The sequence below is a fragment of the Tamandua tetradactyla genome, chromosome 7 (genome assembly GCF_023851605.1).
Source record: "Tamandua tetradactyla isolate mTamTet1 chromosome 7, mTamTet1.pri, whole genome shotgun sequence".
In the NCBI taxonomy this organism is placed as follows: Eukaryota; Metazoa; Chordata; class Mammalia; order Pilosa; family Myrmecophagidae; genus Tamandua; species Tamandua tetradactyla.
The window spans coordinates 146126695-146198783 of NC_135333.1; the positions used below are offsets into that span (position 1 = coordinate 146126695).

General features: G+C 39.0%; 1 protein-coding gene across 1 annotated transcript; it reads right to left on the reverse strand.

The window, feature by feature from the left end:
* Positions 1-3919: 3919 nt before the first annotated feature.
* Positions 3920-42841, reverse strand: E2F7 (E2F transcription factor 7). The gene is made up of 13 exons (XM_077111500.1): positions 42626-42841; positions 41799-41891; positions 34694-34969; positions 30173-30341; positions 25787-26077; positions 24196-24354; positions 22579-22713; positions 12705-12890; positions 12181-12253; positions 9064-9568; positions 7730-7985; positions 5659-6080; positions 3920-4447 (listed from the first exon to the last, which is right to left on the reverse strand). Exons 2-13 carry the CDS (start codon positions 41889-41891, stop codon positions 4277-4279), a joined length of 2736 nt encoding a protein of 911 aa, XP_076967615.1. The 5' UTR covers positions 42626-42841; the 3' UTR covers positions 3920-4276.
* Between the last annotated feature and the right edge of the window lie 29248 nt (positions 42842-72089).

Here is a 72089-nt window from a genome sequence, read left to right on the forward strand (position 1 = left end):
GACAATGGGCATCAGTTGTTGGCTAAAGGGAGCTAGAGTCAGTTTGGTGCTGTTTTTAATCCTGCACAAGGGTCCATATGGAGAAGACTGCCAGAAACCAGAGGCTGAAGGAGAACAGCAGCTGGAGAAAAATACATTACCTGCAAGCATCAAAGGAAGCTCAAGGTGAGGCCTCTGAAGCTTCCTCCATGTGAGTCAGATAAAAAGTCTGCCAATTCTACAGGTTGAAGGATGTGCAGGGCAAACCCCTTTATCTCCCATTGCCCCTGCTTTGACCTCGCTGGGACTAGAAATCTAGGAAAGCACACTGGGTGAAGAAGTCAGGGAAGAGAAAGACTGTGTCCTCCTCTCCCATCATATGTGCCTAAACTATAGCAAGCTCAGTTGTGGAAGAGAAACAGACACTTCTGTGTAATGAATTGACTGACTTTATAACTTAAAATGACTGTAGAGCTTCTATTATTTATAGTAACCAGAGAAATCATGGCACCTGACCTAGTTCTCATACAAGAACAAGTGGGCTACATCCACTGACAGGACTTAAAGGGACATCAGGAGACAAAATGATTCCCTTGTGAGTCCTGTTCAACACATACCCTTAAAGACAACCAAGACAAAGCATGTGCAATACAGCAGAACTGTTATAATGTAATATGCCAATAAAAACAGATGTAATAAAATCCTAAACCTGATGCATGCATAGAAGCAAGTGTATCCTAAAGTTTTCATGTCTGTCTTACGAGAGGGAAGGCTAGAGACTGTAGAGAAAAGAAAGAAATGATGTGATGAAAAGAAAGGGTCAGAGTAAAATGAGGGAGGCACCAGCTGAATGTAACTGATGATGGTAACTGGAAAGTCCTGTTATGAGGGATCCTACAGTATACCCATTCACCATGAGGTGGGTCCCTACTGGGTACCAAGCCTGGGGTTTGGAATTGGGATTTTAAAGCTGTCTTTTTCTTTGGTACTTCACAATTTAGGGCACAGTGTAATAAAAATGATTTTCTGGCGATACAATGAGCTAGGAAAAATTAGATTAATTCTGCTTAGAGGTTAATTTAAAAGGGTTGACAATGGAATTTGGCCTTGAACTAAAAGTGGGCATTTGCTGACGGAGAAGCATTTAACCTTATGGATACTACCAAAAAGTTTGCATTTGTCTGATTCTTATAATGGATAAGCATCAGAATCATCCGGAAGCTCCAAACCTACAGAGATTCTGTTCACTGGGAAGGAGATGCTCAATAGCATTGTCCCTCCCATCCCTCAAATTCCTGTGTGATTCTGACGAAGTCACTTTAGTGTGTGAGAACCAGTGGACGATTCAGGCAAACAGATTTGACTTGCGTTTTTCAGAGCCCTGTTGACTATGCTAAACCAGTTCATAGTTTTACTGAAAACAGTTCACACACGAAACCCACCAACAAACACAGCCAACATCTATTATTAAACGAATAAATTTTTATTGCTATTTAAAAAGCATAGTATTTTTCTAAAAGAAAAAAAAAAAAACAGTTTACGTGCAGTAAAGTTATAAGATAGCTATAGATAATATAGATATTATCTATATAGCTATAGATAATATAGCTATATGGGGAAAAAAAGCAGAGCTAGATAATATGAAAACAAAAGCAGTAAGCAGCAATAAAATTAATACCTACATAAAACTAGCAGTGCAATAAGATAAACAGAAAGCAGCTTTACATAACAAAGTTATTTAAATACAGAGATAGCACCTTACAAAAAAAGGAATTGAGAAATGTAAACTTGGTAGGTAGATTCAAGTATAAAAGTTATACCCCCAACTCTTGTACCAGAATGTAAGGGTTTCACAAACCCTGGACAGTGTAGGCACCACACCTTCCTCAGTGCCAACGCAAAGCTGCATTTCCTTCGCAGTTATCACTAACAATTTTTTTTTTTGCTAAATTATACAATGATAGACTCAAGATTGCCGTTGCTTCTTCATTTACCCCAAACACCCAAATCTAGTTCAGCAGCTTCACTACCATTGTTTGCTTTGCAAGAAACAGATTCTTTTTTCCTGACAGTAAGAATCACTGCATCACCATCATTATTATTTTTATATACCACACAGCCACATTAAGAAGTGGGTACTGAATACAAAAGTAATTATTTGTCTCCTATTGCTAAGTACGGCTATTTGGTCACAAAGTCACAATATTCTCATTTATGGGATTGCTTCTTAACACTCCTCAAGAACCATAAATTCTCTGAGGTTAACATGGTCATATCATGAAAAGAACAAGAAAAGGGATAGCAAAGAAGCCAAATTAATAAAAGAAGAGTGTTCAGAAACAAGGGGAGAATCAATTTGAGTTTTCATTGAAAATGTAGCTCTCAGCGAAAATATTTAGTGGAAGATATTAAGTGTGGTATTATTATATTTAAAATGCATGTACCCTGTGCAGATGTATGTGCTGTATACTGTACCTTAGACAAGGCATATTTTTACTTATATTGATAGCCACTGTTATTAATTAGTTCAGGGTAATCTTTCCTATGCAGTTGTTGATTAGAACCATGTTTTTATCTGCTTAACTCTGGATTGCTTTTAAAAAAGGTACAAAAATACTATCTTGTAAACCTTAAAAGTGTAGTGTTGATAAATTTGATATACGTAGCAAATTTATTTAATCTAGCTACCTACCTCAAGTTTTAAAAAAATCTTATGGGGGTATCAAGCCTAATATTATCCTGTAGTTAATATAAAGCTACTTTACTCAGACTCCCAGAGTCTCTTAAATTAATATTATTCTTTCATATAACATTTTATTGGGTCCAAAAATAAAAATAAAATAAAACCCTACACCAAGGTTCCAAATCTAAGATAGAAATAAAAAAAAAAAAATTGAAGGAAGGAAGGAAGGAAGGGAGAGAAGAGGGAAGGAAGCCATTTCCTCTGAAGTGACAGATTTGAGGTAAATTATCAGTAAATCTAAGAATACAAAGAGCTAATTTGGCTACTTAATGAGATCCTAAAATAATGTAGTTTAAGAAGGGATATTGCATAACAGCTTCCAGAATTGCATTCATGCTAGAAAACCGATCCCCTGCACTCACTCTTATTTGTCACAAGTACCATATACCTGGTTTGAGTATCCTTGGATACTGCACATAAGATGTCCATTTTCCCTCTTACCCTTCCAAAGATGAAGAAAACAAGTCAAAGAAAACCAAGAGAATCAGCTATCGTCCTATGTCAATTTCTACACTGTTACTCTTCTTTAAAAACTCTACCACAAGGTCCCCTCCAGGTTCCAATTTTCCATATAATTACTTTCTAGCATCCTGATTTCTTCTATAAACAGCAATTGTTAGAAGGCATCCATACCCGACTACTCTGAAGTTACCATGTAAATAAAAAATGCAGGGGCATTTAGTGAAGGGAACTGAACACTGTAGGATTTTTACGAATGAACAGTAAAACTTCATTGTTCACCTGGTTATTTGAGAAGCAGCTATTCGGCTGCTGGAGTTCATCCTGGTTCTCAGGCCCACAGATAGTGTTTGCACAGATCACTTGTAGCAACGTATGTCATTTCTTCACAGTTATTTTGGTCTTGCCATTTCACCATGTATATACATTTATCTACATTATTACTAGGTTGAAGGATAAGTGCAGGGCAAATAGAGAACAAAAAGTATAAACATTCAAGTCGTCATACCCTGAAAAATAATCTGTTTTGCTGTAGTTGTAAACTTTTTGCACTAAATCCCATTCCAGGAACAAAATAAATAACACCATAGGATTCACAACTGAAGTTGGCTTCACCGAGGAAGCCTAAGGAAGCAGTAGCTTTTTTAAACTGCAGAAAGGAAGTTTCTTTCACCACAGATTTACTCAGGACGAGTGGAATACATGTCTAGAATGCTTACCCTAGTTAAGTGCTAGCAGCGACCCCTACCCCACCCCCCCGCCTTAGAAAATCCACAAGGCTCTAGTAGCCTGTCCAGATCCATTTCCAGCAAGATGATGATTCTTGAATCAAAACCACAAAAGCCAGTCCGTACTTTCCCATGATACCACGCACAGAGTTTGAATTCTAACTGGGATTAAACGCACAATGAATAATAATTACTCTTAGGAAAAAATAGAGGATTCATGATGATGGGAAGTCGACAGAACCAGTGGATGAAAAACAGGAAGGACACCAATGGTTAGGAGTCTGCTTTCTGTTTGGCGTTAGGGCGACACCTGTAACGGGGAACTTCGTGGTGGCCTAATCCTACTCCCACCTGGCAGAGGGTGAGGCTAGTCGGCCCCGCTGCTGGGTATTTCCAGTCTTCTCTGGGCCGAGCTGGTGTTTCGTGACTGATTCCTGTCTCTCCTCCTTGTAACCGCATCTCCAAGGCTGCCAGGTGTCTTGAAAAATGTCTCACCCGGTGTTCCTCGGATACTCTTGGGAGTCACTGGGGCTGGTGACTAAAAAAATAAAATAAATAAATAAATAAATAAATAAAATCAGCAAAGTCGAGTTGTTCTCAGACTCTGAACTGGCAGGCTTTTCTCCTGTTGTCCTTATGATCCCCGTGAAATATTTCCCCCTTTGCATGTTTCTATTTCACTGATCCTATTTATCTTTCACTGCACTTACCGCAATCAGAGATGAGCATGTTGAGGTGACATGCAGAAAGGAACCTAGCACAGAGGTTACAAGGTAGCCTCCTGGAGCCATGGCCTAGATTCTGCCATAACTGTGCCCTTGGGCAAATTACTTAACCGATCTATCCTTCGGTTGCCTCATTCATAAAATGGGGATGATAAATGCATGGACTTCACTAGGTTCTTAGAATTCAGCAATTTAACCTTTGTATGGCACTTTAAAGCAGCATGCTGGGTAAACAGCAATGCCTATGTGTGCTGCCTCTTTTTATTTGTTAATATTTATCCTACTATGTTAAAAATTTACCCTTTAATATGCCTGAAAAGGCAACGACCTCATCCTGTTTACTGTTATATCCTCACTACCTAGATCTATGCCTGGCACAAATCAAAGAATACATTATAACTATCTTGTCAAAAAATGAACACATTTTTGAGCCTCCGAATAACATGTCTAAAATAATTCTGGGCACAACATAACTCTATGGGTGAGTTGATTAGTTTATGTTACATATTTATGTCTTATGTTCTATAAGTATATATATATATGTATACACACACATATATATATATTCATTGCCTCCTTCCATATACTGCATTTTAAAAAAAGTTTGATGCTATGATTTAGTATCAAGACTTTTGTTTCCCTCAATTATTTCTATATTTGTATTATTAAAATTTAGAATGGTTTCCCTTATGGACTTCATGAAATGAAACCTTGGAGAAATTCTTCTGAATATTCCATCTGAACTATGCTGAAAATATGTCTCCTCTAATTCTAAGAAAAAGAATGACAATTTTAAAAATAGGCTTTTCTTTAAAAAAGCATTGAATGTTCTTCATACCTTATATCTTGGAACTTTATAATACCAGCAGACAACAGTGAATCTGTAAGGGCAGCCAGGCAGAGGCTGCCTTACAGCCTTGGCCAGACAACCATATAACTCTAATTAAGCCTAATTAAATTCAGGCATGCTCCATCACAGAGTGATATAGCTTTCTTGTGTCTGAGATGAGACTTCAGAGCTCACCTGTTGCAATTTCACTAACGAGACTGGATGTCCCAGGTAAACGGGGGATTCAGGCTGGATGGCACCGTGGGACCTTGACACCACTGGACTCAGGTTAAGGGAGGGCTGGCCCTGAAGCTGAGGGTCGTTGGCGGAGAGTGTTGATGACTTTGGATTAACCACAGCTGTAGGGCCAATCAGAAGATGCGCCGTTGCCCCAAGGCCAGGCAGGCTGAAATTCACTGGTCCTGTGTTAGGAAGAGTTCCAGGAGCAGAAGTAACCGGCCCAGGCATTGTGGGAGAATAGAGAACAGGAAAAGGGCCCAGTGTCGGAGATGGTAAGACCATGCAAGGAACACCGAGGGACGGCAGTTGACCTGAAGATGATCCCACAACATGAGGGGTCTGACTGCCAGGTAAGAGCACATTGAAACCATTTAATCCTGAAAAGAGAAGAACAAGGTGATAATGAACACAACACGAAGATATCAAGTTAAACAATTCAAGCGCTCATCTTTCTTGGTCCTTTCGAATGGCAGTCCACAAGAAATCAATGAAGGATAAACCTGTCTCCCACTCGACCAAGTCAAATTCCCTTATATTTGTCTCCAAGCTGCACCTCATTCCGTCAGGCTAGTGGGCACTGCTGTAATTTCACATTTACTTGTATGATTATTTAATTGATGCCTGAGTCTCTTCTGAGAGGTTCCTAAGGTGAGTTCCAGCAAACCCAAATTGAAGACATGAACTTGGGTGGAAAAAACAATATTTTCATTTTTTATTAACTTCTGAAAGTTTGTATTTCCTACAATTAAGGTCCCAGGCAACAAATCACAGAGGTATTATCAGCACTTTCTCTTTGTCACTAGTAAAAAGCACAGCTATGTTCAAACTACAGCACAATTATTATAGATACCTCACTGTATCGGTTAAGCTTATTACAACTTTCAAATTAAGATAGATTAGACCTGCTGCCAGATCTTTCTGTTACTATAAAAATCATTTAAAAATTATTTTCATAACTATTTCAATGTTTCCTTTGTAAGCCTATGTATTTAAATCTATTCATTTGTAAAATTCTGAGGCAGAATGGTGAGCTTTACCAAAATGCAAGAAAACAGAAAAAGTCAAATATCTCTGTATGGGGCTATAATTTTCACAGGAAGGGCCCCAAGTCTATTTTTTGCTCATCATTGTTTTGTTCACACATAGTCATGTTTAGAGAAAGCACATAAACATATTTGGTAAAGGAATAAATAATGTCTTTTTTTAAAGGTAAGTGAATAATATAAAAACATACCTAACCTGCTCTGGTGATATTTAAACCAAGAAGGAACTGAAGAAAATCAATTATATATATTGAAATTACGAGTAGCTTCCTGCATACCTTACAAATTTAGGTATCTATTGTAATTGAGTTTTAATTCAAAATAGCAAAAGCTAACATTTATTGCATGCTTACTATGTACCAAGCACTATTCTAAACACTTCAGACATATCATTAAATTAAATTTTCACAGCAAACTTATGAAGCAGGTGTTATTATTATTTCTCTTTTACCAATGAAGAATGATTGAATAACATGTCCTAAGTTCAGAGGGCTTTAAATCTCAAGCCCTCTTATGCCAGAGCTTATATTTGACCACAATGATTTCTTGATACTCAGGAGTTCAGAAGGCTACTTACCCATAATGGCCAACAGGTTCATATTATGATAATGAACCAATGTCAGATTCAGCTGTTATAAAAATAGAAGCATCTTTTGAATTTATTGTGCTTTTTCAACAAACAAACCAAGTAAGTTTAATGCATTAAAAAAATCACCTCTCCTAATTATGTGCCCATTACCCTTGAAGTTGGTAAAAGTAAGGGTGTATTCTACCTTCAATTTAAAGAAGGAGAACCACTCAATCTTGAGAAATTAAGGGGAAAACAAAGAGAAAACAAGGGGGCTAAGAGTAAAATGACTCGGAGGCTGGAGACAGCCACTCCTTAATAAACCACTTAGGATAAGTGACACCGAAGAAAAGTTAAAAATCCAATGTATGATCCAACTACACAAAGGACTCTAGTACACAATAAGATCCCTTACCAGCTGGAGACTGCACGTAAAGATACTGCAGCAAAGGCCGTTCTTTGGCGTTTTCACTTTCATTTGAAGGCTGTTCAATTTCTGTATTTTTTGAAGGATTTCCCCACGCAGGAGAAACAAAGCAGTTTGCTGCAGCCTTTCCTGAAACCTCCTTTGCAGCAAGGAGCTGGCCGTTTATATGAATGTCTTCAAGGAGCACAGACCTCCTGTTGCCAGTAATCCTGGGAGAGGCGGTATCTGCAGCATCTGAGGGTTTCTAAGCACAACCAAACCAGGAAGCAGAACAGCAAGTTAAAACGCAGGTAGTAAATCTTCATAACAGCTTTCTCAAAATAGTTAACACATACACGAAAATTAAAACAGAGCTGTGTGTCTATTAATTTGTGTCTGTTGTGTGAGTAATATTTACAGGTATCGTCTGAAAATGAATGACAAGTCATATGAAGCTATCTGTAGGCTTACATTTCCTAAGTATGATGGGGATTTCAATAATGGAAAACTGCCTATTGTGTAAAATAATTTCCGAACTGATAACACATGAAGGGTGATGGTGCTGTAGTCTTTTAGGACCCTTTGAACTGCAGAACTGGCTCAGACGTGGCATGGTTGTCTAAGACATATGCCAGTTTGTCCTTCACTTCTGCTCTGCAACCCCAGGCTATATACAAAATTAGAAAAATTCATTCTGGCAAGAGAAAGGAATAGAGGAGAAAGGTTCTTAATTAATGGAATGACTTCCATGAAGTGTGCCTAGCTGACCCGCTGTGAAGTGTTGTAATGACAGTGCTTCTGCTTTCAGAGAGTTTTACTGGTTATATCTCATTAACCTCTGAATAGCTTCAAAGCAGGAGGTGTGGACAGCTCATGTTTTTGTTCTGCTCATTTTGCAGCTAGGGGAATGGGATTATTGAGCAATGAAAAGAGCCAACTGAGCACCCAAATGCCTGACTTTAGAACTCAGCTGCATCCTATTAAGATGATTTCGGTGATTTCAACTTGTTTTAAAAAAATAGAAAAAACGCTGGGAGGAAATACACAAAAATGTAAGCAGTGCCTACCTCTGAGTGGTGGGATTATGGGCAAGTCTTTTTCTTCTTTATATTTTCAGCATTTTACACAAAGTATTACTTAGTTAAAAAAAAATCTCAATTTTTTCATATGGTATTACTTTATGGCAAGATTTTTAGAAGAGCCAGTCCAGTGCATAACTATACATGTAACATGTGAACTCTCCTCATATTCCAGGCGCAGTAGGTTAACATTTGTGTATCTTATTAGGAAGAAGCTTCTGGGCTAATGAGATGTCACCAGATACATCCACCTGCATCCCTTACCTTGGGCATGACAAGGGATAAGGGGCCGTCTTCGTATTCCCTACTTTGTCTTTTAGTGGCTGGCTCATCCTCCTCCCGAGGCTTCCTCTCCTTACCGACACGCTTTTGAGCTAAGGGCGTGGACAACAGTTCTGCTGCCGTTGGGACTCCTGAACTTATGCAGTCTCTCTCTGCCCCTGACCCTGTGGGCGGCCCCTCCTGCAGGCTCCCACACAGCATGAACAGCGAAGTGGACGGCACGTACACCATGGGCTGACCGGCCAGGAGGGCAGGCTTCAGGCTCTCCCCGTCAGTGGCTGCAGAAGTGAGTGAGATGCCTGCTTGTCCATTCAGACCATTCTGCATGGTGAATGTATTCGGCCCATCCGTTTGAGCAACAGAAAATACTTGGTGGGCTAAAGGATTGGCACAGTATTCCGAGTCAGCAGAAAGGCCAGGGTAAGGAGCAACAGAGTCCAAGCTACTTGATGGAGGGCTCATTCTCTTACTAGCAAAGGCTTTACTCCTGTAATATAAAGAAAACTAATGAGTACTATCAAGTTTCCACATTCTACCACCCCTTGATTCTTGCTTTTCTAAAGAGAACCATACCAAAACCAAGTGAGAGGTAATACTGCTCAGGTTAATATTAAAACACACTCCCTGAGCACACATTAGCTCATCCTAGAGGTAGATGACCAGGTGTAAACCGGATGGAAGGTTATGGATGGTATGGGCAGTGCTGTCGGGGGAGCTCAGATTAGAGCTAACACTGAGCCCTCCGGCTTCCACATCTAACAGTTATCAATTACTACCTATTGTTGATAATTATCAATTATCAAGCACTTATTCCTTACCAGACATATAAGGTCTATTTTTATCAGCATGATATTATAAGCATAATATTATAATTTTATACAATAATAAGAGTCACCTTCATTTCCCCCCAGTTTTCTAGTGAGGAAACCAAAGTTCAGAGGTTAAACAGCCTGTCTGTGGTCACACAGCCCACAGAGCAATAAAGCTGGGCCTTATACCCAGCTCTGTTTGATGGCAAAGCCTGAGTTCTTGGCCACTGTGAAGGATCCTACGTGGACAATAGAAACTGGAGCAGACTTTGACTTAAAGAAGGATAAATCTAGTTTGTCTCAAATTCACTATGAAAAAAATGAAGTGGGCAGTTATTGTGGAGATAAACCTGCTTACAAAATTTTCTTTAAGTCGTTCTTGTTAGTAGCAACAAAGAATTTCTAGGCAGCACACATTCAAAATTTGTCCCATTGATATATGAGATGATCAGTGAAGTCAGATATTCAAAAACATGTATGTATTCTTAGTGTATATTTTAGAAACAGATGAGGAAATGTCTTTTAAGATTCCTTTAAGAAAGCGAAGGTTCAAGGACAGGGATTTCTCTTGGCTTCTCTGATGGAAAACCAAGCCCTATTTCGCCTACAATCTCATATGTCCACTGTGCTGTTGGGGAAAAGTGGCGTGGTCTGGTACTTCTCTGCAACCACTAGCCCGATCTGAATGAGTAATAGCTTTTATAAGCTCTGTGAAACTCAACATGCCCACACAGGTATGGGGCGGGGCAGGGCAGAGGTGTATGTGTGGGAAACCTAAAGAGGAGTTTCCCAGCAAAATAAAGCCAGGAACCCACAAAGGGAGTGATCTACAGCCCCAAACTGCCCTCAGGAGGGGTTTCATGTCTTTTCTTTAACTCTCCTCTGCTGCCTTTGTCTCAGTGGGTTGGCCATGCCCAACGGAACCCCCAGCAATCCAAAGTTGCCAATTAAAAGTCATTAACTAAAAGCCCTGATCCACGATCAATGAGCCCATGCCCACCCCACTTCGGGGAGAAGTGGATTTTTATGTCCCTTTCTGCTTCAGAAAGCTATGCCAGGGGCTGGATACCACAGCTGCCTGCTGTAGGAGTGGGGATGGGCATTCGTAACTGCTGTACGGAGAAAGCAATTTGTGGGTGTTTTCCATAATTTACCAGCATCTTCCTCCTGCTCTTACCTCGATGCTGTACAGAGTTCTGGACGCTGGAGCTTTGAAATAGTTGATTCAGATAGTTCCTGCCTGATTACTAAGTTGTTCTGGTGGAGGGACTGATTTCTTACACTGTCATTTTCCCATATCCACTCCCAGACTTTATTTTAGATGTTTCTTTCAGCTTCGAGTCTTACTGATTCACTGTCACAGATTGACTTCCATGTGTTTCCATCTCCAGCTGACATCATAGCTCAGAGCTGCACTCAGAAGACTGGGATGACTGCCAATGTCTTCTGCTATGTGACCTGCTCAACTCTACACCTTCTTTATTTCCAATTTCATCGCTTAAAGCAGCCAGAAGGATCTTTAGTGACTCTGCAATAGGTCCTGACTGATGCATCCAAACTCTTCTACCTGATTTCATAGCTTTTCGTCAACTTGACCTGCTTACCTACAACCCCTGGAGCTCTTCTTAGGAATGACATTTCCTTTTAATGTTCTATTTGGACAATCCATCACAGCTAAACTAATCTGGCTATTGTCTCTGACTCTCTGAACCTGCCTCACAACTTGTTTCTTTCCCTCTCATTAAAAACTCTCCCTTCCTCTCTAGCATTTCTTCTGCTTTCTCTGAAAATATACGATTTCCTTCAAAACCAAATTCCAAATTTGAGTTAGATGGCTGGGGTTGGAATCCCAACTCTATCATTTATTAGCAACGTGACCTTGGTAAGTTACTTAACCTCTCTGAATTTCAGTTTCCTCTGTAAAGTGATGATAATAGTTCTAACCTCAAAGGTTTATTTTTTTATGATTAATTGAGTTAATATATGTAAAACTCATGGAACAATGTGTAAAGTCCACTATGCTAGCCAAATGATAATACATCATTTATCAGTGTCACATTAGTAGTGATATACCTTTGGGGCATAAACTTTTCATACATTTGTGTCCCCAAAGGTACTTATTGCAGTATTGGGCACAAAATGGAGATTTAAAAAATTCTTAATAAACACATGGCTGACTATTTAGCAAGAATGCTAAACTTTGTTTTCTGATAGGTGGCATTTCAATTTAGTCAATGTTAATAGTTGGCAATAGACAAGAATACATAGTGAAATTTTAAAGGTTACTTACTGAGAACTGTCTTCTATTTTCTGTCTATAGACAGCTGCCAGACTTCCAATTTCTAAGGAATAGCCACCTGATACTGAAAAAGGAAAATGGAGGATTAACAGGTACAGCAAAAGACATATATATATATATATATACACACACCTATTATATACAGCAGAATACATTTTCACAACTTGGGAATTTGTTCCAAGAGAGAAATTTCAAGAAGCTGTTGATGGTGAATCCAGGTCTTGACAAGAATTAGCAAGGAAAAAAGGAGAAAAAAGGAACAAGTGTTGCTTTGTAAGTCTGATGAATTTCTGAGACTCATTACACAGGTCAACCATGGTGGACCAATAGACCTTCAAAGCTGACCAGGATCAATTTCAAATTTGTGGCAGCTCCTCTGAGGTAAGTGAAATGCAGACCTCTGGAAAAAATAAGCAGAGCTTAGAGAGTCTGCTCATTTTAAAATGCCAGCACATGGGTAAGGCTATAATTACATTGCAACTGACAGATCCCATGGATTAAGCAAGGGCAGATACCTTGTTCTTCTTTGTAAGGGCTGCTGGGTTCTGAATTCACTTTTCTCTTGATCCTGTCAGAAGCCTGAACTGTGTTAAAGGAACCATGCCGAGCCAGCCTCTGTTTTGTACAGACTTGAATCTGGGCATATGTTTCTCTTTTGAATTCTGGTAAGACAGATGCAGAAACGTCCACTAGTTCTTCATCTAAATAAATGAGAGAATTGGTAGCATTGTTATACAGCTATAAAACAGGATAATTTTAGCCTTTTTAAGATAATGGTTTTGTGCCTATAATTGTAATGGAGCCACCCTATAAATCAAAAAGTAAGAAATTTTATGAGCTTTGTCTCAAATCCCAATTTCTCTTAATGCACTATTAAAAAAATACGTTAGTAAATGACCATCAAGTGACACTGAATCCACATATATATTCTAAAATTATCTGAACTGCAACAAAAGTGGAGCAAGGTGTTCTTCAACCCAAATTAGAATGTACCTGACATTTTAGATGCTCTATTTGGACAGAGTTTCAAAGGACAACCTGACCACGTTCAAGGCCACATGCATATTTTGAGATGTACTTTTAAGATTAAGATCAGCCTCTTACAGCATAGCTCGAGGGTCATGACTATAAGAATCTCTAGCTTCTATTATATTTGGACATTTTTTTCCTATACAGTAGGAGGCTCAGTTACTGACCAAAGGACTAAGGTTAGCAGAAACCTCATGGTTGAAATGCTGCAGAACAGTGAGGGTAATAGAAGGCTGAGCCTTGGAAGCACATTTTTATGCTTAAAAGGTCCTCTGTGGCGTCAGGACAGAACTCTGAATGGCCAGGCAGCTGACTTTGATATCCTGACATTTATTCCTACCCTGTCCACTGGTGCTTCTTTTTCTGAGCTCAGTGCACATACATTTTCAATTTTAAATTTTAAAGAACTGAAAGGCCCAATGACACTTACATTTTCTAAAATATACACTTTCATGTTAATGCAACTTTAAAATTAAAAAAATAAAACCAACAAAACAAAACAACTTTAGGGCTTGCTTTCCTGTCACAAAGCCCAGCAAATATTCCTTTTAGAAAACCGGCAATTAAAGAAAGAAAAGAAGAAAATGGGTCAAGGCAATAAGAGATCACATTTGCCCTCCTTTTTGAAACAAAAAACTGGACAACATATATAAAGCAATGGCTTTCAAACACTGAGCATTAGGAAAGAAAGGACAGTGATCCTTGAGAGATGGAAATCCAATGAGATAAACTCTATGACTGCCCCAGCTAACTGCCTGGAGAATGTTTTTCTCAGTCTGAAGTGCAGGGAAGTGGACCTAGGAGGAGCCCAGAAGTCTCACTAAGGTGAGGACATAGACTTGGGGATCCAGGAAGACCAAGGCAGTTAGAGTTTCTAAGACTGGAGAGAGAGCCACATAGATAGAGAATGCCATACAACTGTAGAAGGTACCCCTGGAGCAGACAGAGAAGTAATGACTGCACATGAGCAAACTATCTGAGGCCAGAGGAAGAATCATTCAAAAGGATTAGAGTCAACAGTATCCACAGTTGGGAGTAGTGTCTATTTCCAAAACCCAGAGCAGAAGAACCTTGGTAATTCGGAGGGCCTTGGTTAGAGTACTGAAAAGGAGATTGCTTCAGTAGCAGGGAAAATGGACTCTAAATGCTGATAGGGTCCTGCTCACAAAAGCTTAAAAGCAAAATCCAAAAAGACCACTGATTCCAAGTAACTTCACGGTGTCTCAAAACAAAGTTCAAGAACATTTTTAGGAATACAGAAATATCCAGCACCTAACAACATATAATTATTGTATGTCTGGCATACAATTAAAAATTACCAACAGACAAAAAAGCAAGAAAATTTAACCAACAAGGAGGAGAAAAACCAATAGAAACTGACCCAGAAATAACAGAGATGACAGAATTAGTAGACAAGGGATTAAAAAAGTTATAATTGTATTCCATATATCCAAGAAGCTAGAGGAAAGATTAAACATGTTAAACACAGACATGAAAATATACAGGCCCAAATTGAACTTCTAAAGCTGAAAAGTACGATGTCAGAGAAGAGAAAATACAGTAGATGGGATTAATGGTAGATTAGACATCATCGAAAAGAATTGTAAACTTGAAGACATAGCAATACCCAAAATAAAATACAGAAAAAAAGACTGAAAACAGTTTTTTGACTGAAGCTGAAGTGGAATGGCTTTAAACGGTCAAATATATGTGTAAGTGGAGCCCTAGAAGGACAAGAGAGGAGGGGACAGAAAAAATCTGATGAAACCATTAAACCTACAGATCTAAGAAGCTCAATAAACCCAAGTACAAGAAACATGAAGGAAATTACCTCCATGTACCTCGTAATCAAATTTCTGAAAATGAATCATATATAGAAAATCTTAAAAGCAGAGTGTAGCAATTTCTTTAAAGTACTGAAAAACAAAACAAAATAAAACAAAACCCTGTCAATTTAGAATTCATTGCCCAGCAAAAATATCTTTCTAAAACAAAGGTGAAATAAAGGTGTATTCAGACTTAGACCAGCCGAAAGAATTCATCATTGGCAAACCTGAACTATAAGGAATGAGACTGTCTATCAAGCAGAAAAGAAGTGATACCAGTTGGAAATCTGCATCTACAAAAAGGAATGATGAGCACCAGAAATTGTAACTGCAAGGACAGATACAAAATTTTTTCTTATAATCTAAATCTCTTTAAAAGTTAATCTGTGTTTTAAAACTGAAATAATTAATAATGCATTGTGGGGTTTATAATGTATATGGAAGTAAAGTCTTTGATAACTGCACAAGGGTTGGGTGGCAGAAATGGAAATATGCTTTTGTAAGATTCTTATACAGTATACGTAATATAATATACTTGAAGGCAGGCTGTGATAGTTACAGGTTCATACTATAAACCCTAAAGCACCATTAAAATAACACAACAAAGAGTTATAGGTAATAAACCAACAAAGGAAATATAATAGAAGCATAACAAACTCAATAAATACAAAAGAAGAAAAAAAAGAAGAAAAAGAACAAAGAGTACATGGGACAAATAGAAAAAAACCAGCAAGATGAGAGATTTAAATCCAAACACATCAATAATCATATTAAATGTGAGAGGTCTAAACAACCAAATTAAAAGGCAGAAATGATCAGATTTGATAAAACAGCGAGATTCACGTACATGCTGCCTACTAGAAACCCACTTAAAATACAGATACAGATAGTTTAAAAGTAAAAGGATGAATAATATATTATATGGTAACTAACCAAAAGAAAGGTGGAGTGGCTAATTAATATCAGATAAAGTAGATGTCAGCGCAAAGCATAATGCTAAAATGATAAAAGAGTCAATTCCTAAAGAATATAAAGTGATCCTAAATGTTTACGTACCAAATGACAGAGCTTGCTAGAACTGCAAGAAGACATAGATAAATGTGCAATTATAATCAGAGATTTCAACATCTCTATCAATAATTGATAGAACAAAATAAGCTTAAAATCAGTCCTGAAGACTAGAACAATACTATCAACTAACATGATCTGGTTGCCATTTACAGAATGTTGCACCTAGTAAAAGAAAAATACCTATTTTTTTTTTTTTTGCATGGGCAGGCACCAGGAATCGAACCCAGGTCTCCAGCATGGCAGGTGAGAACTCTGCCTGCTGAACCATTGTGGCCTGCCCAAAACACCTATTCTTTTAAAGTATACATGAAAAATATACAAAGAAAAATAAAGTTCGCTGATCACATGGAATGAAATTTGAAACCAGTAAGAGAATACCTGCAAAATCCCACAATATTTGGAAACTATATGGCAAACATCTAACTAAAGAAGAAATCAAATGGGAAATTATAGTTTTGAATTGGAAGACAACGAAAACATCAAAATTTGTGGGATGCAGCTAACACAGTACTTAGAGGGAAATTAATAGCAGTAAATGCCTCTACATGACAAAAAGAAAGTTCGCAAATTAATGATCTCAGATTCTACTTTAAGAAACTAAAACAGAGCAAATTGAATTCTAAGTAGAAGGAAAGAAATATAAAGATCAGAGCAGAAATCAATGAAATAGACAATAGAAAAATAAGAGAGAATAGTCTATGAAATAAAAAACAGGTTCTTTGAGATTAATATAATCAATAAACCTCTGGTCAGACTTATTAGGAAAAAAAGAAAAGTTACAAATTACCGGTATCAGGAATGAAAAAATGACATTGTTAAATATTCTCTATATACTAAAATGTTAAGAGAATATTATGAATAACTTTATGCCAACAGACTTAAATGAAATGACAATTTCCTTGAAGGACACAAACTCCTAAAGCTTACTCAAGAAGAAAGATAACCTGATAGTTATAAAAGAAACAAAATTTGTAACACCTTTCCCACAAAAAAACCTCTAGGCCCAGATTGCTTTACTGGTGATTCCTACCAAGCATATAAGGAAGAAATAATACCTGTGGTGGTTTGGAGCTATGCACCCCAGAAAAACATGTTCTTAAATTTTACCCCATTCCTGTGGGTGTGAACTCTTGTAAATGGGATCTTTTGATGAGGCTACTTCAGTTAAGGTGTGATCCAGTTGAATCTGGATGGGTTTTAATGCTATTACCAAAAGTCTTAGAGGGAAGGTCACAGAGAGAGAATAAGAGGGAGCAGTCAAAGGCTGAATGCCAATGGAAGTGGAAGAGAATGGAGAAGTCAGGAGAGGCCACCATGTATGTTGCACATACATGTGACAGAAAAGCCAAGGATCAAGGATCACTGGCAGCCTGCCCCAAAATGCCAGTGTTCTAGGACAAAGCATCACCTTGGTGACAACTTGATTATGGACGTCTAGTCTCAAAACCATCAGACAAAAAGTTCCTATTGTTTAAGTCAACTCATTGGTTGGTATTTGCTTTGGCACCTAGGAAACTAAAACAATACTAATTCTACATAGCTATTCCAGAACACTGACAAGGAGGGACTACTTTCCCACTCATTCTAAGATGCAAATCATACCAAACAGACTCTCAATGAACAGTAATCCTATATATGTATGCAGTCAATTTATTTTTGATAAAGGTGCAAAGGAAATTTAGTGGAGAAAGGATAGTCAAATGATGTGGGCATAATTGGATATCCATATGAAAAAAACGACAACAAGAAAACACATCGATCCATATTCACACCCCATGAGAAATGGATCATAAGCCTAAATATTAAACCTAAAAATATAAAACTTCTAGAAGAACGCATAAGGGAAAATATTTGTGACCTTGGGTTAGGCAACGTTTTCTTAGATACAACACCAAAAGTGTGATCTACAAAATAAAAAAATGGAAAAATTGGACATTCTCAAAACTAAGACCTCTTGATTTTCAACAGACTTTATAAAGAAGGAAAAAATATGCCATGGATTGGGAGAAAATATCTGAAAGTCACATTTTTGATAAAGGACTTGAATGTGTAATATAGACGAACTCTTAGAATTCAATAATAAGAAAGCAAACAACTCAACTATAAAAAAAAATAAAGGGCAAAAGATCTGTCTAAACAGGCACTTCACCAGGGAAGAGGTAAAACAAAAACATGAAAAGAAGCTCAAAATCATTAGGGAAATGCAACTTAAACCACAATGAGAAATTATTATATATCTTTTAGAGGGGCTAAAATTTAAAAGACTGACCACACCAAGTTTTGACAAGGATGTGGTTAGACTAGAACAGATATACACTGCAGGTGGAAATGTAAAAAGTTACAACCACTTTGGAAAGCAGTATGTATCTCAAAAATTTAAAGACTTCCCACATAATGTGGCCATTTGGCATCTATGTATTTACTCAAGAGAAATTAAAGCAAATAGCCCCAAACCCATCAACAGGTGAATGGATAAACAAAGTGTGATGTATCAAGACAATGGAATATTCCTCAGCAATAAAAAGGAATAAACTATTGATATATGCTAAAACATGAATCAACCTCAAAATAATTATGTTGAGTGAAAGAAGCCTGATAAAAAGAATGTGTAACTACATGACTTACAAGTAAAAATTGTAGAAAGTACAAATTGATCTAGAGTGACAGAAAGCAGATCAGTGTTTGCCTGGGGAGGGGAAGAAGTGAGGAATGACAAAAGGGCAGGAGGAGACTTCAGGGTGATGGATATGTTTAATCTTGAATTGTGGTGATTATCTCACAGGTGCATACATAAGCTCCAGCTTACCAAATTGTAACTTTATCTATGTACCATTTACTGTATGCCAATGATACCTTGATAAAGTTGTTACAAAGAAGAAAACACCTATGCATTAACTGCACAATGATGGTGAAAAAGGAGGAAAGAGACATTTATGAAGTTTAATGGTGAGGAATTGCTAATGAAGGGGTGAAGGAGAGAGAGTTAAGGAATCAAAGGTGACCTGAGCTTCCATTATTTGGTTGCTGGATTGATGATGATGTTGTCAGTAATGGAAATAGGACCAAATAGAGCAAATAAGTTTGGTTTGAGGTTCCTGAAAAGCACCATGGTAGAAATATACAGTAGACAGAGGGAAGCCAGTGTCAGAAGTGAGGAGAGGTCAGGGTTGAAGATGGAGATGTTAGGACTGTTGGTATTTTAGTTGAAACCATGGGAAAGGATGATCCAAGAATGACAATAAGAGGGAAATGACAATAGCTGGTATCTACTGGGTGCAGGTCCCAATAACTCCTAAATCAGCATCTGCTTCAACCTTACTTCTTTCTTGTTGTTCCAGCTTTAAGCTTCTAGAGTGGACCTAAAAGACTCCAAATTACACAGACCTGGGCAAATTATAGGCCTATATTCAGTGTGGATTAACTTCTCTCTAACACACCCTGCATAGTTATTTTAGAGCTTTACTGTTGTTCTTTATCCACCCATCTTTTTACCTCCCTCTCTCTCCCAGGAAAATTTTGATACTATGCTATATACAAAAAATATAGTTAGTGATCCCTCATGTACGTAGGTTTGTACCTCAACCAGACCTTGGGAAAGGTGCTTAACCTTTGTGAGCCGGCTTCTCACCTGTAGAACAAAGTATAATTGTACCTATGACTCAAGCTAGAGTTTGTGAGGATGGAATTAAATAGTGTAAACAATGCACCAGGCACAACACCTAGCACAATGGCTCAATCTAGTATTAGTTCCATTTTGGAGGGGGGGGTGGTGGTGCTGACTTCCATACAATTTATAGTTGTTTTTTTTTTTTTTTTAATAACATTTTCACTTACTTCCCCTTTTAAGGGATTTTTCTCTTCTGACAACAAACAAAATTAGGTCTCCTAAACTGGAAGGAATGAAGGCTGTTTGCTTCTTTTTACCTGATCTTTCTACTTCTGACCTACACCTTTCCTTTTTGTGTAAAGACTTACAGGAAAGATCCTGTTGTCTCCATTTATTGTCTTTTCATTCCTGTCTTAACCCCACTCCACTTCTTACCTTTCTACCAAGACAGCTTGCTCTAAAGGTTACTAGAGATGCTCTTAATGCAAACCCAACCTCTTTTTCTCTGTCTTCATCCTCTTCTACCTTTTGGAGGCTTTCTGACATTGTACACCACTAATTCCTTCTCCTTTTCACTTTTCCTGGCTCGTCTTTTAGGCTGTTTTTGTCTATCTCATTTTCTAGCTTATCTTCCCTTCCTGTCTTTAAGACTTGGTGTTACCAAATGCTGCCCTTTATTCTATGCCTTTCCTCTTTTTTCTCTATTCAAACTGTCAGTGGCCCCATCCAATCTTGTTGCTTCAACAACTATGGCTTCTTAGGGATGATTCTAGCCCTAATGGCTTATTCACATTAGAGCTTCTGTTTAAATTTATTTTTTATCCAGGAAAACAAAAATTCAGAAATTAAGTTTTATTGTACATACGAATTATACCAAAAGCTTGTTAAAAATCTAGACTCTTGGCCCCTTATCCCCAAGACTCTGATTCAGTTGGCCAAGGATAGGGCCCAGGCCATGGCATGTACCCAGGCATCCCAGGACATTCTGACACAAGTGGTCCTCAATGATACCCTGAACTGGTTCCAAGTCCTCTCTGCCATGACAGCTTATAGAGCTGTCCCAGTGGCTGTTCCACTGGTGAATTCCTTGGCCTCTCTACATTTACTCACTTCCCCAGCTATCTTATTTTCCTCGATGATGCCACCACCTTTGATTCCTTTCTCTCTTTTACTCTTTATATCCAAGGATCCCCTTGTGACTTGTCTATTACATCTAGACCAAGTTTCATGGCTTAATTTTTGATGCCTTCCAAAACATGGTTACCCAACTGATCAAATTTCATTTCTCATAGTTGTCTACTCTATGCCCTCCACTTTAATCATGGTGACTGGTCTCCCAACACAAACCAGTTTTTTTCTTGCTTATGCTTTTCCTTCAACTAAAAGGCTCTCCATCCCACCAAAATCCAACAGTGCATGAAAAACTTAACCTTATCTTCTTTGAATTCTTACAGAGCTAGTACCATCTTGTCGAGCATGTAATTCCTAATTTTCAAATGTGTGACTCATATACCTTCAATAGAAGCTCACCAAGTACAACAACAGACTACTACTACATTGTAATAGTTCAGATTAGATGCTCTCTACACTGGATAATCAGAGAAAACTTCATGGAGGAGTTGACATTTGAGCCAGGTCTTATAGATGGAAGAGATTTATTTACGTAGGAAAGGAAAAGAATAGGAGAAGCCAAAGGTAGAGAAGCAGAAAATTGCAGTTGTATATTTTGCACAGGCAGGAACGATGTCACACATCTTTAAATCTGAGTCTCAAGGCATTTAGTATACTAACTGGTGCACAGTCCATATTCAGTAAGTACTTGCTGGGTTGAATGAGTTAAACTTTCTTTTAAGTGGTTTCATCTAGAGCCTAAGTGAATGATGTATAACAGGAGAGATGGAGAGCTTTATCTTTTATAAGCTTGGGTTAAGTGCCACAAATTTATATCACTAACATCAAAATTGGAAAGGTAATTTAAAAATGACTTCTAATGGCCTTTTTTCAAGCAGCACAGCTATATGTAAAATAGCTGGTATGGTAGGATCTAGCCCGATTGCTCAGATGTTACCTGTGAAATAAAGAGTAGATAATATCCTTTTTTATTCTAGTTTGGTAAAATTATGATATCTGTAACCTTTTATATAAGTTATAAAAAAAGGCGTTCATTAATTTCATACTATATTTAGAAGCAATCTTACCACATATTAGTTTTGTGATAGCAACTGATACAATTTTTACATGATCTGAAATTAAAAAACAAAACCAAAAACATTTTCACATGCCAGTATAGAAACAACCCAACTCCAAAAGTGTCGTGTTTCTTTTTTTTAGTATGATGTGTGGTGGGGGTCACATTTCATTCTTTATCCATGTGAATATCCCAGTGCAGCACCATTTGTTGACATTTTTTGAGGATTTGGGGGTGGGGAGGATTGCATGGACTGGGAATCAAACCCAGATCTCCTGCATGGCAGGTGAGAATTCTACCAATAAACAATCCATGCACCCCAAGAAGTGTCATTTTTAATACTGATTACCAAACTCCCAGCAAAAAAACTTTGGAACAAAATAAAAACTTTAAAAGAGCTTTAATTTAATAGTTACAGAAACTCCCAAGCTATTACCTTTCAATGTTTTCTACTTCCTGGTGCTACTTTGTGTGAGCTGATCAGTACATATGCTTTGAAGATTAAGGCTCACATTCCAAGAGTAAACCTGCTAATCTGATTTTGTATGTGACTTGGGTTTGGAATGAAGTAGAAAATCTATCTATCTACATATAGTACATGTATGATTTGCTAAAGGAATTGGGGGTTATAAACAAAACAGGTCCCTAGCACAATCGTGCCACCTTACCACTGGCATTGAAGTCCACAGGCCCAATCCACTTGAAGGCTGGTTTACGGCCTCGTTCTTCTGTTACATGCACTTTTTTAATCAGAGCCAAGCTGGTCAGGACATTGGCTATGTCATAAAGGCGTCGTACCTTTGCTTGAAGATATAAAACACAATTATGGTTATGCAGTCTGTGACACCATTCCATTTTAGTGATAGCTATACATAGACACTGAAACCTTTATGTGATAAGTAACTCTTCCAGGCCACCATATAAACCTCAAGTAGAAAGCACTGGAATGGGATGAAGAGACCAATGGCTTTCCATTAAATCATACAGGACTTGTGTAAAGACATACTAAGAGAAGGTCACTGCGCCCTTCCATTTCCACAACGTCACATCTCTTATAAGATGCACCTGGTGACAAGCAGGGACCACTGGATTGCAAAACCACCAAGAGAGGGAAATGGGATGTAATTAAAGTCGGAGTAAAGGTAATGCTAACAGATGGCACATCAAAAGCTGACCCTGAAGTTTCTTCCAGCAAGAGGTCACGGCACTAGCTCGACCAGGCAGCCAGCCTGTCGAAATGACAGTGGTTCCCCAGAGCTTCCTGTGAGGCAGCACTCCTGGGCACACAGGATGCCCAGGCTTCAAGGTCACAAAGTATAACTGCTAAAGACAGGCAGCTCTTCACCTGAAATTGTGGCATCCTGGTCACCCAATGTGGGGGAGAAGGAGCATTCTCTGAGTCTTAAGAGAGGCTTTTGGAAAGATATTTGAAAGTGCATGTACTAGAGGAGAAGCTCAGAAGGACGTATCACATTTGAAGTCAGAACATGACTACAAAGTATTTTCTATTGAAGAAATCAATTTATAGGTAGGAAACCCACATGACCTCAGGGCTAAGATCAAGCAAAAGAGCTTTAATCACAGTCCAGAAACATCAAGCATTCATCCTAGATGCAGCTTTCTTCCCAGTCCTGACAGGGCTGGGTTTAATATAGCCATTTCTCCCACTGGGTAGCTATGATTCCAGTTGGGGGGGAAAAAAAAAAGAAAATGTTGAGTTCATGGCTTCAAAAGGGCTTGAAAAGACTCCAGCAGCTGAAGGCATTTGGCTCAGGATGTGTGCTCTCACAGAAAAGGAAGATGCACTGAGGGTGAACCTCAAAAACTCTCCTCTTGCCCAGCAGTCATATCCCACCACCCCTACCCTGCCCTGACCAGTCCTTTGGAGGGTCTTACCTGCAGACAACTTTCATCTCCACCCTTCAGAAGAGTATGCAGTGGGTGGGGAAAAAAGGGGAAAGAAAACTCAGGCATTCTGTCTTGGATGCAGCAATACTAAAGAGAAATGCAAAGTAACTCACACCCTCCCTGAGTGGCGTTGGCAGCAATGGCATTTTGCTTCTCACTGCCCACTCTGCCTGCCTAGGGAAAGGCATCTGACAGGATGTTAATGAGAATTCTGGGTGATTCCCTTACCTCTTCATAGCAGCAAGAACATTTATGAGTGCAGGAAGGAGTGCACTTCACACGCAAAAAATACATTTTTAATCTCAGAGGGAGAAAATCATAATATGTAATATCCCACCCTTTCTGTGCTTATATATGGATTAGATGAAGATTCTTACTTTTAAATTTACTGTGATCTGGGGTATCTTGGCTTTCTTCTATCAGTATTTTGGCAGCCACCTCAAGAGTAACAATCTTGGTTTTGGAGACGAGGAATAGCATGACAAATTTCTGGCTCATAATTCTCAGAGACTTGTCTTTTCTACTATTTGCAGATGCTATAAAGAGAATGAAAGAAAAGCATCAAAATATGCAACTTACCACAATGGAAACTATACTTACAGTTTGCTGCAACTATCTGGGGCTCTGAACATGCAGCTGGAAAGATCACTCTTGCTATAGGCAGCAGCTTACTGAACATGCATCAGAAAAGTTAGCCCTGAAAGAAAAGTTAGCCCTAGGTATCCAGCCCTGAAAGCCCTGGATACCTAGGAACCGAGGAGGGGGATGTTGGTGTTACATGCATGGGTTTTGCATTGTTTTTGCAACTCTCCTGTGAGTGTGAAACTATTTGAAAATAAAAAAATTAAGAGAAAAAGAGAAATAATGCCAATTTTCTTGTGGCTCATAAAATTGCTCTGCAGTAGGCATAAATTCCGAAGTGCATATTTTAAACCACTCTGAATGCTCTATATTCATGCTTCAAATAAGAGACTCCATGGTGTCATTTTCCTGAAGCAACGTTTTTACTACTGCTGAAGAGTAGTACAAGGATAGGGCAGGAATTGTTTTCAGAACATCCACTCTCTCCTCAAAGGAAGGACACCATTGTTAATTTTCTCTTTCCTATAATATCTAAAATATACCCTGAACATGCAGGTATCCACTTCCTCCAATTCTCTTCGGATTTGGCAGGTGAATTAACAGACTAAGAATAAACAGGAGACATTGATTAGATGTGTATTGCTGTAGATGTAGGCACAGCATCCCCAGCAGATGGCTGTCTCCTTTGGTTATGAGGATAAGTACTAGCTCATAGGGTAGAACTAAAAGGCATGAGGTGGTGAATTTCATGAAAACTAGGATCACCTTTTCATTTCTATTTTTTATATTTGCAGGTGAAATGTGAGTGACACTTGCCCTTTATCATCTTGGCAATGGGGAAGAGGGTGAGAAAGATGAAGATCAATGGTTAAAATATGAAGAGGAAACCCTGATAAATATGAATTGGGGGATGGGTAGGAAGAGTGTGGAGAGCAAAACAGATCTACTTCAAAAAATTTTCCGCATCAAATGAAAGCAGGAATTGCCTATCTTTTCAACATTTTCTGGTGAAAGGATTCTCTTCTAAGTAATCAACCCCAGTATGTAATTTAAAAAATGGAATTCTTTGAAAAGATAACTTCTTTCTAGGTAAATTTTACTTAAAGATCACAAAAGAAAACAGCATGGACTGTCACTCTCAAGGAGGAGTACCATTAGCCGGCTTCAGTACAAACATGCAAATATCAAGTGAGCTGCCTTTAGACAGGTTTTAAGTGAGGCTGATTGGGCAGCCCAGTTGGGAGCCATCTGCCTTCTTTTCTTCAGTAGAGAGAACAGAGGACATCTCCCTCCAGGGTTGTCAATCTGGTATTTCCCATCTAAGTGGAGAATCTTTCCTAGAAGATTCTCTCTCTGCCATTACTCACATGTTTATAAAGGACTTACAGGAGGGATAGTCGGGTTCAGCAAAATCTAATAACTGCTGGTCTTGCGAATCTGGATAGCCATCTTTTTTACGTTCTCCAAATTTATAATCCATCAGTTCTAGCTCTTTCTGCTGGAGGTATGCCATCTGCTCTTCATATTTCTGCTCCTCTCCTAGTCTCTGGAGGTTTCTTAAGGTTTTTGGCAGGCTGTGCCGTCCGTGCCAGTCATACTGATTCTTGGCCACCCGGCTGACCAGCTGCAGCGACTCCAGCACATTGACAATGTCATAGATGCGTCTCCTTTCAACGCCTGTTTGAAAAATGGAAGCCAACAGACATGATGAGAATATTTTTTACTGTAAATTCCTTGAAGGCCTGGATCTTGCTTATGAATTACTTTGAATGATGCCCAATGCAACACCCAGCAAGTTCCAGTCCTCAACAAATCCAATCTGTAAGGATGCAAGCAACAGAAAATACATTTTTCTTCTTCTTAAGACTGAAATACAATAAGATTTAGGAGAAAACACCCATTTAGAGATAAATGATGGCTGCTTATATGTTACATAAACAGCATAGCAACTTTGCTTTAGACCCGTTAGGCAAACCACATAAACATTTCAGGACATTAAAAATACGGCATTGATCAGTATACATTATAGTGCTTCTAATGGATGATTGATGAATACTAGATGGTTTGATTTTGACTTGTATCCTAATTATGCACACTATAAAATAAATTGTGTCCAATAACAGATACCTTATTATTGGACAATGCTATCCTTTCCTGGAGTGTGAATGATATGAAAAAACTACCTTATTTACTTGCTTAGTGGTCCAGTAAGGGAAACAGTAAATATTTTGTTCCTGTTTTAACTGGAAACTCAGAAATTAAGAGCTTGGGCACCCTTCTCAGCTGGCTAGAGGAAGCACATCCACAACTGGAAGAATACATGAGTTTCCTTTTGCTCCATCACAGTTATTGGATTCTCACTGTGCTCCTGTTCATTACATCCTACCAAACAGCCCAACAGTGAAGCACAGAATCTCTATTACAGTCTGATTATGAAGTTCATCAATTCCTTATTCACTTTCTCAACACTCACCAAACAGTTAGAATCACGAGCTGTCCTTCAAGCTTACTAACAATATTGATAGTGGTTAAGGTGGGGCTGTGGGGTCAGACAGCCTGCCTGGATGTAAATCCTCATTCCTCCCTTTACTGGTTTGGGTGATTCTTGGAAAGTTACTTATCCCTTTATCTCATAAAATGATAAGGATTAAATATAATAATAAATTCAAAGGGACCCCCAATAGGGTTAATTTTATCTGTTTGCACATTATTTTGTAAATACTCTTGTGCCCTGGCATTGGAGAGACCTAAAATCCTTGCTAGCATAAGAGGTCACAGTAGAATCTGATTTTAAAAATCTCACATCTGTGACTCATCCTGTTGTGCAACAGGCCTTCTGGCTTTTGGAATCCACTGGCCCCTTTGCTCTTATCTAAGTATCCATAACAAAAGCCTCCAGGCATTTTCCAGAAAACCTGCTCAGCTACAAAGATACCCTCTTTCTGCTTGCTTGCCAGACGGTGCTTAATATAACCAGGGCAGACTCAGTGAATGCAGCTTTCGGACCTTCAAAGATATAACACACAAAAAATACATTGCATTACAATGAAAACTTTGGAGCTGAGAGGAAGTTCTATCACATGTATGAAAAGGCATTTCACAGTCAATCAGAACATTTCAGCTCATGACTCTGAAAAGCTCTTCACCCTCAAATCTCAGGCTTCGATGCCAGATGCCTTCTGGAAGGTGCTGGCAGGAGCAGTGAGCAGCCCCTTGTCCAGAACTGCCTGGTTCTTTATTCCAGTCTGTTTTCATTTATTAACACATCTTGTTTGGAGTGTAACATTCTACAAACCTTCCCATTAGAAATGTCATGTGAATGCAACTGAGACACCCCAGGGCCAGCCATATGCCTGGCTATTTTATTATGTATTTGATACAAGCTGTTAAGTCTCCATCCAGTGGCTAGACAGCCTGAGAAAGGAAATTAAAGGAAGATTCTGACCACTTGGACAGTAAGATGATGCTTACTTAATATGCACAATGGGTATCTAGTAGGTATTGGCAAAGGCAAAGGCGGCAGCTACTTGCCTATTTAATAACTCGCCTTTGCAATCTGGACTGAGTTTAGCTGTCCATTAGCTGGTATACTAAATGTTCCATTTTACAGGTCTCAAGTTCTGTGGGTTACTCCGGGAGTTTTCTTTGCCAGGAAGGTTCTCCCTGACACTCAACCTTCTTTTCCTTTTGTGACAAGGTAATCTTTTTAATCCTAGTTATGGCATTAGTTATGCCATTGAGGATTTATAATTACCATGCTTCCCTTAGTCCCTGATGGGGCTCATGAAGAACTTCTCCCAGCCCAACAAAATAGTTTGCTAGGCTGTGTTATTTTCCATGGGCTAAAGTCACACCCAGTTCTTAACTTCTTACCTATAAGAGCAATCTTAAACCTCTATGGCTACAGAATTTGGGAAACCATGACATTTTAATGCTGTGCTCACCCTTGGTTAAAATGATTTTCTTTTACATGGGCAAGTACGGGAAATCGAACCCGGGTCTCTGGCATGGTGGGTGAGAACTCTGCCACTGAGCCACCACTGCCCGCCCCTAAAATATGATTTTATAGCTTATAACTTGGGATGTAGCAGGAAGTTTAGACTCAACCCTAAGTGAAGGGCACCATCAAAACAGCTTCCAGGAATGGATCCCATTTATCAACCTCACATGATGGTCTACTCATCTGGCAGGTCTGGGTGATCATGAGGCACTGGGAAACTGATGTAAAAATCTGTTCCAGTCAACCATAACATGGGAATCTGCAGAATGCTCCTATGATGGTAGGGTTCCACTTCTCTGTCCTTCTTGGGGCTGGTAACATAGCTTTTCAACTTCCTGCCTTTCTGTACTGGCATCATCAGTAAGTACAGTGAGAAGAACACTGCACGAGCTGTCATTTTATCCTTATCTCCACGACACTGTTCTTCAGCTGCCTCTGCAAGATGCCTCTTTCTATCTGGCTCACTTTCCCCTTCTTGTTTCACTGCCATTAATTCCAGAACATGGCATTCTACTTCTGGGTTCCAGAATGGCTCCCCAAACCCAGCACCATACTTCCTCCTCTGAGCTACAGAAATTCAGAGGACAGTTTGAGAAGCAGGGGAAACAGAGGCATACATCTAGTATGAGCTGAGTAGACACTGTTCCATAAAATAAGAGTTCTCCATGCCAGGCACTGCATTAGGCCTGTTACAGATATTATACCCAAATCTTGCTCTACTCTGCAAGGTAGGGGTTACAGTCCCTGTTTTATAGCGTCAAAAAGTGAATTAACTTTCTAAAGCTCTCATAGCCTGTAAACTGGGGAGTTGGACTTCAGAGCCAGCCATGTCTGACCCAAAGCTCAGCCCATGGTCTTCCTGTCACAACAATTACCTCTTTATTATCTTGTTCCCAATAACTAAAATCTTTTTAGCCATCAGCTTCAATAACCCAGATCGACAGTCATCTACTGGGGCCCATTTCTCTGGGCTATGGGAAAAAACAGAACTAATAACGAAACTACAAATATAATCTACTACAAAACCTATGTAGCTGATTTCCTCAGAACTTTTTCCTTTTTTGTTCTGTGTAAAACCCCCTTATTTTTTAAGAGGCACCCTGATACACCTTCAATCCATTGTGATTTCTGCTTATTTAATGATTATCGACAGTCTATTCATCCTGAAACCAATGCAATGCATACCCAGGAGGGGTTTCTTTTTTTTTAGTAGCTATATACTTATTTATAGCCCACGCTCTGCCCCATATTATACACTTGCATGCCACGTGAACACATGTATTCAAACCTCAGACAGGTTTAGCTGTCTGAGATATGACTAGATGTGCTTTTTACTGGTTTGGCAGGATTGCTGTGAATATCACAGTAAAGACCTTCAAACGTAAAGAGCTTTCAAATTTTGCTTTATAAAGGAAATAAAAACGTTCTGAATTCCTGGAAACATTACTAAAAATAAATAGCAAGCGATTCCAAATCATTTTTGAGTTTATCTGAAATAAGATGAAATGAAAATATGAGATATTAAATTTTAATATAAATCTCATAAAAATATTCTCTCAAAAAAATAAAACAAATTTTGGTTTGAAGGCTCCTTGGGAGTCTATGCACAATGGTAAGAAACCTGATGACAGAGGGAAGCTCTACCTGCTCTTTTGTCCTCATCTTTTCAGAGGGACCACTTTTACTTAATATAAGAGCCTTTGGCCTGCCTGAAAATATCAGTTTCCCACGGTAACTGGAGACATGCTTCCCAGTAGTCTGATGGTACATACCAAGACTGACAGCAACTTCATCTAGGGAGATGGCAGTTTTCTCAGTTGACATGGGGTAACTTGGATAGCGAGCTAGAAACTTCTGGCACAGGAGTCCTAAACTTTTCTGTTTTCTGCTTGGCCTTTGCTTTTCAAATTCATCCACAGCATTGTCCCCAACAACATCAAGCTACAGAGGGCAGATAGAAGGGAGAGGGGAGATGTCATGGTTAACATCCTAATGGAGAAATTGTAATAGCTAATATTGGGAAGTTGGGGGGTACAGCCCAACCCTTACCAGCCTAGATGCTGGTTAGGTTAAAATAACATATCTTAATCTAACTGTCAATATTTTACCTATTATCGTCTCTGGATAATTTTTTTTTTCCTTTGCAGTTTGAAGCTGAGTCTTCTGGTTAAAAGATTAAAAAATAAAAATGAAAAACATCAGTCATTTACAGGTTGCTACATCCTTGTTAACAGTGTAGTAGCTGGACCTGTAGAATCAGCACCATCCAGAGCTTGTTAGAGATGCAAAATCTCAGGCCTCATCCCTGACCTGCTGCAGGGATCCTGAATGATTCCGAAGGAAGTTTGGGATGTACTGGCTTGCATCATGTCACCAAAGTGTTTTGGTTAATGTTTTATAGTTGACCAAGGGTTGACGAAACTCAAGAGGGCCAACTAAATCCTATTCTTCCCTATCCTTTCTTTTTGTCAGTACTCTAGACCAGTGTCCTTGACTCATCAACCCACATTTGAAAAGGGCTCAATTCAAGTCCCAAGAAAGTTAAAGGCTTTGCAATGAACATGTTCAACAAAAATGTGATACGATTATTTTAGACTCAGAAAAAGCATTTGATGACTTTAACACGTATGCATGATTTTTCAGAATGCCCTTAGAAAACTAGGAACAGGAGAACTTCTTTGCTTTAACAAAGGGTTATCCACGAAAACTCAACAGCAGACACTTGTAATGGGGAGCCTTGGAAGCACACCCTTAAAGCAGGGAAAGCGAGTGGGATACCCATCATCACCATTCCTCTTCCACACCACACTAGATAGACCAGCCAGGGCATGAGGACACAAAAAAGAAATGGAGGTAAGGGATTGGAAAGAAAGATACAAGACTTCCAATTGCAAAGGATATGACTGCTTACATCAGAAACTCAAGAGAATCTCAGACCAATTATTGGAAATAACAGAAGAACCAAACCAGGTGGGCTGAATACAAGATAAATTTTAAAAAGCAGCTGTGTTCCTACATAACAGTAACAGAAAATAAATTCAGAAAAAAATATTTACAAAAGCAAAAAAAAAAAGGTTTTTAGGAATAAATCAATTTGTGTAAATATTAAAACAAATATAAAAAATGGAGAAATACACTGATTTCACGGCTAGGAAGACTCAGTACCATGAAGATACTAATCCAACTTAAATTACTCTACAGACTCAAGACATTTCCAAGCAAAATTTCATCTAAGGTATATATACAAGGGAAAAAGGACAAAGAAGAGTCAAACCACTTTTGAAGAAAAATGAGTTGAAGGTCTTGCTTTACCAGATATCAAGGCATATAATCTATAGAGATGGATAAAATGACCAATAGAACAGAAATGAGTCCAGAAACAGAATCACACAGATGGCATTGCCAGTTGGAGAGAAGAGGAATAACTATTAAATAAATAATGCTGAGACAACTGATTTTACATATAGAAAAATTGAAGTTGTATCCTTGACTTACATTATACACCTAAATCAATTCCAAATGGGTTAAGGATTTAAACATATAAAGCAAATTTTAAATGAAGAAATTATAGAAGAATATTTTTCTAACCTCAAATCAGGGAAGGATTTCTTTTAAAAAACACAAAAAGTACCAAACTTAGAAGAAAGAATTGATAAACTAAGTATGTTAAAATTAAGAACTTTTGCTCATGAAGAAACAAGGTAAAGTGAAAAGACAGGTACCAAATTGAAATAATATAAAACATATATATATAATCAACATAGGTTTATATCAAGAATATATAGTAAACTCTTATAAATCAATACAAGAAAGAAAAACAAACCAATAAAAATCAGCAAAAACAAAAACAAAACCAACCAAAAAAACAATCAGACATTTCACAGAAGAGGAAAATTCATGGCCAGCAAACATGTGGAAACTTAATCTCCTGAGTACCCATGGCAAGCAAACGAACCCCATGATAAGATACAACTGTACATCTACTAGGTTGGCAGAAGTGAATAAGTTTGACAATTCAAGCACCAGGGAGGATGTGGATCAGTAAATACTTACACACTGTTGGTGGAAGCCACTATCATTTTGGAAAACAATGTGACATTCTCTTGTGAACAATGCATATCCAATGACCTAGCAATTTCACTGCTGGGTGCATGCCCTAAAACACTGGTTCTCTGACTTTCCGGTCTCAGGATACCTTTATGTTCTTAAAAATTACTGAGGATCCCCAAAAGGTTTTTGTTCATGTGGGTTTAACCTATCAATAACACAATTTACCTACCAATAACACAAGTGATATATATTTTTTTATAAATATATTTTCTAAGATAAAAAATTCCTAAGAGAAAAGTAGTGCTGTTTTAAATATCTTCTCAAATCTCCTAAGTGTCTGGCTTAATTGAAGACAACTGCATTCTCATGCTTGCTTCTGCAATTCATCCGTTTTAACATCCATATCATGAAGTATACTCATGAGAGACTAAAAGTTCAGAAGACAAATGTCTTAGTATTATGAAAACAGTTTTGACCTTGTTAACCCCTAAAAGAGTCTTTGGAATCCTCAGAGGTCCCTGAACCTTATTTTGAGAACCACCTCCCTAGAGAAAATTTGTATATGTATACGTACATATGTATACGTACATATGTATACAAGAACATCATTAAAGCATAATTTCAATTAGCCCCAATGTGGGAACAATCCAGATGGCTATATAAGAGAATGGATAAATAAATTGTGGTCTATGTATGCAATGGCATATCACAGAGCTTTGAAAATGAGACAACAGCAGCTACATGCAAAAACATGAGCAAATCTTAAAGATGTATGTTATCTGCAAAAGCAAGTTCCAGAGGACTGATTACTGTATGGCTTCAATTTTATAAAGTTTAAGGCCCAAACACAACCAAATCAAACCTAAGCAACCTATTACATAGGCATACACATTTATGGTTTTAAAAATGGCAAGGAAATGGTAAATACCAATTCAGGATAGTGGTGACCCTGTTTGGGGAGGCAGGTATAAACTAATGGTATTTTTTGGGTTTTTTGGGTTCAGAGGATTCCTGGTGTATTAAAGAACTTACATATATGACCACTGTATCTTATATTATCAATAGTCTGTCAAAGTGCATCATGGAAAAATTTTAAGAAACATTATTAGGCTTTGTAAAGGCCACTTAATTTTTAGGGCATTTACTTCTTAATAGTAAGGAACATTTCTAGATGACTGATCAGTTAAAATCCTGCTATAAAGCCTGAGTTGAAACCAAAAATTAAATTGTTTTAGGGTCAAATTAAACAACTTGTTCTACCAAAGTAAGATATCAATAACACTATCTTGTCCAAGAGGCCACCAATAATTCCCAGTGGGTGATTTCACGTTGCTGTATTTTGTCAAGAAAATAAAAAAACCTAATATTTATATGACTTTGACAGTAAAAACCATAATTTCATTTAATTTTAAAACCCTAATATAACCAGGCAGGTGTTATGATTCCCATTTCACAGATGAGAAAACTGAGGTGCAGAGACACTGAATGATTTTCCTGAAGTCACCCAGGTGCTCTGAAACTAAGCCCCTTGTATTTTCCTCATCAAATATAAAGTGGAAAGGAAGCAAAAGAACAGTCTGGCCTTGTGATTTTTTTTTTCTGGCTTTAAGCAAGTAAGAATTACTCTCTAAACTGCATGATTTGTATTTTGTTATATTAAGGAATATGTTAGTTCTAAGGAATTTACAATGAAGCATGTAGCAGATTTGATATAGTAATTTCAAACTGTAATTTAGGGATGGATTAAATCTTTTTCTTTTTTCTGTCCCTGAGTACATGATTTTGGCAATTTTTATAGCAAAAAAAAATTTTACCAAAAGGAGAGAAAATAATAAAGAAATAATACTCGAATTAGTAGGTCTGGGAAAAGGTTTGATGGGAGAGTAAAAACTACTGACTGATGATTTTTCAAAAAAGTTTTGATATGCTAATTACTCAAAAGCCCTGTTTTGCCCACAGGACCAGCAATTTAAAGATGGCCTTCCTGTTATTAAAAAAAGTCATCATTTTTAAATGTGTACTCATCGAGAGAGTAGCATACAAAAACAGAAGAAAGTGGTGTTCGTTATCAAAAATGAGATAGAGTAAGAATCCATTTTAGCTATAAATAAAACATTAATTTAATACGGCTTTTGGTACAAATTTAACTAGAAAATTCTTTATTTTCAAAATTCTATGACTTTTTCATACTCAAGTGAATTTTAAAACATCTTATAAAAACCTCAGGAGCATAATCTGTTTACCTGTAGAGAGTCTGTAAATGCATCATCCTTATTTTCAATGGGTCTGAACAATCCCTTTTTCTTCTCCCGGTCTCTTATGTCTGGGCTGGCCGCACTAATGAGCATCTTCAGGTTAGCTGTGGGTGTCCATGGTTCTGCCTGCTGTCTGTCAACAAGCTTAACTGGAGTAATTGGATTTCTTTCTGGAGTGAAGATTTTTTGCTTCGATAAATCAATTGGTTCATTTTTTATTGGAGTCTTTGGGGTCATCCTTGATCGGTCAACAAATATATTTTCCTATTTAAAAAAAGAGACCTTTTAGCAAGAATAAGAAAGAGCAAAGTACAGCTAAGAGTATAGTCTGTTCCCAGCATTTAAAGACTCACTAAGACATGAAAATACAAACAGGTCTATATGTTCAGGGCTAATAAATACAAGGATAAGACTAATGAAAACAGAAAGATGAATGGGAATCTAAGAGTTGCTCCACTAAAACAGTGGAACATAATCTGCTATTCATTTTAAATCTATCTTGCGTAGCATCTCTGAGAGAGAAGTCATGAAGTAAATGTCACTGGTGGGTGCCTGTAATAGTTGGGCTAATGTGGGTTGAGTTCACATGGCTTCTAAGTGCCATATTTTTTTTAAACACTATTTACAACTTTGTGCTAACCAGTGAAGAGCAATTATACTTTTGTAGTTCAATGCTCACCAGTGGTAATATAATAATTACTGCAGGTTCAGTTAATGGAAAAGCATCCAAGGAAATATCACATTTCAAGCCAGCCTAGAGAGGTCTAAAACTCTCCCAGAGCAATGCTTCTCAAACTATTCATGGTGAAGGATATGCTTTATTATTATTATTTTTAATTTCTAAACTACTATATGTGGATAGGTGGCCCTACTGTGTATGCCTAGTATACAATTCCTGCCACATGTGACTCTCTAGTTAAATTTGATAGCACTTAAATTGGTCTCTACATTGGTCACAGGCTTAGATGTTACGGTGGCAACATAAAATTGCTATACAAGTTTCTAAGTGCTCAACTCTCAATATCTGTCCTTAACTTTTTTGCAGCCTCATAATAGTTTATGGGCCAGCACCTGCATCCAGACCACACTTTAAATAGCACTCTTAGGCAATTACAAGAAAAGATTAATGTTGGACCCATTATGAGAAAAGACTAAGTATAGGAATGCACATTTGGAACTACCACATGATCAAACAAATTTCTTTCCCCTAAAATAAGTTTTTGCCTTTTAAAAACTGCAATATTGTGCTTTCTTCATAGAATTCACTTTCAGTCAATACTGCCTTACTTAATTATGAAGGTAGATAAGTTAAATCCCTTTCCTGTACACGTACACTGCAGGCTTGGCGTTTTTGCTGAGCAATGGAATATAAGAGGTTTTTTTTTTAATGGACTCTCCTATAATTGAGCAACATGTGACGAGTTTAAACGTTGAGAGAATCTGGAGTTTGTGTAAGCTGGCCAAGTCTTGGTGTTGGAACAGCGAAGCTCCCAGCTAGCCACAGCTGAGGTGCTGTCCCAGTGTAACAGGAAGGGAGAAGGGCAGATGGGGGGCTATTTCTTATGTCAAAGTAGTAGTAAGCATCCAGCCTGGAGCCCTAAATCTACCTACATCTTTTAACAAGTCCCTACTAGTGTGCAAGTCTGATGGAATCTTTGTAAGTAAATTCTCAAGGAAAATTATTACTGTTTGCTATGTGCCACACCCTGTTCTCTGTACTTTACATGTATTAACTCCTCACCCCACGCTGTGAGACAGGTATTATTATTTTTCCATTCTACAGATAAAAAAACTGAAGCACAGAGAGGCTAAATAACTTGTTCCAGGTGACATACAACCTCGTTCGTGTAAAAATAATTGATACTCAAGAAACAGCTAAGAAGTAGAAGTTTCTGAACTTTGCATCCAAAATTGTAATGTCCTGCGTGAAGATTGCAACTTATCTTCTTCACGGGTCCAACAAAATGTACCTGGTAGGCCACTTTGATCCCCATTAGCTCTAAGGTGAGGCAATATGGGGAATTAGCTCTGCACACAGGCAACAGAGTTCAATATCTGCATTTACTGTGCATCAGCAGTGTGATCAAGAGCAAGTTCCTTCACCTCATTCTACTTGCAACTGAAAATCAAGTTAATAAAAATACCAACTTTGAAGGTTATGAGAATAGTTTCTAGCATATAGTGAGCACTCAATAAAACTTAGCCGATATCTTCTTTCCTCTTTCCCATTCTTTATTACCATTATATGTTGGCACTTAGTGCTAACATATTACAGCACCGCATATTGTAATTTAACTTCCCCAGTATGTGTCTTGTCTTGTAAATGAGACTATGCATTTGTAGATGTCAGGGAGCAAGTTCCACAAGTTGTCTTATTCCTCATAATGCTTGGCACAACTCCTTGCCCATTACAGGTGTTCAAATAACACCATGCCTTGATTATCCAGTTATTCCGAGAGGGATCTTTGTAGTTAAGGGATATAGCCCAGGCTTGCTGAGAGGGACAGAGAGTTACTCTTTCTACTGCCTCCATGGTACCTGTCCTCATAGGAACAGTTGGCTCCTAATTTTTCTCTATCTAGTGAGCAATTCAGGACTCACCATTTCCTCCTACACTTTGAAGTGAAATTTTCATTATGGTTTAGTGATACTCCATGTAGGAGGGGGGTGAGTCACATACATGGTAGAAGGTTATGATTTTATTATACCTTTGTAGCAGCAGAGAGAAAAAAAGCCAAGAAAAACTCTTTCTGAGAGTTTTTGGGTAGAAAGTCAATTGCAATCTAGTCACATACTAGTCCATCTAGTCCCATCTTACTCCATCTGTCTGTCCTGCTATTCTACTATTGTGTAGGGCTGTGGAAAGGTGGATTAAAACAGGAATTGAGAGACCTGCTTTTTTATCTCAGCTCTGAATCCTTCTGACACTAAAGAAATTGTTCATTCTGTTGTGGTCCTGCTTTCATTGTCCATAAAATAAGAGGTTTAGACTGAAGTATCTATCTTTAAGCCTTTCTAGCAAGGCTGTCCAGCTGTGGAGTGAACACTGTAATGCACCCAGAGCCCCTTCAGGATGAATGGCTCATCTCCCCAGCTGCCAGAGATTTGGAGAACTGCCCTGGTTGAAGAGGACTGATGACTTACTCAAGGTCATACCCCTTCTGGGAAGGCCTGTACCCAATGGCTGGGAGAAGTAGCACTGACATGTAAAGGCCTAGCCCTCCTGCTCCAACTCAGGACTACTCTGAAGTATCATCCTTGAACTCCCTGTAGGGTCACCATAAGCTTCCACTGAGACTGCACTAAAGCTCTGCATTTCCCCTTGGGGCCAATCCTCCTGCTTTCCTCTCCTTTCCCTTTAATAAACCTCCTGCATATTAAAATTTATCTCACAGTCCGCTGGCCAGGAAATCGAATCCACCACACCCTGGAAATCACTTCCTTCATCAGAAAGCTTGGAAAAATATTATTGCTGAGACAGCTTCTCCCTGGAGGTGAGAAACCTTGGCTTACCTGCCTTAGAATCACTATGAGGATCAAACCACACAATGAATATGAACGCAGTCTGTAATCTGTGAAGTGCTATACAAATTTTCATTATCATTATGATGAATAACACCACTATGACTATAAATAATTTGGTAGTATGCTGCCATATAAAGGGTTTGGTATTTAAAAGATCAGGTTCTTGTCCTGTTTTTGTCTCAGATGCAACTTTGATTATGTGCTTTCAAACAATCTATATAGTTGTCAGCCTTGTCAGGGTCCTTGATGAAATTTTGTCAACCTCTTATCCAGTTCTTACACATCCCACACTTTGCCCCAATAGCACTTGTTTTTCCTCAAACCTGCTCTAAGCTGAGCTGTCTTCTGCTCACACCATCATTCTTCTCTAATGCCGTCAGCCAAGCTTTGCTGGTTGAACATCATTAAGACGTGCTGCAGAGTACATCTTTAGAAAGTGTCTCCTTCTAGCTATTGACTAACAACTCTCCTCCCATTTAGAGTAAACTTACTAGAATGAGAAGTCACGCTGAGGGCCTTCCCTGCCCACCTCACAGAGATTCCTCAAACCTTCAGTGTGGTTCTGAGCCCCTGCTCGCACTTCGGCTACTCCTCAGGTGGCAAATCAATGGCAATTTTACAGATATCGTCACTGACCTCACTGTAGCAGTTACAACTGTTGACTATTCTTTGCTCCTTAAAATTTCAGCCCCTAGCTTCTGAGATGCCACTTATTTCCTCTTGGTTCTGTTCCTACTTCTCAGTCTCCTTCATTGAGTCCTCTTTTTCTGCTCTTACAAACTGCAGGAGTCCATGCCCAGCCATCCACCCCTCTCTTTCTCTCTGCGCACCCTCTGGGATAGTTCATATACTCTCAAGCCTGTTGCTTTAAAATCAACCCATATGTTAACAATTCCCAAGTTTGAAAATGGCTGGGGACCTTCCAAGTCAGGCGACCAGCTACCTCCTGCATTTTTCTAAAAAACAGCAAACCATACAGGTAGAAACAAATTCCAAACTGAATTCACCTTCTTTTTCAACAACTCTCGAACAGAGTGAATCATCTTCAAAGAAAACCTGCATCTAAGTCAGGGCATTGTCCCAAATACGCTATGCTCCTTCCTATTTCTTTACCAGTTCATCTTCTTACCACGTGTCTGTCATAGCAGCCATCCTTTAAGCCCTAACTGTTATCTTCTCTCTTCACAAAGCCCTCCCACAGTTTAATCTCGACTATTCATACCTTGTTCCCAAACCATCTATTTTCTGCTTTTCACTTCTCCAAATACAGTATAAACAATTTAAGAGGAGTATCTTTATAACTCCATAACCAGGCACAATTAATTTGTGTAATGAGGTTGAAAGCTCCTTTATAAGAAGAGTTTCTCCATGAGTGATAAGAAGATGCATGCATAAAACAGTACTTACCAATCTTGACCAATATGCTGTCAGTCAAGAAAGATAAACCCTCTGAATCCCAACTGATTCAGCAGGACACCACATTCAGAAGGATTTCAAGAAAGAACTCATCACCAGTAGTTACTGGCCACTCAGGATTTCTCAAACATTTCTTGAATGACAACAATTTATGCTGTTTCTTCTTCCTAAAATGTCCATCTCACTCTTGTTTTCCTGCCGGTTCAATTTGCTCATCTTTTAAGTTAGTCCCATATTAACTCCTCTGTGAGGAGTTTACTCTCCCTGACCACTTTCTTTTTCCAGGGTACTTTCCCCCTCTCCCCCTTATTATAGCACTAACCAAACCAAAGTAGAGTTAGTTTTACATATGAGTCCTCTGAAAGTCTCTCAGGCAACCAAGGGAAGGCAAACATCATATTTTTCTTTGGTCTGTCAGTTTAATTCAGTATAGTGTGAGGAGTATGTGGTAACTGGGTAACTTACAAAAGCCCACTGGGGGAGATGCTATTTATTAACTCCAATTTATGGAAGAAAAGAAAAAAAACAAGCTTAGAGAGGGCAGGAGACTTATTAAACCACAGTATCCAAAGGACCCAGAACATAAATATTTACTGAAAGACTGAATAAATATACTTCTTGGAGTCACATAGCAATAAAAGACAGAGAAGGAACCTAAACCCAGGTGTCTGATTCCGAATCTTATGCTCTCATCAACTTTAAAGATTGTCCCTCTTTTACTTCATAGCAATGTAAAATGAAGAGAAGCCCCTCCTAGTATCTCTGTAGAGCATTCTGCTCTCATCCTCTGTCATCTCCATGAGCAGTGAAATAATTCCTACTCATACATTCTATTTCAAACATTTAAACTACTTCTCTCATTCTCTGGAGTCATCTGAATTATTCTCTGCCCCCGTTAAACCGTGAAAGCTCAACGGGTATAGTACTTCTTGATGCTAACTAGAGTAGACGCGTGTTTGTTAAAGTTACAGAAGGAAAGAACTGGAGCACTGACTCAGGCTTTATATAAATATATACACATTCTCAAAGCTGCACCATCAAAATTATTAAAGGGAAAAAAGTTTTGTTCTGAATTTCCCAAAGCCAAAGCAGAAACTACACCAGGCAATTCTACCCTAATAGATCTCTGGTAATTGAAATAAATAAAACACCTCTTTAAAACAATGCTTTGGTATAGTTCTTTCCTTAACAATAAATCAAATGCTGGAAAAAAAACCTACCTGGAAATGCATATAATTTCATACCTATCCAAAAATTAACAGTTGTCAAGTATTCTTCAAAGGCCCACTGAACAGGTGCTATGCAATGAGGCAGTTTCATTGTTGATGCTAAGGCTAAAATTAAGATCAGGCACCCAGAGAAGTTTAGCAATCCAGGAAGTTGTTATGCATAGATTTATATTCAAAGTTTCTAAAACTGGGTTCGTTATATTTATTTGCCTCTGCCTAAACATGCTTAGATGCTCACCATTAACTAACTATTACACTCTTGGTAAGGCATTGGATGGTTTTGTGCAACTGTGCTGATGAGGTGAAGGTGATAGCATAGACATCCCCATTACAACTTTACTTCGTAGTGTTTCTTGAAAATACAACTAGTCTTAAAAATTGTGCAAAAATGAGAGTGAATGGCTCAGTGCAAAACCAGCAGTAGCACTGTAAAATATTCCAAAAGTATGCTGGTAGACTCAGTCACTTTATCTTTCTATATGGTAGGCACATGTCATTTTCATGGGTAAAGGGAAAAGCCTTTAGGCTGTTGGTATGAAGACTACATTTCATAACACTTTAATAATCCACCATTTACAGCAATAAAATTCTATTTACCTGGGAACTGAGGATTAACACTCCTACAAAGTATTAGCTAGTTTCATCCTTGAGAATGATAAACCTATGCATCCAGCATATCTTTTATCCATAGGAGTTGGTTCCAGTATTACCTAGTCTGTCTTACCACTGCACAATAAATGAGAACAGAAATGCAACAAGAATGGTTTGGATGCTTCAATTTTTAAAAAAGTATATTTCTATGCTGTTCATCAAAAGTAATTAGTACATCTATGAGACAAATATAAGTGGCATGTTGGAAAACTGAATTGGATTAGACCACACCATCTAAATACGTAGCGCTTAAGGTCTTTATGTGCACTTACCTTTTGTGCATTTTCCCCATCTTCAATTGCAAATTCTATTCTGGGCTGTCTGGGGTTGATCAGGTCTTTCAGTGTTAAGCAATTTACTTCCATCTGTAAGGCACAGTACATTAGAAAACTACTTTACAATGAGATATTTTTTCATTTGATGAAAATATCGATTACTTGTTCATGAACATGAACTTCCCCTCCCTAAAGTGGCCTTGAGAATTTCCAGGAGTGCAGCCGCTGCCTCCTCCCCACCCCACCCCGCCCCGCGCTAAAACGCACATGCACATACACAAACGCTTAAAGCGTGCTTAGTAATTACTGAAAATCTTCGAGGAAGATCATCGACGAAATTAAGAATTCTTTATGAAGGGCAACAGGGCAAACTAAAGTTTCCAAGTCAAGAATGGTGCTGGGTAAATCTGTCAGAAATCCAGGGTCTTCTAGGTCAGTTAATTTTGGCGCAAAGAACTGGGGAGGAATTCGGCTTTGAGGGGCTTTGAATCAAGGACTAAGGAAATCTGATCACTAGACCAAACCCACTCAGCGCATAGTGCAGCCCCTTCCCAGGCCTCCAGGCGCACCCCGAGTGTAAACTCGCCAAATGAATCCCTCAAATCGTGAGGCAGGACAGGTTGCCGGTGCGGTCCTGCTAAAGGGAGAGCTGGAGCCAGGACAGACTGCGCGCGCCAGATTCGGCGGCAGATACACCTCAATCCCCAGCCAGTCGGGGGAGGTGAGAAGGGGTGGCAGGCTGGCAGTCTGAGCGGGAGGTGGGCCCCCCCCCATTTCTCCCCAATTCCCGCCCCGCACCAGTGCAAGGACCACACTCTACTTACTCCCGCTCTGCTAAGGAGGCTGCCTGCCTCTACTGGGACCTCCACCGCTCCACACCGGCGCGGGAAAGGACAGCGACGATCAGCAGCCGGGCGGCTGGGGCGGCGACATCGAGCGGGGGAAACGAGGCGTGCGGATCCCCGCTCCGAGTGCCCCGCGTTGGCAGGGACCCCGCGGCGTCCGAGTAGCGCCAGCGTCCCGACCCGCCCAGGCGGACTCCAGCCCTGGATCGCGGTCCCGGCTAAAACACCTCCTCTGGCGCCTTGAGACCGAATTTGAGAATCCGCCAATCAGCGGCTGCTGTCGGGGCGGCCTCGGCCAATCGCGCTGCGGCACTGCCCGGGCTCGCCGCCCCTCGGAGTCTTGGCGCTCCCGGCCGCGCGTTTCGCCCTCACCCGCCCAATTGTTGCCGCCTCGACCCCCTCCCCCTTCCGGGTACCTGGAAACCTTCGGGCCGGGGAGCCAATTCCAGGCCGGGACGCGGGCCCGGGCGGCCGCGGGAAGCTTAGGTGGGGGCTCCCGGCGACGGCGCGGGGCCGGGGGGTGGGGGCCGGGAGGAGAAGGAGGAGGTGGAGGAGGAGAACTCTTTTGTTATGCATAAAAGACCCGCTCCTGCCTCCAAACTTTGCCGCGCCCGGAGACCGCGGGCACCGTCCTGGGAGGCGAAAGCAGATGGAGTTTGGAAAAACGATATACACTCTCCGCGTGCTAACTCCATCCCCTCCCCCTCCCCCTTCCCCTCCTGCACTGCAGCAACCTGCGTGGAAGCGAAGTTGTCTGGGCTTGTTGGGCCAACTTCCTAACACCCGAACGCTGTGAGACGTGAGCCATGGTTACCATTTTATGCTGTGAGCAGATGGCACACCAGTTAGCCGTGGAAGCAGAACCAGCCTTCCTTCCTCTTCTTCTTTTTTTTTTTTTTTGCAAACCCAGAAATATTTTTGGGTGTTGTCCCCTTTTCAGAACATCGCAAAAATTAGGAGGGAGGGAAAAAAACATATTAAGTAATTCTTTGCAAAATGCACCAGCATTGAGGGAAACAGTTGAGAAAATTTCCTAAACATTACTGGTTGGTATTAAATGTTTCACTTCCTTCAACTTTGGTTTCTTATTTACGGTGAATGCTGGTAGAGACAGCGTTCTGTTTTTTTTTTTTTTTTTTAATAGAGTTTATTGTTTAGAACAGTTTTAGGAGAAGACGGTACAGAAGTCCTATAAGCCTAGTACCCACTTTCCACTATCATTAACATCGTACAATACAATAGTGCATTTGTTACAATTAATGAACTAATGTAGATACAATATCATTGAGTCCATTTTTATTCTGATTTTCTTAATTTATATCTAGAATTCTTTTTCAGTATAAGGATACCACATTACATTTAGTCTTCATGTCTCCTTAGACTCCTTTTGGCTGTGACAATTTCTCAGACTTTCCTTGTTTTTGATGACATTGACAGTTTTGGGCAGTAGTCAGGTACTTACAGGATGCCCCTCTATTGGAATTTGCACCAGCCTCCTTTAAAAGCATATCCAAGGGCATTTCCCTATGATCCATGTATTTCACAAAAAGGAAATCATTCCCTTTCAATACCAAATGCTCCACTTTCCATCTCCCACCCCATACATACGTGTATTTTCCAAGACATCCCAGCAGAATTCAGGAAGCTCAATGGCAGGCCCTTTCACTTTGTACTTTATTTAGATTGCTATTAAATACAGCTTGAAAATCACTGCTAGGTCATTCATTAAAAAGACCCCTCCCCCCCAATAACATGTAAAAATTAGATATAAAGAAAACGAACAGCAGTAATAACAATTCAGATATTTTTGTAGTAGAAATGATACTTTGAGCTGAAATCTATCTTCCAGGTAGAAGCATAAGGAAGGAAATATAAAGAATAAAATTATAATTTATTGAATTTTGTCCTTAAGTGGAAGTGAGAAATTTAGGTGAGGAAATAATTTTTCCAAACGTAGTACTGTTTTCTGTGACTGCTGTAACAAATTACTACAAACTGGGTAGCTTAAAACAACAAATTTATTCTCTGACTGTTCTGAAGGCCAGAACGAAATCAAGCCGTTGACAGGGCTGCACTCAATCTATGGGCTTCACAGGAGCCTCCATTCCTTGCCTCTTCCAGCTGCTGATGACTGTTGGCATTCTTTGACTTGTGGTTACATCACCCCAATCTCTGCCTCTATGGCCACATTGCTTCCTCCTTCTCTGTCAAATCTCCCCTGATATGTCTCTTATAAGGACACTTGTCGTTGGATTTTGGTTCCACTCAGATAATCCAGGATGACCTCATGCTAAGATCCTTGACTTAATTACATTTGCAAAGACCCTTTTTCCAAATATGACCACTGTCATAAGTCTCAGGGATTAGTACATGGGTATATATTTTGGGGGAACTACCATTCAGTCCTCTAGATTAACATTCAAATTATTGAAGTTCATTCATTTCTCTGATATTTCTGAGTTACAGTGGTTTTTTCTTTGAGGTCAGGCAATTTTATGCTACAGAACTTTTCCTGGAATTTCAGAGTCAAAGTATTTTTTCTTACCTATTTCTATTTTAATTTAACCTCAATCTGTACAAATCAAGGGAAATTCAGTTAATGTGTGTCCCCAGAAATTTGTATTTTCGTTGATTATTTAAATTAAGGGTGATCAAACATTTGGGGGAAAACTGAAAACTGAATGCATGATGGATAAATCTGGAAACGCTACTCCAACATACTTGTTTATATTGACGTTTTAGAGTCCTAGAATTTGTAAATAATCTGTCATTGTCTCAATTATTCAGCTGACACTGTTGTTGTCTGAATACTCAGCGGGGTCATGAAGAAGAGTCCCTACATGGAGCTTCTCCGTGTGGCTGGATCTTCCTTACAACATGGTGGTTCAAGGTAGGTGAGCTTCTTTTATAGTGGATTAGGACTCTTAGAGTGAGTGTCCCAGTGGACAAAGCAGAAACTACATTGCCTTTATGACTGACCTAGCCTCTGAAGTAACATAACATTACTTCCATCATACCTTATTGGACCAAACAGTCAAAAGTCCATTCATATTCAAGGGCAAGGGACATACAGCCCATAAGTGTCAATGAATTGGGGGCCATATTTAAAACGGTCATACCATGTTCCATGCTAATTAATGTATTTTGTAGTTCTTCCTCAGTAATCTCTTTGAGGCAGTTACAGTATTACTTATATGGCAACAATCCCCAAGTGTCCTCTATTGTGTTAGGCCCCTGGTTCTGAACTCTGTCTATGAATTATAATTATCTGCAGAATAAAAAAAAATACCAATACATGAACCCTAGAGATTTCTAATTTGCCTCACCTGGAACTGGACTTGTGTATCAGGCACTTTAAAAATGCTTAGTATCTTCTTCCTTAGCATTGTGCTTGTTGTGTGCTTATTCATGAACTTCTTTGGATGCCTCTGACTTAGTGGTTTCAGAAATGGAAGCTCAGGTCTCATTGATAAGGACAGGAAGAGGCAGGCAGCCTGAGTAGATGAAAAGGTTTCAGGGGATAGGTCTTGCTGCTTTGTGGCTACGTCACTGATTTTTGGAAAGAGTTGAGGTTGTAAATGAGAAATCTGAGGGTCAGGGTGGAGGTGTAACAGAAGAATGAGTAGTAAGGACTGTGGTCAGCAGAAAACACAGATTATGTTTGACATTCGTCTGTGAGAAAAACGTATTCCACCCCTTCTCAAACCTGTGAATAGTCCTTTACCTTTTTCAGGAGTTCCAAATCCCAAGACTTGCCACACTTTACAGAAACAAGAGATTATCACACTTAACAGAAGGAATACCTGGTAGTGAAATATAATACATGTCTGTCAGGGGTTGGCAAGAGTTGTCCAGTCACTGTATCAGCTTCTGAGTTGTCCAGTCACTGTATCAGCTTCTCTGATATTTTCCTTTTCTTCCACTACTGCAAGCATAGTCATCTCTGTGTGGCATCTCTTCTCAAAAGTGCAGTGGAGGAAAGGACTTGGAGACTGATTTTTCACCACACAGGTAACAGAGGGGACATGGCTTCATATCCTGGCAATTATCGGGTTTCTTTGAGTTAAGTCAGTTTAATCTTTCTTCTTAAAATGAGGGCTGTCATTTAAAATGGTCTTTGTCTTCAGCCATTCATGGGCCTGGGAATGTGATGCATTTGCTTCTGTAACCTCCAGTTCAGAGAGAGTGGATATCTTATTATTGGCTGACCACAAGCAATAGCAGAAGGAGAAAGAGTCTGTGATTGGTTTCAGCTCATGGCCTTAGCAACAAAAAAGAAAATATTAATACCAAAGAGCAGCTATGGCTTCCATCTCAAATGGCATCTAGATGTCCAGCTGTTCAAGGGAGGTACCTGAGCTGTGAGTATATGTCTCATAGGGAGCAGAAAGCATTCATTCTTTATCTTTTACAGATTCCTTATAATCCTTAGCACTATGGAGCAAGGTCAGTTTCCTTAATGACAGTGTGATCTGTGCTCTCACTAGATGAAAAGATAGTGTATTTGTGTGTATATGTGCATGTAATATCTGTGTTTGCATGCTGAAGGCAAGGATTGGGGAAGGGAGCTGTGCTGAAATAATCCTTCCTGATCACAATTGACAGGCTGCATTTTGAGCTGGGTTGGGAATAGTCTGAGACTGTTTAAAGGGATACCCCATGATGTGATGCCACATTTCTGTTGTGGGTTTGAGCATGATTGTTTGGAGGGACCACATTAGGAGGGACAGTAAAAATAGGGATTGACCACTGAGATGCTAGAGAAAATGAGGAACATTAAGTTGCCCCTTAATTTCCAGAGCCTTATCTAGAATTCAGTTTGAAGGACACAGAGACATATGTTCTAGATGCTTATTGGACACTTAGGACATACTCTTAAACCTACTTGTCACTTAGTATGGAATTATGAGAATATTGTTAAAATCTCATTTTTAATTCTCATATTTGGTGAAACTGAACATGTCTTTACTCATTCATACCTTAATATTGAGAGTGTAAAAAAGTATCATGCTGAAGACTGACCTTTGTGACCTTCATTTTTCTAAACTTAGTATAAATTACTGGATGTAACTTTTATTTGTAATTTTTATTAATATATATTATATATTCCCATACCATATAATCATCCAAAGTGTACAGTCTGGTTCACATGGCTGTGCATATATCATCACAATCAATATTTTTTCTTTTTTGTGAACTATAACAAATGTACAAAAAAGCAGTAAATTTCAAAGCATATCTCAACAATTAGTTCTAGAACAGATTTCAGAGTTTGGTATGGGTTACAACTCCACAATTTTAGGTTTTTACTTCTAGCTGCTCTAAGATACTGGAGACTAAAAGAAAGATCAATATAGTGATTCAGCAATCAAACTCATTTATTACCTTTTCGGTATAGCTCCACCATCACCTTTGATATTTCTGTCCCACTCTTTAGGGGTATTTGGAATATGCCCATTCTAAATTTTTCATGTTGGAAGGGGCTGTCAATAATATGGTATTATTATTAGGGAGCTAGATCTAACCTGTGTTCTGGAGGCTGACCCCTCTAGGTTTCAGGACTTATCTTGTCCAGGGACCCGTTTGGGAGTTGTAGGTTTTGGAAAGTTACCCTAGTGCATGGAAGCTTTGCAGAATCTTATATATTGCCCTAGGTGTTCTTTAGGATTGGCTGAAATGGTTTTGGTTGTCATTTGGCAAGTTATGATAGATAGCAATATCTAACTGAAGCTTGCATAAGAGTGACCTCCAGAGTAGCCTCTTGAGTCTATTTGAATTCTCTCAGTCACTGATATCTTATTTGTTACAGTTCTTTTCCCCCTTTAGGTCAGGATGGCATTGCTGATCCCAGGGCACCAGAGCCAGACTCATCCTGTCTCCCTCAGTTTTGAAAGCCAGTTTGTCTGGGCACAGAATTCTTGGCTGGAATCTTTCTCTTTCAGGATTTTAAATGTATCATACCACTGCTTTCTTGCCTCTATAACGCTAGTTAAGTAGTCCAAATTCAGTCTTATGTTGGTTTCCCGTGTATGTAGTAGATCGATTTTCTCTTGCCACTTTCAGGATTTTCTGCTTCTCTTGACATTTGGTAGATTGATTAGTATGTGTCTTGGGGTAGACCTATGTGGATTTATTCTATTTGGAATTCATTAGGTTTCTTTGATTTGCGTATTTATATCTATTGCAAGGATTGGAAAGTTCTCTCCCATTACATCCTCAACTAATCTTCCTAGCCCTTTACTCTTGTGGTGGTTAGTTTCAGTTGTCAACTTGGCCAGGTGAACGTGCCTAGTTCTGTTGCTGTGGACATGAGCCAATGGTATGTGAACCTCATCTGTTGCTGATTACATCTGTAGTTGGCTAGGAGGTGTGCCTGCTGCAATGAATGATGTTTGACTTAATTGGCTGGTGCTTAAATGAGAGAGTGCAACATAGCACAGCCTAAGCAGCTCAGCATACCTCATGTCAGCACTCGCAGCTCAGCCCAGGCCTTTGGAGATGCAGAAAGAAATCACCCCGGGGAAAGTTGTTGGAACCTGGAGGCCTGGAGAGAAGGCCGACAGAGATTGCCCTGTGCCTTCCCACGTAAGAAAAAACCTCAGCTGAAAGTTAGCTGCCTTTCCTCTGAAGAACTAACAAAATAAATCCCCTTTTATTAAAAACCAGTCCATCTCTGGTGTTTTGCCTTCCGGCAGCTAGCAAACTAGAACAAATCTTCTCTTCTCCTTCTGGCACACTGATGATTTTTATATTTGTATGCTTTGTTTTGTACATATTTCAATTCTGTTAGTCACTGATATCTTATTTGTTACAGTTCTTTTCACCCTTTAGGTTCATTCAATTTTTTCCATCTTTTCTGCTGTTTTCTCTTTTTTGTGTCTGAAACCAGTTGTTCTATTCTCTAGTTTGTTTATTCTTTCCTCTGCCTCTTCAGATCTGCTGTTGTGTCTGTAGTATATTTTTGATTTGGTCTACAGCATCTTTAATCTCTATGATATCCGCTATTTTTCTATTTATTCTTTCAAATTCCCCTTTATGCTCTTCTAATGTCTTCTTGGATCTCCTTTATGTTGTTAGCTATCCTGTTGTTTTTTTTTTTTTTTTGGGTGCATGGTCTGGGAATCAAACCTGGGTCTCCCGCATGAAAGGTGGGCATTCTAACCAGTGAACTACCCATGCACCCTCCCATTGATTTTATTTAATAGAATTATATGAACATCTTTGATTAGTTTTTCCAAAGTCTGTGTCTCTTCTGGTGGGTTAAAAAAATTTTTTTGTATGCTATATATCCGGGGTCACCTTTCATTCTTTTTCCATGTGTATCCCATTATTGCTGCACCATTTGTTGAATTTTTTCATTTATGTTTTCTTTCTTTGCTTGTTTGCTTTTTTGGGGGGAAGTGCATGGGCCAGGAATTGAACCCAGGTCTCCTGCATGGCAGGTGAGAATTCTACCACTGAACTACCCTTGCACCTCCTCCTCTGGGGTTTTAATTTGGTCATTAGGTTGGACTATGGAAACGTCTGCATTTTCATATGCTTAGTGATCTTCTTTTGCCTTTGAGCATGTAAATATCTTGATAGGGTAACTTTGGAAGTTGATTTCCTTCTCTAGTCTAAAGCTTCCTATTTGTAGGGTGGGTGTGGAGCAGGATGCGTGGCATGGGGCAGGACACAGCAATGCCTGATGGGTTGCAGCGCAGTTGTAGACACGGGTTTGGGAAGCTATGCTGGTGCCTGTGAGCATGAGGTGTGGGTGTAGGGTTGTGGAGGTATGGTGTGGGGGCTGAATGAGCAAGGTGCAGCTCCGGCAGGCCTTGGAGTACAGGAGCAGGATGTGGCATGGGGGACACAGAGGTAGGGCATGGCAGGAGGTGGATGGGGGGTGCTGTGCGAATGCACAAGGGCTGGTGCTCAGGCAGGGTGTGGGTGGGTGCATGGAATGTGGGGTGCAGGGCACAGGAGGGCAGGCTGTGGGTCTGTCCTTGTGCAGGGAGAAGGGTCCAGGAGGGCTAGTATGTAGATGCACAAGTGTGAAGGGGTGGGGCACAGGTGATCAGGGGCAGGTGTTGTTGGGTGGGCGGGGCCCTGGTGCAGATGTGGGGATGGGGTGGGTTGAGGGTGGGGTGGGGGTGCACATGTGTGCAGGGTGGGTCTATATAGCACAGATGTGTGCATGAGCACCTGCCAGTGGGAGCAGGACAGTTGTGCCAGAAAGTTAGGTAACTGCGTGCATGTATGTGAGGCAGTGGGGTGGGATGCAGGGGTTAAGAGGTTGGAACACAGATGCATGGGTGCCCGGCAGGGAGGATGTGGCTGTGCACTTGCATGGGGCTGAGAGGCGTGGTCCTGGTGAGCGTGTGTGTGTGTGTGTGTGTGTGTGTGTGTGTGCACAGAGCGCAGTGGCAGCCGGTCGGTATTGCGCTTGTGTGGGCTCAGGAAGGCTATGGCCGGGATGCGCAGGTCAGGGCTCGACAGAACGAGCCAGAGCTGGGTGGGGTGGGGTGTCTGTATGCGCATGCATGTGCGTGTGCCTGTGCGTGCGCAGATGAGGGGGGGGAAGACACTGATGTATGCGTGTACCGCTCAGCGGGGTGGGGCAGAGTTACTTACTCTCTGTGCTGGGGATGGGTGTGGCCTGGCCATGAAGGTGCGCCCTGCAGCCCACAAGCACAGGAAACCACCTGCTGGAGGCAGGGAGTAGGAGGTAGGGGTCCAGGGGCTGAGAGTGGGTGCGCAGGTCCAGCGGGGCGAGAGATTGCGCTTGCACAGGAGAGGTGGGTTGGGCTGGACAGGTATGTGCATGTGCACAGGGCGAGGTTGTGGGGCCGGAGGTGTGGGGAAGGGGTCGGGGCAGGGGTACTTGGAATTCAGTAGCTGGGTAGGTGATGGGATTCAGGTGTTTGGGGTGTGGGGGGAGTTGCAGGTCAAGGGGTGGCGCATGTGAGTGTAGCGCGCTCAAGGAATGCAGCGTGGTTTACTTCCTAGTCCCTGGCTCCCTGTCCATGCACTCTGAGGGCTCTGGGCCTCCATTTGGAAAGGTACTGGCTGGATCATTTCTGCTTTTCTGATCTCAATTCTTCAGCTTTTGCAACCAGCGCTTCCCTATGTGGTGTAGAAGACCCTCCCAGGTCACTTATACCTTGGAAGTGCTGTCCCAGTCATTTTTCTGACACTTCTCTCGCTGTTCCATGGAGCAAGGGTGAATTTTACCCATCCTATTCTGCTATTTTCCTGGAACTCCTCTAATGTAACTTTTTATACCTACCAAATCACATTATTTTAATAGCATTTATTCATTATAATATACTGTTGGATCAAATTAAAGAGCTTTCACTGTGTGATGGAAAGGAGTTTGGGGTTAGCAGCTCAGGGACTGAAAACTTAAGTTCAAATACTGCAAATATTGCCTTTTCCTAAGCCATAGGCACACCATCATATGTAGGACATTCTACCTTAGGAAAGTAGGATATTGGCCCCAAATGGAAATATGTTAGCCCAGGCTTTCACTAAACAATGAGGGGAAAATGTTAACATATAAAGGTTGAAATACTGTCTACAAGAAGTCCCTACTAAAATCCAAACTGTTTCTGGAAAGAGTAATCGTTTAACCAACATCTTCATGTAACATCTGTCCTCTGTCCACACATACGGGGTGAAAATGGGGTTAAACTTAAAGTAAAAAACAGTGCTTTTCTTAATACCTTATATAAAATACAAGAATTTCTAGCCCTGTTTGAAGATACCACTTGTCTCTCCCAGTGAATTCTGGGGTCTTTTCAACCTTTGGTGACATGCAAGACCTTTGCTGGCTGGGAATCCATGTATTGGTGTCTTTGTGTCACTTTGTGTCAGGCCTGAAGATGTTGGCACTCACAAGGTCTGGGGTGCTCTGTGATGCGTGTGTGCCCTCCCCCAAGGGTGCCATCTGCTGCTTCTTCTGTCAGACCTGGGTCTTTGTTTTTTCCATCTGCTGCTGCTACTGGTTCTGCAAGATTCTTCTGCAACAGGGAATGCAAGATGGCATTGACCTCCTCTCTGCACCATCCCCTTGGCCCCAGCAAAATACTCTCAGGCTAGGGTAGCTCTTTGCTGAAGTAGGGTGTCAGAGGACAATCTCTTTCCATTTGGAGGTTACTTTTCACTACTTATCCCTTTTCACAAGTATTCACTCATGGAACCTGAGCTTAGGAGCAAATCTGTGTTGTATTTGCCATACTTACAATTACTCCCCTTCCCCAGTGACTGAGACATTGTGGTTGGACCAAAGTTTGGTCTCTTCAGATTAATTATTTCCTAAGATGCTCCCCAGTAGTGCTGTAGTCCCAAAGTAGGATGCCCACCTCTTGGGCTTTCATGAATGCCCTCCCTACACTCTGATAAATTGGTGTGGATGTAGAGACTAGAGCCTGCAGGTGCAAGAGAGAACAGCCTCTTCTCTTCTCCAGATGTTGTCTATTATAAAAGTCCTATTAAAACGGATTGTGTTTTGGTCAGAGGGGTGCCAAAAATTATGTTTTTCCCATTTATTGTTATTTTAAAAAGATCTAGACCCGTTTATGTAGGAAAGCTTGGCTTTCTTTATGTTATCTTATACTTTCTGTAACATAAGTGAATAAAGTGAAAGTATTTTCCTATTCTTAATATGTCCCTTGCAATATTTCATTACATTTTTTTCTCCCATCTTAGGCCTGCACCTATTTAGTAAATTGATCTAATTTCCTTTATGTGCATTTTATTTCTCTTTATTCTGGTTATTCACATGCATATATTTTAAGATAATAATGTTAAGTTCTTCCTATCTTTTCAACTCTAGAATTTCTTTCTGTTTTCAACATCCGGTTTTACTGGATTTGTTATTGTTTAACTTTGTTCTGTATGTGACCACTTTTACTATTTTCTTAAGCTTGCTGAAATTTGCTCTTAAAATTTTTTTTTTCTATTTCACTGGTTTCTTTACCTTTCTGGTGGTTATTAATGTTTTAGTAGTATTTGCAATTATGGGGACATAGTGCTAGAGCATTCATCTGGAGCAATTTTTTGCTCTTCTCCAAAACTTTCTGTAATCTTGTAATTTTTTTAGTAATTAAAAATTTATTAAAGATTCCACTAAACCAAGCAAAGTGGTTAGTTGAAGAACAATACAATGATGTCAATGATGCCTTTTACCAGTGATTTTTTTAAAGGAGAAGAAATTTACAAACTGAACCTGAACTATAACTGAACATTTTATAGAGTGGAAACAGACAATTTACCAATAGGGGGTACCAAAATTGTAACTATAGGGCTAAAATTAAAAAGTAAAGGCAATAAAATAATTTAAAGTTTTCACAATGTTAAGAAAATCACTGTGTTCTGACCATTTTCAAATGATTCTCTTGTTTAATATGCAGCGAGAGAGTAATGCCACCATACAGTCTGTGGGGAGGTTGAGAGGTAAGCCTCACTGAATTTCATGTGAAAAGAATGTCTTGATAGTTTTCCTATTTAAGTTGGTATCCTGCTTTTCTTTCTTTCTTTCTTTCTTTTTTTTTGAGCAGTCATCATTGGTTGTTCGAAGGAATCTAATGCAATCTTGTCTCTGGGGCCAGTGGAAATCTTATGGTTAAAGATGACGCTAAAGATGAGTATGGTTTATCAATATTATATCTCATTGAAAAGTATTTATGGAATGGATAAATCAGAAGCACTCATAAGACCTTCAGTTAGTTTCATTTAGATTTTACATCTTAATTATCAATACTTGTAATGAAATAATAATACTGTTAAGCATTGGCTCAACCCTTTTTCACCACTGAGGGCACAGAACACTTTATGAGCTACTGGGAGTCAATATCTGCTCTTAGAGCATATATAGTCCTCTGACTTAACCAGCCAGAAGGATAAATATCATTTATGCCTGAATTTCAGACAAAGAACTTTTGCCACTACCTCACAGATAACATGCAGAATCCAAACACTGCTTACCATAACCACCTGGTTACAAGCTTCTCTTATTTCCCCATGGATTACTTTGATTATCTTAGAACTGATCTCCCTGCTTGTTGGCCCTTTAGTTTGTTCCCAAGTAGCAGCCAGAGTGGGTCAATTAAAATATCAGATCATGTTCCCTTTCTCCATTCCGATGGCTCCCCGAACTCCTTTAAAATAAAAGCCAAAGTCCTTACAATGTCCTACAAGGTCTTAAGAATCTGGTCCCTACCTCCCTGCCCTTATCATTTTAAACTCTTCCCACTTGCTTGCTCTGCTTATAGCTGCACTGGTGCACTCTTGCTATTCTCCTGTCCTCAGGCTATGCATTTGCAGTGCTTTCTATCCAGAGAGGTGCATAGCTCTCTCCTTCACTTCTTTGAGGAGTAAATTAATTAGGGCAGTGTTAGCTGCTATAGCAAAGAAACCCCCAAATTGTAGTAGCTTAACGAAAAAGAAGTTCATCTCTCACTTAATTGACTGTGGGCTGCTCCTAGTTGGCACATGACTTTCCCGTGTGGTGATTCTTTGACAGAGCTCCCTTCATCTTGTGGCACCATGGTCTCATTAGGCAGGCCCCTGGGTCCTCCATTTTTAGCTAGTGGAAGAGGAAAGAGATGGGGAGGGGGCATACATCACTTCTGCATACATTCTTGAGAGAACAACTATTCATGTGGTCACAGTGGATTCAAAAGGAGCTCTGCAGCGACATCCAGGCAAGAACCTACCACTATGGAAAGAGGACCAAAAGCTCATGAAGAAGCTAGCTATTTCTGCATTACATTTGCCCTCTGGCCACCAAATATCTTTATGATCTCCACCCTAATGGAGAAAACCCAAAGTTCCATCCATATACTGTATCCAGGACACCATCCAAAACCTCTGGGTAATATCTTTAGTTCAAAGACCTGTGGATTAAAAGGCGAGTTTTCGGTCTGCTCCCCATCTCCTGCAAAAGCTAACACACAAAAAGTGAAACAGGAACAGGATAACTACAGCAAAAACTCTTATTTTGTAAGGGGAAGAATAGGGACCTCAAGAAGTAACTGATCCATAGCATTGAGGAATCAGACTGGACAGACGTTATTAAGATTCCCTACTTTTGAGGTGGTGCACATTCCTTCATAAGACCATGGAACGACTCTATAGGAAGAGCGTCCTTGTTCACTATTCTCTGTTGTCCCTGGCTTTACCCTCTAGAATGTACTTTCTTGTCTGCTACTCTTCCTGGCTATATCTGAGGTGGACATTAAAAACTATGACCTTCTTAGGACTTGCACAGTTCTCACAGCCTGCTTCCTGCTGATGTATATTTGAGGTCCCTGGGATTGTTTTATGGGCTTTCAGGGCCCAGCACACTATTTCCATTAATTCTTTGGATACGTTATTCCCTAAAACCATAATAGGGTTATGATCTATGCATAGTTCTAGTCAGTTCCACGTGCTGGTTGCCACACCCAAAATTATTTCCTAGAAATGATTCTTAATTCTGTTTTATTTCCTTTGTTTCTCACCCCTCTTGATGGAAAGAGAATAGTGTTATCATGATCTTTGTTTTAGCTTCGCATCCCTTTGTTTAAGTAAAACAATTTAATACACTGTTCTTGCACAAAGCATTTTAGATCTTAACTTCTATTACTTGGTGTCTAGAAGAGCCAGTTTTCCAACCTTGCAAGGCCCCCAATGCCTATCTCAATTTCTAGATTCTATTTTCTTTCATTTGTGTTTGCAAACAAGTCAATTCTTTCCTGAATATATCTCTTTCTTTTAACTCTTGTTCAGTGCAGAGAGCAGCATTCAGTATTTACTGACATTCTGGATCTTTCACGCCATTTACCCTAGTGCTACAATCTCACTAGTTTCTTGTTCTGGCTTTCAAGGATCCACAGGTAATAATTTTAAAAAAATGTTTTACCACTACATATTCTGCTTTTCAGCATCCAAAGCCCATTTTGTGCTACCCATTACCTGATTGCTAAGCCAGTGCTTCATAAATTAGTTTTTATATGACATCTTGTGTCTTAGATTATCTTTCTGTTGAACAGCACTCTTCTAAAGCCTCCGACTCCTCTGATTCATCTGGCAGAAGGGGAAAGAGACAGTGGAGAAGGCATATCAGAGTCACAAAAAACCTCAGAGATGAAATAAAGCACTTCTGCTCAAATTCCATTGGTGAGAATCAGTTATGTGGCATATCTAGATGGAAGAGGGGCTGGAAAATGTAATCCTGCCTCACAGGCCACTCTGAGCAACATGGAATATTACTTCATCACCATGTTGTGTTATCTCAGTAATATGTTATTTCTTTTCAATGATCAATTAAAGTAATTCACCATATTAATAGAATAAAGGAGAAAATTCGTATGATCTTCTCAATAGTGCATTAAAAGCGTTTTTAAAAATTAGCACTCATTTTTGATAAAAGCCTCGGGAAACTAGAAGTAGAAGGGAACTTCTTCAAAATGAATGAAGAACTTTGTGAAAAGCTTACAATTAGCATTATACTTGAGTGAAAGACTGAATGCTTTCCTTCTAAGATTGGGAATGAGACAAGGATGTATACTTTCAGTGCTTTACTCAACATTTTTTTTGGAGATTCTAGCCAGTGCAGTAAGTAAGAAAAAGAAATGACTGGCATACAGATTGGAAAGAAAGAAGTTGCATTTTATATTTGCAGAAGACTTAATAGTGTATGTAAAAAGTCCTAATGAAGCTACAGAAAAGCTATTAGAACTAATAAATGAATTTGCCAGATGGTATGATATAAATTTAAGATACACATTGTTTTATACTGGCAATGAACAACTGAAACATAAAAGAGAATAAGCAAACACTACTTATGTAGCGAAAAATTAAATACCCAGAAATAAATGTAACAAAATTCATGGAATACCCGCGCATGGAACATCACTAAATTTTGCTGAGAAGATTTAGAGTAGATCTAAACAAATGGGGATAGATATCATATTGATGCTGTTAAACTTTTAAAATTCCCCAAGTTGTTCCATTGATTCAATACAATTCATATAAGAATTCTAGTGGCTTTTTTTTTTAGAACTTGGTAAGTTGATTTTCAAATACAAATGGAAATGCAGAGGCTCTAGAATAGCCAATATAATTTTGAAAAATGAAAACCAAGTTATAGGACTTAACACTCTCTAATTTCAAGATTCTATGGTTATGGATATTTAAATATAGAGTATTAGCAGAATAATGGATATATACTTTCAATAGAATAGAATAGAATAGAATACAGAAATAGATCCATATATGTATAGGTGGTTTGACCAAGATTTCAAGGTAATTCAATGAATCAAAAGGTAATATTTTCAACAAACAGTGCTTCAATAACTGGATATCCATGTGTAATAAAATCAATCTCAACCTGTACTTCACACTTTACATGAAAAATATCTTGAAATGGATCATAGACCTAAAAGTAAATGCCAAAACTATAAAATATCTGGAAAAAAGTGTAAGAGATGATCTTTGTGACCTTGGAGTAGGCAATGGTTTCTCAGAACACAAAAAATACAAATCATAAGAGTAAAAAAGAATGAATTAGATTCATCAAAATTTAAAACTTTTATTCTTTGGAAGAAACATTAGGAAATGAAAAGCATGCCACAGACTAAGAAAAACTTTGATGCAATGCATAAGATGTAGAGCATCTGTAACTCTCATACATTGCTGGAGGGTATCTAAAATGACACAAACACTTTGGAAAATAGTTTTGTAGTTTTTTAATAAATTTAAATGTGTGGTTATTGTATTCCTAACTATTCCACTTATAGGTACTTACCCAAGATAAATGAAAATGTATGTTCAGACAAAGCCTGGTTCATCAATTCATAGCAACGTTATTCATAATGCTCCCAAACTGGAAACAGCCCATATGTCCATCCACAAGTCAATGCATAAACAAACTGTGGTATAGGAATATTATTTGATAATAAAGAGGAAAGAACACAAAACAACATGGAAAAATCTCAGAAATATTTTGTGCAGTGAAGGAAGCCAGTCATAAAAGAATACATACAGTGTGAGTTCATATACTTTAAATTCTAGTGAAGACAAAACTATTCTGCAGCATTAGAAAGCAGATAAGTGGTTTCCTGGGGCCAAAAGTGAGATAAGATTGACTGCAAAGAGACAAAGCAGATATTTTGGGTTGATGGAAATGTTCTAAATCTTGATGATAGTGGTGATTACAATTTGTATTCATGACAAATTGTCTAAACTATTTTAACTGTACGCTTAAAATGGATGTAGTTTATTATATGTAAATTATACCTCAATAAAGTTGATAAAAAAGATGGGTGTCAGAGAAGCCAGTGTCAGATCTCCTTGGATAAACTTAACACTATTGTTTTGCAGAACCAGTGCTTGGAACATTAATTTGGGTGCTATAGTCAGGGGGGCTTTGAAATTACTGGTGGAGTTACTCCATATCAGAAATTTCTCTAATTCCTCCTTTCATTACAGTCTGTTTTGTTTCAATGGATTCAGAAATTTCTCAATTATCTAAAGATTCTGTGCTGGTTTGAAGGGATGTATGTCCCCTAGAAAAGCCATGTTTTAATCTAAATCCCATTTCGTAAAGTCAGAATAATCCCTATTCAATACTGTATGTTTGAATCTGTAATTAGATCATCTCCCTGGAGATATAACCTGATCAAGAGTGGTTGTTAAACTGGATTAGGTGACGATGTACCTCCACCCATTTGGGTGGATCTTGATAAGTTTCTGGAGTCCTAATAAAAGAAGAAACATTTTGGAGAATGAGAGATTCAGAGAGAGCAGAGAATGCTGCAGCACCGCGAAGCAGAGAGTCCACAAAGCGAGCAACCTTTGGAGATGAAGAAGGAAAACACCTCCTGGGGAGCTTCATGAAACAGGAAGCCAGGAGAAGATGCTAGCAGATGACGCTGTATTCGCCATGTGCCCTTCTAGCCAAGAGAGAAGCCCTGACTGTGTTCACCATGTGTCATCTCACTTGATAGAGAAACCCTGAACTTCATCGGCCTTCTTGAACCAAGGTATCTTTCCCTGGATGGACGCCTTTGATTGGACATTTCTATAAACTTGCTTTAATTGGGACATTATTAGAACTGTAAACTAGCAACTTATTAAATTCCCCTTTTTAAAAAACCATTCTGTTTCTGGTATATTGCATTCCAGCAGCTAGCAAACTAGAACAGATACTAATTGGAATTTTATAAAAATTATCTTCCATTCTCTGATTTATCTCTGTTCCTCTGTGGCCATAGGATAAGTAAAAGGAATGAAACCTTAACTGCTCAGTTTTTTTCCCCATGCCTCCATTCTACTTTTTAAGACTTGCCTTGAGTTTAATGGTGATGAAGAATTCCCGCACAGCCTCATATAATATATTTACCTGGAATATAGATCATTGTCTCTACAGTCAAATTATAAGTTGAATTTCAGGTTCTAGAAAGAATAGGAGATATGAGAAAGCCTAAAAAGCAATCAACTTATCTCTGCATTATCAATTATTTTCTAGAATTAATCACCATTTTTACATTTTTATTTGAACTATTTTGGTTCTGCTATTCTCTATCATTGCTTTTGTAATTTACTTATACTTTAGAATGTTCGCTAATAATTTATTTCTTAAAAGGTCTTGCCAAAATGAATCATTAGAATATTTGCTTCCATTTGTTTGTTTACATGTTATTAAATAGGTGACACTTTTAGTTCCCACATTAATTCCAAGAGTTACCAAATGCCTTCTATTTTCTGTGCACTGATATGGGAACTGAAAGAGTAAAAGTGAGTGACTGTATCTGCCCTGTATACTTGCTTCAGTTTTCTGGTTGCTAAAGCGAATGCTATGTGATAGGTTGGCATAAACAGTGGTAATCAATTGGTTCATTGTTTTGAGGCTAGGAGAAGTCCAAAATCAAGGTATCATCAAGGCAGTACTTTCTCCCAGAAGACTGGTGTCCTGGGGCTGGCTGCTGGTGATCCTTGGTTCTTGGCTTTTCTGTCACAGGGCAATGCATGTGACATCCTTTCCTGGGTTCTGTTGATATTCAGCTTATGGGTGCTCCCTCTGACTTTCTCTCTCTGTTACCTTCCTTAGAAGACCTTCAGTAATAGGATTAGGACTCATCTTGATTCATCTGGCCCACACCTTAACTGAAGTAACCTCATTCCAAGGTCCCATATACAGGAGTTCACACCCCCCAGTAATGGACCAAGACTTAAGAACACGTATATCTGGGGTACCTAGCTCTATACCACCACAGCACTCATGGTACTCACAAAGGAAGAGAGATGCATAAATAAATATTTTAATGAAATCATATCATAGAAGTATTTAAAATGCTGTGAGAGAACAATTAATTCTGCCTTTTGAGGAAGATTCAGAGAGAAAAAGTAAGTGATTATCAAAGCTCGAGTCATCTAGGAGTAAAAGAGAAGTAAGGGAAGTTTATATAGAAGAATTGGCACAAAAAAGAATCAAGGTAGTTTTGCTCCCTGTTTTAAACTTCAATTATTTGAGATAATTGAAAAGGGGGAAAGTTATTGCAACAAATTTCTTGTGGTGTTTTAAATTCAATTCTTGATTTTTATAAATATTTACAAAGGTATCACCTGATGTGGACAACACAAAGAGGATTATAAAGCTAGTGCAATGGAGACTTTCACAGCTCCTGAGATAAGCCCATATGAGTGTGCCACTCATGTAAATGTCAGTCATCAAGAGCATCTTGATGGGAATTGTGTAGAAACTTGCATGTAGAACATCTAGACAGTAATTGAGAGCATTGTTGAAATCATAATAAAGGGAAAACATTTTATAATGTGGGGAAAGTGAAAGTAAGTGCAGATGGAAGTTACTAGGCACAGTATAATAAATAATAGTGAAGCTGGATTTACTTTTTCTTTCAATACCCACACCTCTGCACCCCTTCCTTGAAAGAAGAAAAAGTTCATGGTCCATCATGTGGGATGGTTTAAATTCAGAATACTGACTACTACATTATCCACTAATATAAATGTAGAACAAACCTGGTCAAGCATATCTGGACCTGAGTATCATCCTAAGAGAACAAACCACCCCAAAACTTAGTGGCTATGATAGTTAGGTTCTGGTGTCCTTTGGGCCAGGTGATGGTGCCCAATTGTCTGGTCCGGCAAACATTGACCTAACCATTACTTTAAGGATATTTCATGGCTGGTTGATAAGCTAACAGCTGGTTTATTAAATCATCCCTCAGTCGAATGCAGCTGTGGCTGATCATATCTATGATCAACTAAGGGCATGCCTCCTGCAAACAAGATAATCCAGTCAGTTGGGTTTAACTCAAGCAGTTGAAGACCTTTAAAGGAGAAGAGAGAATTTTCACTTCAGCCCATGAGACTCTCCCGTGGAGTTATTCGAGACCGTTCCTTCATTGGGGTTGCCAGCTTCACAGCCTGCCTACCGATTTTGGACTCTTGTATTCCCACAGTTGCATGAGACACTTTTATAAATCTGTATTTACAGATATCTCCCGTTGGTTCTATTTCTCTGGGGAACCCTGAGAATACGGTGGCCTTAAACTACAATGCTTTATTATTTATCACTGTGTTTTGAATTCAGACGGAGCTCAGCTGCAGTTTTTCTCTGTTCTGTGTGATGGTGTCTGGACTCATGTGGGTGGCTGCATTCAGCTGGAAGTTTAGCTATTGCTGGCACATCCAAGAAAACCTTTTGTCTCTCAGGGAGAGAATGGAAGCTGTCAGTCTTGAGGGGTAGGCCCGTAAATGACACAGCATCACTTCTTCTATACTCCATTGGTCAAAGCAAGTCACAGGGCCACTGTGGAATAAAATAGATGGGATTCCACTGATGAGAGGAGTCACAAAGAATTTTGGCCATCTTTAGTCCACCACATACACATCTCTTTGTATTTTGGAAATCATTCATCAATAGCCTGAAGAAGTTTGTGGCCAGTGTTTAGGATATGTGTGTACATTTTTGAACCTCTGTTTATTATTTTTTTAATATTGAAGTTGTGGATATACAGAAAAACCACATAGAAAGTACACAGTTCCCATTTATGCATCCTCTGTCCCCAATGCACATATACTTTTCCTTATTATAAACATGTTGCATTACTGTAGTACCTTCGTTACAATGGATGAAACAGTATTATTGTAATTATATTAAGCTACATTCATAGTTTAGGATTCACTGTGTTGTACAATTATGCTTTTTAAAAAATTCTTATTCTGGTAACATATATACAATCTAAAATTTCCCTTTTAACCACATTCAAATATACAGTTTACTGGTGTCAGTTTCATTCACAGTGTTGTGTTACCATCACCACCATCCATTCTGAAAACTTTCCATCATCCCAAGCATAAACTCTGTACTAAGTAAGCAGCAACTCCTTGTTCCCCTTCTGCATCCTGGCCCCTGGAAACCTGTATTCTAGTTTCTGAGTCTTAATTTGCATATTCTAATTATTTCATATAAATCAGATCATACAATATTTGTCCTTTTGTGTGTGGCTTATTTAATTCAACGTGGTGTCTTCAGGGGTCATCCATGTTGTAGCATGTCAGAACTTCATTCCTTTTAAAGGCTGAATAATATTCTATATATATGTCACAATTTGTTTATTCATTTATCTGTTGATAGATACTTGTGTTATTTCTATCTTTTAGCAATTGTGAATAATGCTGCTATGAAAATCAGTGTGCAAAAATCTGTTGGAGTCCCTGCTTTCAATTCTTTGCTATATATACCAAGAGGTGGGATTGCTGGGTCATTTGGTAATTCTATACTTAGCTTTCTGAGGAACTTCCAAACTGTTTTCCACAGTGGCTACATCTTTTTACATTCCCACCAAAAATGAATACATGTTTCTGTTTCTCCATGTCTTCTTCAACACTTATTATTTTGTGTATTTTTAGTAATAGTTATTATAGTGGCATGAAATGGTATCTCATTGTTCTGATTTGCATTGCTCTAATGGCTAATGATATTAAACATCTTTTCATGTGCTTATTGGCCATTTTATATCTTCTTTGGAGAAATGTCTGTTTTGAGTCTCTTGTCCATTTTAGAATTGGGTTATTGCCATTTTGTTGTTGAGTTGTGGGATTTCTTTATATGTTTTGAATATTAAACTCTTATTGGATATGTGGTTTCCAAATATTTTTTCACCATTCTGTAGATTATCTTTTTTTTTTTTTGCCTTTATAAAGGGGAATTTAATAAGTTACAAGTTTAAAGTTCTAAGGAACTGATAGTGTCCAAATTAAGGCACCAACAAGAGGTTACTTTCACTCATGAAGGGCAATAGGTTAAGAACACCTCTGTCAGCTGAGTCACAAGGTTGACGTCTGCTGGTCCCTTGCTTCTGGTCTCCATTGCTTTCAGCCTCCTTTCTGTGAAGGTTCCTCACTTTACTTCTCTAGGACTGGCTGTCATCTCTTACCTTCCTTTGGCTCTCTCCAGGTTCTGACTTGCTTAACATCTCGTGGTGATGCCTGCTGGGCTCCAAGCATCTCCAAATATCTGTGTCTCTCTTCTCCATGTGTCTGCATCTGCATCAGCTCTGCTGTGAATTTTATGTCAGCTTTGAGGCTTCTGTTATTTCTTTAGGATCTGTCATTTCTCTGCAGATTATATTCTTACATTCCTGTTAAAGTCCTTTGATACACAAAGTTTTTAATTTTTGTAAAATCCTGTCTTTATTTGTTTTTCTTTTGTTGGTTGTGCTTTTGGTATAATGTCTAGGAAACCATTGCCTAACATAAGGTCCTGAAAATACCTCCCTGTGTTTTCTTCTAGGAGTTTTATTGGTTTGGTTCTTATATTTAAATCTTTGACCCATTTTGAATCAATTTTGTATATGGTATGATATAGGAGTCTACATTCATTCTTTTGCATATATATATCCAGTTTTCCCAATACCATTTGTTAATAAAATCATAGTTTCCCAATTGAGTAGACTTGACCCTTTTGTCAAAAATCAATTGGCCAAAGATGTGAGGGCTTACTTCTTTTTTTAAAAATTTATTTATTTTTTATTTATGATACATGACCACGTACAAACACAAACATTCTTATCATATGATCATTCCATTCTTGTTATATAATCAACAACTCAACACTATCATCACATAATTGTATATTCATCATCATGATTATTTCTTAGAATGTCTGCATCAATTCAGAAAAAGCAATAAAAAGAAAACGGAAAAAATTCATACATACCATACCCCATACCCCTCCCCTTCACCAATCACCAGCATTTCAATCTACAAAATTTATTTTAATATTTGTTTCCCTTATTATTTATTTATTCTTAATCCATATGTTTTACTTGTCTGTCAATAAGGTAGACAAAAGGAGCATCAGACACAAGGCCCTCACAACCACACAGTCACACTGTGACAGCCATATCATCATACAATTATCTTTAACAAACATGGCCACCAGAGCACAGCTCCACATTTTCAGGCAGTTCTCTCCAGCCTTTCCATGACACCTTAACTAAACAGGTGATATCTATTTAATGCATAAGAATAACCTCCAGGATAACCTCTCAACTCTATTTGGAATTTCTCAACCATTGACACTTTATTTTGTCTCATTTCGCTCTTTCCCCTTTTGGTTGAGAAGATTTTCTCAATCCCTTGATGCTGAGTTCCATCTCACTCTAGGATTTCTGTCCCACATTGCCAGGAAGGTCCATACCCCTGGGAGTCATGTCCCACGTAGAGAGGGGAAGGGCAGTGAGTTTGCCTGCTGTGCCACCAAGAAAGAGGCCACATCTGAGCAACAGAAGAGGTTTTCTTGGGGGTGCCTCTTAGGTGTGAGGGCTTAGTTCTTAATTCCCAGTCTGACTTCATTGATCTGTATGTCTGTTCTTGTGTCAGTATCATGCTGTTTTGCTTGATCATTGCTGTAGCTTTATAATAAGTTTTAAAATTGGGAAGTGTGAGTTCTATAACTTTTTTCTTCTTTTTCAAGATGGCTTTTTATTTGGGGTCCCTTGCTCTTGCATATAAATTGGATAATTAGCTTTTCTATTTCTGCCAAGAAGGCTGTTGGAATTTATTGAATCTGTAAACTGCTTTAGATAGAATTGACGTCTTAGCAATATTTAGTGTCCCAATGCATAACACAGAATGTTTTTCCATTTATTTAGGTGTTCTTTGATTTCTTTTTTGTAGTTTTCCATGTATGAGTTCTTTCCATTCTTGGTTAAATTTATTCAAGATATTCTTTTTTGCTGTTATTGTAAATTGAATATTTTCCTTGATTTTTCTCTATAGATTGTTCATTATAACCTGTAAGTGTAAAATGTGGAGTTGCATACCAAAAAATATAATACAGTATTTCAGGGATTCCATATGAATACATTTACTGGAAGTCTTTATTTATGGTGCTTCAATCCACAGTCTAGTGTCCTTTCCTTTCATTCATAAGAAGTCCCTTTAGAATTGCTAGTATGGCAGACCTAGTGGTGATGAACTCTCTTACATTTTGTCTTAGAAAGTCTCTCATTTTTGAAAGACAGTCTCACTGGGTATAAATTTGTTGGTTGGCCTTGTTTCTTTTAGTACTTTAAGTATTTCATCCCACTGCTTTCTTGCCTGTATAGTTCCTGATGAGAAACCGACACTTAATATTATTGGGATTCACTTGTGTGTAGCAGAATGCTTTTCTCTTGCAACTTTCAGAACTCTCCTTGTCCTTGGCATGCAACAGTTTGACTGGTATATGTCTAGGTATGGTTCTCTTCGGGTTTATCCTGTTTGGAGTCTTTTGGACTTTTTATTTTTCTTTATTTTGGGGAAGTTTTCTGCTACTATCTTTCTGAATATTCCTTCTGCCCCTTTCTCACTTTCTTCTCTTCTGGAACTCTCATAACACATATATTGGTATACCTGATTGTGTCTTTAAAGGCTCTTAGCTCTTTTCACTTTTTTATTCTTTTTTTTTTTTTTTTTTCAGTTCCTGAGCCTGAATCATTTCAGTTATTCTGTTTTTGGGTTGACTGATTCTTCCTTCTGTTGAATGCTTCTAGGGAATTTTTTATTTAAGTTATTGTGTCTTTAAGTCCTGCATTTCTGTGAGTTCCCTTTTAAAATTCTATCACTTTATCGAAGTTCTTGTATTGCTTATTCATCATTTTCACGATACTTCACTTTAGTTCTTTCTCCATTCATTACTTTATCTGTTTGAATATATTGGTGATTGTTTTTATTTTTTATTTATATATTATATATTCACATACCATGTAATCATCTAAAGTGTACAATCAGTGGTTCACAATATCATTATGAAGCTGTGCATTTATCATCACAGTAGATTATTTTTTTCTTTTTTGTGAAAAGTAACATATACCAAAAAGCAATACATTTCAAAGCACATTTTAACAATTAGTTGTAGAACAGATTTCAGAGTTTGGTATGTGTTGCAATTCCACAATTTCAGGTTTTTGCTTCTAGTTGCTCTAAGATACTTGAGACTAAAATAAATATCAATATAATGATTAAGCAATCATACTCATTTGTTAAAACCTACCTTCTCAGTATAACTCCATCATCACCTTTGATCTTTCTCCCACTTTTTAAATGTATTTGGGCTATGCCCATTCTATCTTTTCTTTCTTTTTTTTTTTAACCTTTTAAATTGTATAATATAACATATATACAAAGCAAAGAAAGAAAAAAGCAATAGCTTTCAAAGTGCTTAAGAAGTAGTTTCAGGACAGATACCAGAGTTTATCTGGTGGCATATAGATGGCTACTATACCATCATCTCAGATTTTTTCCCTCAGCTTCTCCAGAATATTGGAGGCTAGAAGGAATAAATATATGTATTTTTACCATCACAATTGACTTTTTTGTGAAAAATAACAAATATACAAAAGAGCAATAAGTTTCAAAGCACAGCACAACAATTAGTTGTAGAACAGATTTCAGAGTTTGGTATGGCTTACAATTCCACAATTTTAGGTTTGTACTTCTAGCTGCTCTAAGATACTGGATACTAAAAGAAATATGAATTTAATTCCGTGATTATATTCATTTGTTAAACCCTACCTTGTCTACATAACTTCACCATCACCTTTGATCTTTCTGTCCCTCTCTTTAGGGGTATTTGGGCTATGGCTATTCTAACTTTTTCATGTTAGAAGGGGCTGTCAATAATATGGGGTAGAGAGATGGAACTAGCTGATGTTCTGGAGAAGCTAGGCCCTCTAGGTTTCAGGATTTATCTGGTCCAGAGACCCATGAAGTTTGTAGGTATCTGGAAATTTACCTAGTGCATCGAATCTTTGTAGAACATAACTAACACCCTACATGTTCTTTAGGATTGGCAGGAATGGTTTTAGTTGGGATTTGGTAAAGTTATGATAGGTAGCAATGTCTAACTAAAGCTTGCTTAAGAGTGACCTCCAGAGTAGCCTCTTGAATTTATTACTGTAAAGGCATTTCTTGAATCCACCATCTCATCCTTTAGATTTTATTTGTCAGATTTTTATTTTCTTCTTCCTGTTTCTCTTTTTATCCTTTAAGTTACCCTTACTGGTACTCTTCAAGTCTGTGCCTGCCTCCAGACCTCCCTCTGCTGTCTTTTTAAAATTTTTTTGATCTGACAGAACTCCTTTACTATTCCTTGTAGGACCAGACTCTTGTTGACAAATTCTCTCAGCCTTTCTTTCTCTGTGAAAATTTTAATCTTTCCCTCAGTTTTGAAGGACAGTTTGGCTGGGTACAGAATTCTTGGCTGGAAGTCTTTCTCTTTCAGTATCTTAAAGATATCATACCACTGCCTTCTCACCTCCATAGTGCTAGTTGAGTAGTATGAGCTAGGTCTTACATGGTTTCCCTTGTACATAGTAGTTTTAAGGATTTTCTGCTTTTCTTCAACATTTGGCAGACTGATAAGTATGTGTCTTGGGGTAGGCCTATTTGGATTTATTCTATTTGGAGTTTGTTGGGCTTCTTTTGTTTCCATATTTATGCCTTTTATAAAGGCTGGGAAATTTCCCCCATTATCTCCTCAACTAATCTTCCTAGCCCTTTACTCTTCTCTCCTCCTTCTGGCACAGTGATGATTCTTATATTTGTATGCTTTGTTTTGTCTCATTTCCCTGAGATTGAAGTCAAATTTTTCATCTTTTTTGCCATTTGCTCTTTTGTGTGTTCGAAGTCAGTTGTTCTGTCTTGTTTATTTATCTTTCCTCTGCCTCTTCAAATCTGCTGTTGTGTGTCTGTAGTATATTTTTGATTTGGTCTACAGCATCTTTAGTCTCTGTGATACCTGCTATTTCTTTATTTATTCTTTCAAATTCCTCTTTATGGTCTTCTAGTATCTTCTTGATATCCTTTATGTCGCTAGCCATCCCGTTGACTTTATTTAGTAGAGTTATAGGAACATCTTTGATTAGTTGTTCCAAAGTCTGTGTCTCCTCTGGTGTTTTAATTTGGCCATTAGATTGGACTATATCTGTCTGCATCTTCATGTGCTTAGTGATCTTCTGTTGATAGGGTTACTTTGGAAGTTGATTTCCTTCAGTAGTCTAAAGCTTTCTATTTGTGGGATGGATATGGTGTATGGGATGTGCACAACAGTGTGGTGATGTGTTGCAGTGCAGATATAGTCATGGGTCAGGGATGCTATGCTGATGCCTGTGAGCATGGGGTGTGGGGTGTGGGGTTGTGCAGATGTGGTGTGGGTTCCATGGGGGTGGAGTGCAGCTTAGGCAGGCCTTGGAGTGCAGGAGAATGATGCAGCATGGGGGACACAGAGGTAGAGCATGGTGGGAGGTGGATGGGGGTGCTATGAGGATGCATGGGGGCTGGTGCAGAGGCAGGATTTGGGTGGACGCATGGAGTGTGCAGGTGTGCAAGGTGTGGGTGCTGGGCAGAGATGAGGGGTGGGTGGGGGAGGGATGAGCGTAGGGTAGGGCAGGGTAGGGACATGTGGGGCAGGGGGTGGGAACAGGGAAGATTAGGGCAGGGGAGCTTGGAGCGTGGCCTGGGGGGCAGGTGACAGGGTTTAGGTGTGTGGGGTATGGGGAGCATTGCAGGTCGGGTTTGGGGGCAGCGGGTGTGAGGGTAGCATGTTCAAGGAATGCAGCTTGGCTTATTTCCTAGTCCCTATCTCCCTGTCCATGCACTCCTGAAGGCTCTGGGCTTCCGTTTGGTAAGGGGTGTGTTTGGCTGTTTGCACTAGCTGGACAGTCTCCAGTCCCCTGCATTTCAATTCTTCAGCTTTTGCAAACGGGGCCTCCTGGAACTCTCCCTCTTATACTTGCTGTTTTAAAATATTTTTCGGATGTGTCCAAAGTGTGGCCTATTCATTCATGGTTTCTGGACTTTACCTTGGTCCTTTAGAGGGGCTACCATTTCCTGTTTCTTTTAAACATTTTTATTGTACACTGTACATTTTAATGTGTTAACTCTAGGGTTTAGTTCCTAAGTTCTCTGTTCCTTAAGTTTGTATTCAGCTAATGATATAGCAATAGTCTCCTTGAGTGCTACGAGCTAATGAAAAGAAAGAATCCAGAGCAAACAAAACAAAAACAACTAACCCCACTTTTAACAGTCTTTGGCAGTTGACTTTGTGCTGCCACGTGGTCTCCTCCAGATTTTAGCCCTACTGTCAAGATCAGCCCGAGGTGAAAGTGTGAGGTCTTCTACATGTTTTCTGAGTTTGTGTTTTTTCTTGGACTTGTGCTCCCTGCCTTAGGAATTGTTCTATTTTTAGGAATCTGAATGCCCTTTCTACTCCTTGTGAAATAGATCTTCTCTCCTTCGTAGGTACTCTATTGTATGTCTTAAAGCGGGTATTCCTTTACTACAGGTTGTCTTGATTTAATCATTCTACTGTTCTACTGTTTTAGCTGTCCACAAACTACTTCTGCCTGCTGAACAAGTTATTGGATGGGGAGCCTGAGAACGGGTTTCCTCATTTCGTCTTTCAGGCTACCATCTGATAGATTGGCACTGACATAAAGGCACCCCTTTATGTGCACTGGAGTTATTCTATTCCTTCTGGAACAGAGCCAGAGACCCACAATAATAGTACAGGCTACTTCCACACCATGCAGGGGACAGGTTGCAGAAGGTCCTGCAAAGGTTCCATGAGCTTCTTCCTCTGTTTTCTTTAGGAGGTGTTTTCTTGATTCAGCACTTCCCTAGTTAGTGCAACAGTTTCCAGAGTTTTAAAGAAGTTGGGTCGGATGGTTTTGCTTGGTGTTCAAAGATTTTGTTGGGGAACAGGACCTTAGAGCATCCTATGCCTGCATCTTGGTTGAATGGATTCCTGTTTTGTGTACATTTTTAATCTATTACAGTAGGTTGGTGCATCCTTTCATCCAACCTTTTCTTTATCCTTCCAGTCCATTCTCTAGACTCCAAAGAAAGAAAATGTTTCATAAGGCATGCTCGTGAAGTTTCCTCTTGCCTGTCTGCTCATCTTCTGCCCATCAAGTTCCCTCAACATGTGATGTGTATTTCAATGGCCACTTTTCCATACTAGCTTATTCTGAGCACTCCCTGAATATTATTTGTCATTCTGTCTTGAGTATTCTTTAGTTGTTCACAAGTTCTGAGAAGAACCTTGGCCCTGTCCATGAGTCTTACTCCCTTGACCTACTTTAGTTTGGTCCTGGGGAGGTCTTCTTTTCAGATACATATTCTCCTTAGGTGTTTCCACTTTCATAAGAGAACTCTCTCCATTTTGACTGACCATTGAAACATATGAAAGTGAGCATTGTAGAATAATTTGTACTCCAAGTTCTTGTCAGAGGTTTTAATCACAAAATCTCTGCTGCCTAGTACCTATCAAAAACCCAGTTGTGAAAAGTAATATATATGGAGAATTGCCTGAAGGATATGCAATCTGTCCATTCTCTAGACACACACAAATTTATTCCTGGATTAAGTTAAACCAAAAGAGAGCTGCAGCCTGAAATACTTTTGTTTGAGTACCCCAGAGAATTGCTTTTATAGAATTGCCCTTGGCACTATGCTGTTGGCTTGCCTTTGATAGGCATTAAGAGAATACACCTGTTTAAATTTTTTTGCAATAAATTTGAAAACCTCGATGAAATAGGTAATTTTCTAAGAATATATAAATATCAAAATTGACTTAAGCAGTGTCAGGAAAATCTGAATAGTTAAATGACCATGGAGGGAATTGAAAAAATTGTCAAAGATTTATTCCCCTCAAGAGCTAAGCCTATTTTTCTTTGTAGTGGGTATTTACTGTGATTATTTGCCTAGCAATTCTTGAGTCTGTTACTATATCTTTCTATCTCTCTCTTTTTTTCTTATATTAACACCATTCTAATTTTTTTTTTTTTTTTTAACACGGGCAGGCACTGGAAAGTGAACCTGGGTCTTTGGCATGGCAGGCAAGAATTCTGCCACTGAGCCACTATTGCACTGCCTTAGCACCATTCTTCTTTTGAGGATGCAT

Bases quoted from the DNA above. Each gene is read 5' to 3' on its own strand.
- E2F7 (XM_077111500.1), bottom strand. From the start codon at position 41,891: ATGGAAGTAAATTGCTTAACACTGAAAGACCTGATCAACCCCAGACAG. The intron at 26,078-30,172 runs GTATGTACCATC...TTTTTCAAACAG, and splicing joins TGAAGTTGCTGTCAGTCTTG to GCGTTGAAAGGAGACGCATC. The intron at 4,448-5,658 runs GTGAGCTCTGAA...TTATTTTTTTAG, and splicing joins CGTTAGTGAAATTGCAACAG to TCACCAGCCCCAGTGACTCC.